The 72089-nt window shown below is 37.1% G+C and overlaps 1 protein-coding gene across 1 annotated transcript; it reads left to right on the top strand.

Annotated features, from left to right (window-relative positions):
* Nucleotides 1-22243: 22243 nt before the first annotated feature.
* On the top strand, nucleotides 22244-62449 carry prkx (protein kinase X-linked). The gene is made up of 8 exons (XM_053477111.1): nucleotides 22244-22654; nucleotides 36514-36682; nucleotides 37576-37839; nucleotides 43185-43304; nucleotides 50608-50703; nucleotides 54804-54861; nucleotides 56489-56566; nucleotides 57597-62449. Exons 1-8 carry the CDS (start codon nucleotides 22348-22350, stop codon nucleotides 57720-57722), a joined length of 1218 nt encoding a protein of 405 aa, XP_053333086.1. The 5' UTR covers nucleotides 22244-22347; the 3' UTR covers nucleotides 57723-62449.
* The last annotated feature ends 9640 nt before the right edge of the window (nucleotides 62450-72089 follow it).

The raw sequence follows: 72089 nt of genomic DNA, 5'->3' as shown, positions 1-72089 counted from the left end.
TATGCATGGAAGTTTCATGTTTTACCTGTGATTGATTCAATTCAATTCAATTTGATTTGTGTAGCGCTTTTAACAATTGTCATTGTCGCAAAGCAGCTTTACACAATCTAAAGAATTATTTAAGTTTGTATGGAATGTGAATGTGTATGAATCAACATGGTCAGAAAGTCCCTGATGAGCAAGCCGAGAGCGAGAGGCAAGGAAAAACTCCCTGAGATGACAATAGGAAGAAACCTTGAGAGAAACCAGACTCAACAGGGAAACTATCCTCATTTGGGTGAAACAAAAAGTGGGAATTGATCTGTGAATGTATTGTATTTAGTGTAGAGTGCAAGCAGGGACTCCGGCAGGACTAACTATAACAGCATAACTAAAATGGAGAGCCAGAAGGAAACACAGACATGAGGGCTCCCTGAGATGTAAAGCAACCAATTACCTCACTGTCAACAAACCTGAGTGATCAATGAGAGTGAAGAAGACAGCATTTAAACATACCAGTTCACCTAATACTCTACGTCCATGAGTCCCCCAGATCTGCTCCTTTACCTAAGGCAATTCTATTAACAAAAATGCTTGGCTAAATGAATAGGTTTTTAGCTTAAACACTAAGACTGTGTCCGAGTCCCGAACACTATTTGGAAGGCTATTCCATAACTTTTGGGCTTTGTAAGAAAAAGCCCTCCCCCCTTCTGTAGTTTTCATAATACGCAATACTGCGGCACGAGACCATTTAAAGAGGTCCTATTATGCTTTTAAAAAAAAAAATTTTATGCAGTGCATCATGTAGCTGTATGTGAACATAAACTATCTGCACTATCTGTGACGCTGACAGTGCACGATAAATGGAGTTTTTGTCTATTAAAAAAAAGAATCGGCTCACATTCGCCTAAACAAGTCGTTAGCAAATCTATTTTTACTCTGTTATGGATCCACGTCACTCCGTAACATATTTGCATAATGTCCGCCCATGTTCTACGTCGTGAACAACTTGCCCGCCCACATTCTACGTCACGAAGAACTTGCCCGCCCACATTCTAACTCACGAACAACTTGCCCGCTATCTTCCAATTAACGTTACCACACTCTTGTTAATGTGGCCGAGCATTCATGCCAGGTTCGCTTAAACACTTTGTAATATAAAAAAACAATAAAAACGAGAGCACATGAAATCCTTTTTAACTGTTTATTCTCCACCATTCATCAAAACTGAACTTAAAACTCATGAAACAGCAAGGCGCATGCGCACTTCACATGTGCGGAGGCATTTTTTCCCTCGGGGTTTGCTAGCCCCGAGGAAAAAAAAAGGCAAAAAATGCAAAAACTTCCCGAGGAGTAGTAATGGTGGAACAACGCTGCCGTTATTTGTTTGGACAAGAGAAGGAGAGATTGTTGTGAATAATTTTCTTTCAAAGATTTTTTAACCGGATTATCTTTAAATGGACATATTCCATGGACTTCTCACCCTCTGTCATCGGCCTCTTGTACTTTATTAACCCTGGTGAGACCAAACCATACTCGGTATACTCGGATAACACACATACAATAAACACGGACTTCGGACATTTTCCACTCACTTGCACACATACCGTTTATTATATATAGTTTGTAAATATTATTTTTGTTTGGTTGTCGTGCACCTTTTTTGTTTACTTTATTTAGTTTCGTATAATACATGTTTGCTTTATCTAATTGTTTTTGTTTGTCCTTTTTGCTCACTGGTCTTTTAACGCAACACCGACACAAAGATAAAAGACCTCTCGATTATTGTAGCCACAGTTAATATAAAATTAGCTGGTCGTTATACAAAAACCGACGCCATCTTTTCTATGTATCGACAGGTCTGCAGAGTCGTTGTTCAGTCCTGGTCATGGGCGTTTCATTTTCCTACACACGCTGTAGTGGTAGACCAGTCATAAATCACCGCGCCATCTGACCAATCACAGCAGTGAGGGCTCACGGAAAGGAGGGGTTTAAACAGACTGCATCTTCAAACTGCTTCACACAAGTTGTTTACGAATCATTAAGAAATGGGGTAAAATTAAATCTATTTTTGAAAAAAACTGAAGTGTTTTTGACCTTGCATACATGTAAACCTGATTTAACAGACTCATTAAGCAATATTAGCAACCTTAAGATAGGGGTGATGTGTTTGTATCTTCGGGTTCTAGTGAGGACTCTATGCTGCATTCTGAACTAACTGAAGCTTGCACCTAGTTGAACAACCAGACAGTAAGGCGTTACAATAGTCCAACCTAGAGGTGATAACAGCATGAACTGGTTTTTCTGCATCATTTAGCGACAACATATTTCTTAGGTTATAATCTATAATCTATAATCACACAAGATCCTTCACTGTTGCACTTGATGTAACAGAAAGGCCATCTAAAGTTACAGTGTGATCCAAAATCCTGCTTCTAGCTGCAAGCGGGCCTATGATTAGAACTTCTGTCTTATCAGGATTAAGTAGAAGGAAGGTAGCAGATTGGTGGGTTTCCTCCAGGTACACTGGTTTTCTCGAACGGTCCAAAGGCATGCTGTGTAGGCTAATTGGCATTTCCCAAATGCCTGTAGTATGTAATTAGAGGTGTAAATGTGTGTTCTTGTCCACTGTGATGAGTTGACACCCCATGCAGGGTGTCCCCCTACTTGTGCCCGAAGTTCCCTGGGAAAGGATCCAGGCCCACAACACTGTTCAAAAGGATAAGATGGATGGATGGATGGATGGATGGATCAATGATAAAGATTGAGAATTCATCATCACGCTGGGATAAATATAAACCATACACATACTGTATATTTAGTTTGTATATGTGCTGAACTCCAAATTTATTCCCAATTCCAAATTTGAAATGCACCATGTCTTCTGTCAGACTGCCATGTTGGCAAATGCTAGTTTATACTCAATTTTAAACTTAACAAGTAGAAAGTGAGGGATAATAGTACTTGATAGGGTTACATGATCGTATCTTCTTGATCTGGGAACTCTCTTGAGGATGCAGGACAACCACCTGGCATTACAATAGTCCAGTCTGGAGGTCGTGAATGCATGAACTATTTTTTCTGCATCAGATACAGATGAAATGTTTCTAAGCTTGGCAATATTTTTAAGGTGGAGAAAAGAATGGGGAGAATATTAATAGGAGAAAATTATTGGTCATACAATCTTTTATATATTTGACACACGCACTTAATCTGGACAATTTGGATGTTTCATCTGGTTTTGATGAGATGCATAACTGGGTATCATCAGCATAGCAATCGAAACTAATCCCATGTCTTCTTCTAATGATGTTATGCAAGGGAAACAGGTATATATGGAGAACAGCAGAGGTCCTAAAACTGACCATTGTGGGACCGCATATTTTACTGACATTAAACCGGACAGTTCCCCATTTACAGTAGATCTACAAAATTGTATCAATCAGACCTTTGTGATTTTGTAAGCGATCTACAAGAACAGGCCCGTAGCCAGCCCAGTGCAAGGGGGGGTTCTTTTTTTTTAAAAGTGGACCTTTTTTCTCAGTATTTTGTATTTGAGTATTTAATCATTTTGTATTTCATTTTGAGGATTAAATACTGCATTTTAGTGTCATGTGCTGGATTAGCTTTTCTGCTGGGATCATAATGTGCATGCTTTTGATGCACCAAAAATATTTACCACAATGTTGTCAAATTGCTTATCAAGATCACGTGTGACTTTTTTCACACCCACACACACAGAGTTCAAAAGTTTAAAAACCACACTAAAAACAGAATACATTTAATGAATTTTTACTGGAATATTATTAAACTACAAATTCAACTTCTCTCATCAACATGCTCTCTCATTTCTTTGTCTTTGCCTCTTCACTTTATTGAACTTATATAAAATATATTTAATATTCAACAAATTGTTATTTATATAGTCTATTAATTAGGCGAAATATAATAAAATATGGTAAATTCAACCTTTAAAATCCCAGTCATATAGCATAATTCAATCTTTATTGGCATGTCGAGCATTTACACTAGGCTATCATTTACATTCCGAACATAAAGAAATATAAAAATATTACCAATAATTATCTAATAATAATAATATACAAATATTACGGGGAAAAGACGATCAGTTAATGTACTTACAAGACTGTGGGATGGATAAAAAATATTTTTTGTGGGCTTATTTTATTTTATGTTTTATGTAACAATTATTAATGATAAACTTCATTCGAATTCTGTCTACACCGCGTATAGACACTAGAGAGCATCACCTATGGTTAATAGAATAATTTAATAAATTTACTAATTTAATAGAATAATTGATTAATTCAAAATGGTCAAGCAGGTTTGTTTACGCATTGAACTCATGGTTCTTTCTTTTCTTTTTTTGATAGATTAACATTATTTAACATAATAAATTCACAGATCCATCAGATAGGCTACTGTCTGTAAATGTTTATTTAAGATGTTACAGACTTGTCATAGCCATTCAGACTGCTCAAGAAAAGGCACAAGAGAACCATTCTGTGTGTGATGTGGGGTTGACCATTAGCTGCCACTTAACTAGCGTTAGCAATTTGATCTTGAGGTAGTAACAGACTCACTCTGTTTGGCAGTCTTTTTCAACATATGTTCAATATTCTGCGATAATGACGCTGCTGCCTGCTTTCTCTTCCGCCTCTCCTGCTCTTTCTGACCCATATTATACACCGCTGGATGCCGCCGCACACATTTAAAAAATGTCAGTTGCTGCGCAGGTTTGTCACGTCGCGTTTTTTTTTTTTTTTTTTTTGTAATAAAGAGTTATTTTAAATAATGCCCAAAAATTTTAATCTGTCTCAAAAAAAAAAAAAAAAAAAAAAGAAATAATAATAATAACAAAAAATTCTGGACCTTTGGCAGTGGGGGGTGGGTCGTTCGAACCACCCGAACCCCCCCTGGCTACGGGCCTGAAGAATATCATTGTCTCTAATGTCGATTGCAGCACTAAGATTAAGTAATGCGAGTATTGAGATGCAGCCTTGGTCCAAAGCTTAAAACAAGTCATTTGTGATTATAACTAGTGCAGTTTCTGTTCTATGATGGGGCCTGAAACCTGACTGAAATTCTTCGCTTTTAGGGCCTGACTGTAGCTGGACATACTGTATTTATATGCAATTTTAAAAACTTCTAATTTAGTTCAATGATGCTTAAAACTTTTTGTTAGTTGTTCTTCTAAATTCAAACTTTATTAACACATTATCTCAATATAACACATATTGAAAAAGAGTGAATCTGAGAAACATATGAATAAATTTCCTTCCCCTCCTTTTGTTGTTGCACCCCCTACAGGTACAGGAAACAGCTTTTTAATTGACTTTAAAGGTGCAAATGTGCTCGCAGACGTCTGTTTGAAAGAGACAGAGCTCATGCTGTGGAGTTTTGAGTAGATTTATCAGCTTGGATTTCTGGATAATATACAGACTTAAATGGTATGATTAAAGGTTTTCAAGTCATTATCAGTCATTACAGACATTCTTACTTGTTTTTAATAAAAACCCTCATAGAGTTGAATTGAGATGTCCTTGTTTCAGCCTTGAATGTGAATTAGAACGCTGCAAACACTTTTTTCCCCATAAATTCCTATTAATAATCCAGAACATTCTGTATATCGTTTCCTGAGGAAGTTGATGATAGGTCCATCAGTTTACGTTGACTGCAGCTGCTTAATTAGTGCAATTACCACTAAACAAATGTTTTTTTTATCTCTCTTTTTTTTAAAACACATCACACTCTCACAGATGGTTTTCAATAAGAAAAGTTGCAACACAAGACAAAAAAATAGTGTGATAGATTAAAAATTTACATAGAATACAAAATTGCTTTAAAAAGAAGTGCTTTTTATGATTATGTATTATTTATGTCTTTATAGATAATTAACTGTGATAAATATTAAATATGTAGAGACAGCGTAATATTTAATCCTGGATCAAATTAACCATATATTTCTGTCAAAAAAACTATAATAAAAACTAATATTTAATTTCTTTTCAAACTGAAGTATTACATTTCTTATGAATGGGATTATGTGTAAATTTTAACTTGTATGTTATTTAGGTATATTATCATAAATGTTTTTATTATTATTATTATTATTATTATTATTGAGTGTAAAGGTTTATATCCCTAGTGGTTTATGGGTGGAAAATAAGTTATAGTGTTCTTGTGGTTGAATACCTCATGTTTTCTTTTCCAACCATACCTCCAGAATAATCCTTTTGTCCATGAGGTTCGCTGCAAACGTTAGTCATACTTGAAGATGTGGATTTTGGAGCTTTCTTGAATGGCAGCCTTTCAGTCCATGATGATGTAAAAGTCCTTTGACTGTAGACAGTGACACTGGTGTTCCAGTAGCCTCCAGTACCTGTGCCTTAGTGGCTCCTTGACTGTTCCTGACCATCCAAACCAAATTCCAGTTACTGTAAGCATGAAAATTTGGGTCATTTTCCAAACCTTTTAAAAAGTGGCTCCACCTCCCATTGACTTGTACTTACGCACAACTGTTTGAACTGAGCTTGGAATATGGAGGTGTTATAAAAACACAGCTGAGTCATTCCAGATTTATGTAAATCTCTTTCTCAGATCTGAATTGACCTCCTTGGGGCTTCTTTCCTATTGTAGAGTATGTTGGTCAATCCAATGAGTGCTGTCAAACAAACCATTTTTATGCTTTATGATTTAGTTTTGGTCTACTTTTAGTCATCACTCTATACCGCTTTATCCTGTATTCAGGGTTGTGGATGGGTCTGGATCCTATCCAAGAAGGCTTAGGGCATGAGGCAGGGTACACCCTACACTCACACACACACACACACACACACACACACACACACACACACACACTACAGGCAATTTGAAAATGCCAATTAACCTAATCTGCAGGTCTTTGGACTGTGGGAGAAAGAATGACAATTTTTCATTTGAGACTTTGTCAAATAAACAGTTACAGTTAAATTTGTTAAATAAATAGTTATAGTCCCATAATCAGGCTAAAACTAGCATTGTTTTACGATGATTGTAGGATATTTTTGTTTTTAACTATTTCAACGAAAATACTATCGCTATAAAGGTTGAACGAAAAGCATTCACTTTTAAGTAGGTAATTCAACTTGTGAGCACTTTCAGGGTTCGAGAGGTAAATGAAAATGCAGTATAATAAACTAATGTCACAAATTCATAATCAAAAACATTTCATACATTTCTGAGTGACTGCTATTCAAATGGAAACATGGGTGAAGTACACTAGGTAACAATGAATATGTTTACACATGGTTAACACATTGAGCCATGTTTAATATGTGCAGATTATTAAATAGAAAGACACATTGATTTACAAATCAATTGTCCATTCATTTGTTACATTATTGTTCCGTTTTATGTGAAACGTTTCCTTATAGTTATCATTTTTTGAGATGACTTTTTTTTTTTAGTTTAAGCTGACACAGACAACCTGCTTGCTGTAGTCCATCACCATCAATGACTGGAAGTGTGTGGGTATATGTATATTTTTGACCCTGAATATATCATTTTGACCTGCTTTTAATTTCAGAAAATTCTAAATAAATTAAATCAAGTGCACCACTCTTGGTATTTGCTTCTATGCATGATCTATAATCATTCTGCCCCAGAAAAAGACCAATTCTACTAACTTTTATGTTCACGATGTGTAGTGACCGCAACTACAGTATATCTTTTTGCAACTGATGGAATTTCATGAAGTATTAATTTTAACTCTTTTTTATATAACTAAAGAACCATGTGTAATACTTTTTTTTATGTTTTCAAATTTATACTGTATGTTTATCATCCATTATTTATACAACAAATTTGTTTCCTCATCAGCCTGTTTTGTTTCCCTCCCTCTTAAAAAATAGAGAAAAAAGTTTCACATCTAAGAACAAACTTTTGCAATCACACATATGATACAAATAACAGTGTAAGAAAGTCTAGTTAGATAAACGTCTGTTGATTCACATTTTGATGCTGATATGATGTTTACTTCTTTCTCCGTCTTCAGTGAGGTGGTTCAGGATTCCGGAAAGTTTTCCTACTTCGTCTCAGCCAGACTACGTCTTGGCCGAACAGCTGAGAGAATTACGAAGCTGAAAGACCCTGTGTTTTTAGCTGATAAAGCTGGGAGGAACACACTTCCCAACAGGCTCTAAGGCTTATCTGGGTGGCCAGCATGGAATAGTGGCCCACAGTTCCATGCTCTGAGGATCAGGTGCTTCCAAGCCCACACTCACTACAGCACCAGATGTGAAATCAGTGGCTGGTTTGTATTAAAGGTGAAAGTCCAGTTGAAGGATTTTGAATTGCTAAATAAATGCATAAAAAAAAAATTATATGTGCAAGCTTAAAATCCTTGGCTTTCAAGTAGCCTGTGGTTGTAGATACAAAGAAGGGGGGAAATGCACAGCTTTTTTATTTTTATTATTATTATTTTCCTATTTTGTGAAAACTTGTGAAATACATTTTATCCAGCAATATTTTGATATATTTTTTTATTTTTTACAGCATTACATTTTTTTTTAAATAACATGCAAATATATTTAGACAAGTTTATGCTTTTTTTAGTGGTCACATTTTTTAATTTGTGCATAATTTGTTTTACTAAATTGTGCGCATAATTTACTAAAACAAGTAAACAAATTAAAAGAAAAATACAATTAACCATACAAAATGATTGCAAAATACAGTATGTCATAACATTTTTAAGAACAGTTTAACAACAAAATATAAGCTTAATTAAATCAGCTTGGAGCAATTAAAACAAAACATGCAATTGTCAAAACTATCATTAGATCTTTTTGCATGGCTTTCATTTGAAGGATTAAACTGTAAAAGTACAATAAAAATCGACATTAACATTAGTTATTAAATAATTAAATAGTACTGTAGTTTTGTATAACTACGCACCAGTCTCTCTCTCTCTCTCTCACACACACACACACAAATCTTTAAATTGCTATTATGGCATTAAAAAATCCTTTTTGACCCTTATGTACAAACAAAACCTTTTCTTTAAATTGAGAGTGAAATTACACAAATTGGGTAAAGAACGCATCTCTCATAGTCATTAAAGCTGTCAGTCATTTCGAAAACTCACATATTAAACTGAATGCTTCATTTTCATTGCGTCTCCGCTGAGAGGATTTGTGCATATGTATCATACCTTCAGGTCTCTTCTTTTAGAAATATGTTGAAAGCTGTGCTTGAACTGTTCTCTTGGCCCTTGTGAAAATGCAAACAGCGCAAAACATTACGCAAACTTGCGTGAGCTTGTGAGCAGCGCGTTACAATATTGAATTCTGATTGGCTAATCAATCGTTATTTATAGTCCATCGATTATTATACGTACAGAGTTATAATATTCAATTCTCATGACAAATTTTACATACGACTGAGTTACACACTGAGAAAGTAACTGTATCTCGTGTGTACAAAATGCATTCCTATGTGGAATGTTCCAAAAAACTTTTATAACTGGCAAATTGTTTGAACAATCTTCCAGATTTTTCCTTTGGAGTGTTAAAGAGACCTGGCTAAAGATTGTAATATATGGTTTGTATGGTGCAAGATTTTTTTTCTTTCTGTTTCTGTTTTTTTTTTTTTTTTTTGCTGCCTCACAGTGTTTACACTGTAGAGTCCTTTGGACTTTAAATGGAGACTTTTTGAGTGTGTTTGGGGCCAGGTTTAAAGGGGTTAAGTATTTTTGATTGACAGTGGCAATTTTGTCCCATTCGAAGTGATTCCGATCTCGATTTCTGATCAGACCAAAAATGAGCTCGGGCTGTGGAAGCAAACGCGTTTGGCACAGGGCCCGAACATATCATCATAACTCAAAAATGGTGCATTCTCTACCAAGGTCAACTCATAAAGACACGACTGACTGTTTTTTTTTTTATAGATTTTGTATGGGTGCTTGCAAAATTATAAAAAAAAATATGAATATAAAAATAATAGCATGCTGTTCCCAAGGGGTTGGAGGGATTGAGCTCTATTAAATATCAAAGTATTTGGGCTAAAAAAAAAAAAGTATATTAATGATAGTGGGGGCACAATAAAAGCTCTTGTGATTTCGAGTGTTTTTGAAATGCAGAGTATCAGATTTTATCAGAGAAGTTAGAGCTCAAAGGAATATAAATGACTCTTTCAGAGAAACCCTGTCCTTCCCCATTATAGTCTATGGAACAAATCAAACAGTGTTTCTCACTGTTTGACAGTCTGTCTTGAACCGGGCGGACATTTGGCTTGACATTCTGTTTTGTCATTAATGTCCATCAATCCCCTGACTGTGCGTGAGCTGTGTAAGAAAAGCCGAACAGGAACAGTCGAAGAGCGGAAATATGCTTGCTGTTATACCACACGTTCGCCTAATCAACTGGCAACGTCCTGAGCGTATTTGTTCACATACTTGCCTATATACCATATGTGTTACCGGGGGATTCCAGTAGGGGGCAGACCAGAATATTTAGTTGTAACTGTTTTGACATGCATACTGTATATGTTACTGTGCAGTGGGAAAGACACATCACAATATTAACATTTATATCTGAGAATGTGAAAAAGCTATGCAATAAACTAACGGAGGATATGCAAGGCAGCAAGTGCGTCTGTGTAGCTAAAACAAGTATAATTCCACCTGTAACTGCATTCTATAAATGTAGCATCACTGACACATGACATAAACCCTCTGTGAAAGTGTCAGAGAAAAAAAGCAGAGGAGATGCCCATTATCTTCCTGTTGTCTTCCTGTTAACTTCCTGTTCCTGTCTATAAAAATACATAGTATAAATAATATAAAGCTTGATTCCACAGCAATGCAAGGATATAGAAAATAATCATGGGTCGCACACACATACACACACTACAGGCAATTTGGGAACACCAATTAGCATAACCTGCATATCTTTGGACTGTTGGAGGAAACCGGAGTACCCAGAGGAAATCAACAAAGCACGGGGAGAACATGCAAACTCCATGCACACAGAGACGGGAAACGAGCCTGGCCGTGAATCGAACCCGGACCCGGAATGCTTACCACCATACCACCCTGCCACCAGGAAACAACATACAATACAAATAAAAAAATAACGCTCTGTAACATTTCTGGAAGGAGTCTCCAGTTCCAGTTTTTTATAACCCTGTAATTTTGTTTTCTGATGCGGCATAGCTGAATGATGAAAAAAGAATGTAATGAATTTGTTTGAGTTCTTACTTTTGTGCTTCTGACCTCTTTTTGATATCAGAGAATAGACAGCTTTTTCATGCTAATAAACATCAAACTGGTTCAAAGCTACTACTCAGGTATGCACTCAGTACACATACAATTTACCTTTCTGTCTCCATGCTCTTCTGATCACAGCACCTCGAAACCTTTTGATTTATCAACCTGGCTCTGTTAGTATTCCTGACACAAGTATGCCGACGTGAGAGACTCATAAAACATGCAAAACGCCATCTGCAATGTACTCCCTCTGGGCACGAGCTCCTAATCAACAACAATCAAGAGACTCAACAGCTAACTCTTTTTGTTTCATTTTATGTGGGAAGCGCTGCGACATCCAAACACTTCTGTAAACTCTCGGTGGATAATTGGATGATAACACAACCAGCATTGGTCGGCATGTATGTTTGTCTGATTATACTTATCGTCTGCATCTGCTGTGCGCTGGCTTTGTAACGTAGGAGTGATGAAAAATATCTGGTTTGGTCTGACAGAAAAAAACTGGGTTGTGAGGTATCTTTTGTGAAAGGAATGACCCTTGGATTGCTTTTATTATTATTATTTATTGGTCAAGGTTTGGAACACAAATTTGTATTTCTTATGTTCTAAGAAAAGACATAGATCATGTGGTTTTATTTCAGAAAATGAACCAGTATTTATAATATTCTCATTATGTTAATTATAAACAAACTTTTAACATATTTTTTTTAATTATTTTATCAGTGTGTCATTTAACTCTACATAATAATTAGTGGTTATCAAGAAGATTGAATGGCTCAGTCGTATCGCCTTATAAATTTCGGGACAGAGTTTCTCCCGGCTGCGTCCATGGAGCGTGCATCTTCTCAAAGTGCTTTATGGGTTTCCTCCAGGTACTTTAGTTTTCTCTCACTGTCTAAAGACAGCCAGTGTAATCTTATTGGCACTCACCAGTCACCCATAGTGTGTGCATGTGTGTGTGCATTTGTGTGCTTTGTAATGTGTCCCCAGTCCTGAGCTCCCTGGGAAAGGCTCCAGCCAAACTATTCCAAACTAACTGGAATGGAAAATGAATGACCAGTGAATAAAAGCCAGTCACTATAATGCCTATAGTGCAGTTTTGGGAAGGAGAACGGTTATTTAGAGATAAATCCTTCTCCAATTCTACTAATAGTCATATCAGAATGCTTGCTGTATGCTATTTATCAGCGTACTTATGCAACATTACTGTGCAAAAGTCTTGACCCAGCCTCCGTCTCTTTATACTGTATGTTGCTTCCAAAGAGCTAGACATTCTTGTTTTGTTTTTTTTATGTAGTCTTGAGGAATATTTCTTCAGACTTTTCTGTCTCTCATCTTTTGAAAGTTTTTGGCTGTCATTTATTCTTAGTCCAGTCCCTGTACCTCTTTTTGTTTGTTTGTTTGTTTGTTTGTTTGTTTGTTTGTTTAAGTCACATATTGACTTACTATATGATTTATAGGCATAAAAAAAGCATCTAACTTTGAGCATGAACCAGTGAGAAACAGGTGCAGATGATGGCAGATGATCAGGCTTGTGATAAGTATACCGGTGATGCTGAATGCTGAGTGGGTGTAAAAGATGAGAGGGGAAACGAGGTTGCTGCTGACGGTTTAACAAACAAGAATAGTCCCATTAAAAAAGTAGTGTTTTAATACATTATGCAGTTCAATGAACAGTAGAACTTGATGGCGAGACAAGTCCCCAACAACAGTAGGGGGATAATGGCAGGAAGAAAGTTTTATTGGTGTCAGCATTTATTGGTGATCTGACTCACTAAAAAGAATCAGTATTCCCTCTGACAGATTTGCCCAGTTCTTTCGTTTCAAATGATTTGCTGAGCCAAAAAACAAGAGGAGGTTTCCTTCATTCTCGTCAATGCCCCAGCAGTCAGCAGCTAGAGGGCGACACTAACCACTAAACAGATGGTGAGAGAGCCAGAGGACGACCAGCACTGGGACGATCAGGCCACATTAAGTGACAATTACATGCGTGGCTAACTCCATCACGAGCATCTGAGAAACTTAAACAGATGGGAACAGAAGCTGAGCTGTGTTTTCATATACTGACAGACAAAATGCAGACGCTCTAAAGCATTCCCTTTTACTAAGCTTAGCCGAGTAGAATATAATCCTTTAAACCACGGATGATTTAGCACCCCGATGAGCCTCTGAGCCTCTACATTTGCTTTAAAAAGATGTTCCTGAGAGGCCATCACATCAAGAAACAGTGCAAACATCAAGAAAAGGAAATCCCACTGAGAGCTCATGAGGTTCTGCTCAGCAGCGCTCTGAGAGATGTCCGAGATCTTGACAGAAAGAAAGAAAAATGACTGTGATGAATAAATGACGAGAAATACAGAAAGCGAAAGGATGGATAAAATAGCTTACTCCCGAAGGTCAACTAAAAGTGTTGCAGTAACTGAATAAACTGCATTTTAACGCTCATATTTTTTGACATATATCTATGGAACAGGAATCCATTTTGAATTCAAGACGTCTCCATCTTGTCGTGCATATGCCTTCATTTAAGCTTTGTGATTTGAAAAACCTTATGCATTGTTAATGGGAAACTTAATTAGCAATATTATCCAGCTTTCTTGACTAAAATTATGTTGTTTTTATGATGAAACATTTATTTCCAGTGTGCTTTTAAGGTCTGGATTCTGATTGGTCAAAGGTGGTGGTTAATTTGGTAAAAGAGTAGTTTGGTAGTTTGGGCTGTAATTAAAATTCAAACTAAGTATAACATTTGAGTGAGAAGACCTTTAATTTATTGTAAGAAGTCTCCAGGTAAATTTCTCTCCACAGCGCAAGTTGTCTATTCTCAAGAGAGGGAAAGAAAAAAAAGAGGTGTTTTGGGTACCAATAAGATTTCCTTACACCATCTTTAGCTCTGATAACGGTGCACAGTTTAATGATAATAATTGGTTTAATGATTCCTTATGCCCCCAGAACCACTTTTTCACAATGAGTACATCTACCTGCTGATGTACTCGCTTTAATCAAGTGTGTTTTTTATTTTTAAGTTTAGCACTTTTTCGCTAGGCTAAAACTAGCAGTAAAAAAAGAAAAAAAACTAGCATTACGACTAAATCCAAATGAGCTATAAGACTAATTCAAACGAGGTTGCATAAACTACAATAAAATAATGATGTGAGATGGTATTTACCATTACAGCAGACAAAAATAAAATGAGGTGTTGATGTTTTGTCAACAAATTTAAACCCATGAAAATTCAGTTAGCAGTAAATGCTAAATATTTATATTGCAATTTGACTCACGCTGTGTCTTGTTTTAGACGTTCAATCACTAGATCTGAGGAAAATGTTCAATGATAGGTTTGTCCCATCTGTATTCTCATTCTTCCTTTGTATAAGAGCCAAATGCTAGCAATTTCCAAAATCTAATTTAGCCTATTTAGCATATGAAACATTTCATACTGTTTTGTAATCGACTCACAGATGTGCTAAATAAAGTGCTAGTGTACTTTATATCAGATCCCCAGAGGAAGTTTTAGTGCTTTCTGCATTTTAACATTGCTAAGCCAATTTATCTTGTAGTGTTGTGGTTCTGCCGCGGCCTGACACCGCTGTTTTAGCAAGTCTCTGTAGAATTTCGACTACAGCAGCAGCTGGCTGCCGTGCCAATGCATTCTGCCCTATGAAAAGATATTCTTCTCAATCCGCTCAGCTGTGGGCTTCAGCTTCTTCTGACTTCCTTGCGAGACTGAGAGCTTAATGGATTTTGAAATCATGCAAGAATGTAGGCTGTAAGAGGAAAAGACCAAACATTGTATTAGATTCATCTTGCTAGTCAGCTTTGACTGTCTGCTCTTACTGGATACAGTCCTGTATCTTCTTGGGTAGAAATAGTTGTTCTGGTGGTTCATGATGCCATGATGAATTATGTGTGTTTGGCTAGATTATGCTTGGTGATGTTGTTGCCAAAAGTACAGTCGGCCAAAACGAGTATCGGTGCTAAAAAGTGTCTCACCCAGGTGAAACGGTGAATTTTCTCACAGGATCATACAGCACCATTTTTCCTAATACTTAATGCTTTTTATCTCTCGAACCATGCTAAACCATTTTTGTTAATATGCATACAGAGATAAAAAAGAAACACATTTGCTAAGTACAGTTTAAAACTTATAAAAATAATTTATTATTCAGATGAAACATAACAATTTAGAATTTTACTATATAATAAACATTTCCAGGTTTATGGGTTTTTTTATATGAACTATAAATTTGCTAAGATATTGCAACAAGAATTTAATATGGTTACGGGCACTACACATTTTTTTTTTGCTTTTTAATCTTTTACCAAAAAAATTATTCATGCAACAATTTTTACAGGTTATATGCTTCCAGAGGCTTACACAAATTTTAGTATTAATACTCAAAGAAAAATTAATAATTTGCATTTAAAATTTTCATAGACATCTGTTACGTCTATATAACTGTGTTTGTTGAAACTCTATAATGTAGACATTATATACAAAAGTAAAATAAATACTGAAAGAGATTAGGAAAATCTGTGATTTTTAAGTTCTGGGCCATGAAAGATTTTTGTCAAAGTGCCAAGTTCTCATCATGATCGACAATGTTTTTTTACAGTGTCACTGACTTCAAAAACTCATAATAATAATAGCAATCCATGTTGGGTAGATTTACTAAAGAGAATGCAAACTGGTACTTATTACATGACTAAACCTGTAACTGCATTCTCTGAAATTTTGTATTCTTTTAAGACCCATTTGGATTAGAATTACGTATGTTAAAAAATAAAAATAAAAAGGTGACATCATTTCATGTCATACAGAAATAACCTCGGGTAACAGGCACTACCCAACACTTTATTATGAATAGTATACACCTACACATGCAATTATGCAATTATCCAGTCAGCCAATGTGGCAGAAGTACAATGCGTAATTCACATCAAACATGTGAACACGGGGACCCGGTGAACTTAGAGTCTAGATTTTACACAAAATGTAGTATGTAATATAGCCAAAGAATAAATAAATAAAAATCTTTGGGCAGCACAATCTTGATAATGAAAGAGGACATAATAGAATGATCAGATTGACAATAAGTCTACTGCATTTCAAATAATCACTCTTTACAACTGTGCTAAGCAGAAAAGCATCTCCAAACTCATTTACATTTACTCACATGTTGTCTATACCACTTTATCCTGTGTGTAGTATCGCAGAAGGCCTAGGGCCTATCCCACAAGGTGGGGTACACCGTGGATGGGTTCCAATCCATCACACACATACTCGCACACTTCGGCCAATTTGGGAACGCCAGTTATCCTAATCTGGATGTCTTTGGACTGTGGGAGGAAACGGGAGAACATGGAGGAAACCCATCAAACACAGGGAGAACATGCAAACTCTGTGCACACAGACCCCAGGCGGAAATCGAACCGGAGGCAAAAGCAACAGTGCTATCTCACAACTCACACCAACAAAATGACAGCAGATGGATCATTTTTCCATATTCTGTCAAGCAAAAACAGAAGATTGAGGCTAAGACACAAACATACCAAACCTGGACAGCTAGAAATTCAACACTGGGTCTGGCATCTTCAATGTCTAGTGTGTGTTGTCCTATCAGCTTTGACACTTCGGTAAAGATTTCATGACATCCAGAGGTTGTGCAGTTTTTCTTATTGAAAAAAAAATGTATACACCTTTATCTGCTGGTTTTATACCAGTCTCAGAGACTGAAGTGACCTTTCTTACTTTCATTTTCTTTGTGCATAAAGAACTTTTCTTAAAACTGTGCAGAAGTTGTTATATAACTGCCAGTCAAAAGTTGTTCAAATGCCCTGTATTAACATTTTTTGTTAAACCGTAGAAAATTGGTTGTCCAAATGTCAGAGTTCAGTCCAATTAACTAATAAAGTAAAAATATTTTGAGGTGATTTTTTTTTTTTTTTTTTGTAGTTGAAGCACTAGTAAGTTACCCCTTGATAATTCACAGCCTTAGTAGTGGGCGCAGACTTGTTCCAGCCTCTCTGAATGTACAGTAAGCCTGGGTCACACCTGTGTTCCATCTCATCTAAAATCTAAAAACTTTCCTCACTTAGATTTTCACAACGCTAGTGCAGAATTACTGAAGCCTTCATGCTATTGTCTGATTTTTTTTCTTTTTCTTTTTTGCTAACTGCATTGCACCAGAGTCGGTTAGACGCGAAAACTGTGAGACAGAAACAAGCTAAATGATTTTTCATTATCTTGTAAATTATGCTACATTGATTATGTCTATGAAAAAATATTACATTTGACGCAAATGCCATTTGCAAAACCGGATTAAGATAAACTATTTTTTTTCCTAAGGCAGATGCGGTAATTGAGAAGCTGACTTTTCTAAATATGCTGTCACAATCGTGTTAAAAACAGATTAACAACAATAAGTGCCTCGGCAAAGCACCAGGATGTAAGCAGAGGAAATTAGTCTAATGTTTGTTTAATAATTATAAATGTAGCAATAGGAAATCCGTATTTGTTTAATTAAATAAGGCACCCAATTTATTTAGTTTTATAACTTAATACCATATTGCTGATAAATGCTTGATGTCACTTGCTTACGTTATAATACATTGTCTTTCACAGCAATTCAAACAATTGTGTTGAGTGCCAGTTACAAGTTTATTTACAAGGTTATGCAAGGTTATGCAGCTGAGTGCCAGTTTCAAGGCTTACAGTATAGTAAACAACCTAAAAACCAAGGTTTAATATAGAGACTTGGAGAAGGAGTCTCCACTGTCGATAAAGGTAAAGCTTCACCTTTTCAGTTTCAATACAAGATTCTAGTTAAAAATTAAGGAAATAGTAGTTTATACGGTAAGTGTTACAGCATAAGGGACTGAGATGTTTTGTAGCATATATTACTGTAAATGTTACAGTAAATGTATACTGGGCCACATGGCGCCATCTCATTATTTTAAAAAAAAAAGCTAATATACATACAGTATATCTTAATGTTCATCATAGTAACACATGGGAAAAACATAAGTAAACCTAGTTAAATTGGCTATATTATAATATACAGTACACTGGGTGTTCAAGTCAAACCAGGACTTGTGATAAAATTCCTGGTGAATAAAGCAGTAAAACTGATTGACATTTACAGGAGACTTTAAGCAGAGTACAGCGATGAGACTCTTAAGCGCGGTAAAACATTTAAATGGTGCCAACATTTTAAAGAATTTAGCGATCATTCAACGCCACTTTACAGGAACTCGACTAAGAGTTATTGCCTTATCCCCTGTACAGTCCTGACCATTCTCTTAAACACATGTTTGGGCCATTTAAAGGAGTTCCTGGGAGGCCAGCATTCCAGACGTGAAGCAGGAAGGCCGATCATGGTTCTGAAGTACTGAGAAAACTTTCTTCATTGATGGAATTTAAGCACTAGTGAAACCTTGGGTACATATTCGTGCAGTTTTTGAAGGATACCTATCATTAGTGCTAGCCGTCATCAACTAAAAGGTTAGCGTACCTTTATCTGCTGGAGCAGCACTACCAAATGCTTTTAAGCCGCACAACCTTTATTGTTTATCACGCTGCATTTACTTTGGAATTTTGTCTAGTGTATTATGTATTTTCTTTTGCCTGTTTTTGGTAACATCTTAGTGAATTTATAAGAAACATATATAATCTTGTTGCTTTTTTTTTTTTTTTTCCCCGCTGAAAGTCGAAAGCAAATGTGCCCGTGATGGATGATTGTATCACACGCCTCATGAGAGGCATTCATTTTTCTAATATGCACTACGCAGAGGCTTAACAGAAAACAATTTCACAGAAAGAAATGAGAAAAGGTGTACAGGCTGCATAGAGAAGCGATGCGCATGAGACACAGAGCTAGCGCATCAAGCCTGAAATTCTAAACTGATTGCATACAACAAAAGAGGTGTCAAGATCACAACAAAAACCTGGTTAGGGATTTAACATTTCTTTGCTGTAGATGCCTGTAGAAGTGAAGTATGGCACACGCAGGCTTGTAGACGAGTGTACAGGAGTGTAGAGAGTACACGCTGAAATAAGAGACACTGCCAGGGGGTCAGTAAGTCATCGAGTCAAAGAGCCTCTTCTGTGTAAGTGTGTGTGTGTGTGTGTGTGTATGTGTAAGGGTATACCAGTCTATCTAAAGAGTTGCCTGAGAAACCAACCAGCTGCTGGCAGTAATTTAGGATGGCCCAGGAGTGAGGGTTGTGTAGTCTCTTTCATTACTTGTACAGTGAATTTAACATTTAACTTTATTTTTCAACTAGCTCAAAAGAAAATGGCAAAATTTTCCAAGCAATTATTTTATTTAAAAAAATGACAGTTTATTTAAAAAAAATATCATCTTCTTTATTTAATGTTGTTCACTTTTTGTACTGTACTGTACTGAACTTGGGCTAGGATGAAATTCCTATCTTGGAAGATCGACAAGTCCGCTCACAGTGCTAACCTTTAAGGTAAAAAAGGCACTTTGTACTTCTAAATGAGATCAGTATAAGCGTCAGCAAACAACAAGAGGTGTAAAAGTATTTGTGGTTTGCTAAAGCCCCAAAGCTATAGAAATGGCTCTGTAACACTTTCCAGACTGATATGTGTCAATTACTTTGTTTCTCATCTATTCTTGAATTTCTTTAGATTATGTTAAAAAATGTTTTTTTTTTTTTTTTTAGATTTTTGAACATGCTTCACTTTGTCTGTTTCTATTTAAGGTTTTTCTTGTCTCAACAGGTCTGGCAGTAATCAAGCCTGGGTGAGGCAAAAAATTTAACACCGCTTTATATATTAAAAAAATCTAAGTTCATTTATGATTTAGCATGGGGGCGATTACTTTTTCACATATGGCCAGGTACATTAGGATAGCTTTTATTCCCTCAATTAAGTAAATTATCATTTAAAAACTGCATTCTGTATTTACTTAGGTTCTCTATTAAGATGTATGATCTCAATCATTTTTGTGTGCAAATATGCAAAATAATATAAAAAAAAATATGATACCAGCAAGTACTTTTGGAAATCATCAAATACTTCACAACACTGTATTCAGTTAATAAATCTGTAACAATTTGCTGATTCGAGAAAGAAAATATAAATCACTCGTCACAGTTGGCTGGCTGGATTTCTGCTTACCGAAAGATGAATTATAGGGCTGTTCATGTTTTTCCAACACATTGTTGGATTTTGACAAAGACAAAATTCTTAATTCTGGCCGGGGGAGATTCTGGAGTCCTAAGCAAAAAGATTGCAGGTGGTTTCTCCAACCAGCATTCATCACCATTATCTTATACTGTATATAGCTAGAGGTTACTCGCAGATCCAGATAGATAGATAGATAGATAGATAGATAGATAGATAGATAGACAGACAGACAGACAGACAGGTCAGCCCCGAGAGGGCCCCCTAGTGACCTGGGGCTCCAAGCAGTTGCCTGCCTTTACTGTTGACTAGCAGCATCTCTGGTTCTGACATCCCCCTTTCTAAGTTAAATTGAACACAGCAATTTGTGTTTTTCCCTAAATGTATTTATTATACATTAATACGGCACATTTAACAACAATCATCGCTACAAACCAGCTTTATATAGACAAGTCCACAACATTAAAGACAGGACAAAATTAGAACAAAACTAAAAAAAAAAAAATAATCTAAAAAGAGGAACTGCTGGTCAACACTTGTGACACCAGCCAAAGACTAAGAAAACTAAGCATGCCATATCAGCATACAGAGTCAAAGACTGTAACGATTAATATGATACAACATGGACTGTGAGCAAAAGCCTATCTGAAAGCTTTTAAAGCTTTTTATATTACTGAGCTCTACTGATCACACAGCACTTCATAATTTCATTATATAATACACACTGCAGCAAAGAATGTCTGGTGTATGTGTGGGGTCAGTGAAGAGCCAGGTACTAAGTAATTACATGATTAATTACATAATAAATACCATGTTATATGTTGATTCTATTTATTTATTTATTTATTTAAGCAGGTTTTAAATACATTTAAACAAGAGAGTGGCGACTTTAGTTCTGTGTGCACGCAGTTTGCATGTTCTTCCTGCACTCGGTGGGTTTCCTCCAAGTACTCCAGTTTCCTCCCACAGTCCAAAGACATGCAGATTAGACCAAATTGCCTGTATAGTTTGAAGGAGCATGCGCGTGTGATTTGGTACCTTGTCAAGGGCGTACCGCGCCTCGTGCCCTAGGTTTCCTGGGATAGGCTCCAGTCACCCCAAGTATACAGGATAAAGCGGTATAGATGATGAGTGAGTGAGGGATAGAAATAAGGAAAAAAGATCTTAAGAAATAAAAAGTAAAGAAAAAAACTAAACATAAAGAAAATAATACAATAAAAATGCTATAAAAAGCAATAATGAAAATTCTATTAAAAAAAGAACGGAAAATAGACAAGCAGGAAACAAATGTATATTCTAACATTTATTTGTTTATAAGTAATAAAAAATTAATTACATAAAGTGCACGAAATAAAAAAAGCAAACACTTTTTGGCAAACAAGGAAGACCAAAAAAAATGAGAAATGAAAGGAGAATAAGACATTTATAAATATATGTGAAGAATAAAAGGAAATAAAGAACGAAAGGAGAAACGAAAATACTATAATAAATAAATAAAACAGACGAGACAACAGAATGAACACATTTCTTTTCGGTATCTCTTCCAAGCATCTGTGTCTCAAATCGCCTACCAGCTCACTAAAGAGTGTGCTTAATTCCAGCTGTAACCCTGGTAACCGTGCTCTTAAGACACACTATGTGGTGCGGTTTGGGACATCGCCTTTTAGTACGCTTAGGGAAACACGGACACGCCCTCGTGACACAGGGCCGCCATGTGATTAAGCCCCGCCCCATCTAGCGCCCTATTGGAGCGTTTCTGGGACGTAACAGATGGCATTGGTTCGTTAGTGTGTCAGTTGTTTTGATATTTATTTTAATTCATTGTCCGGTGGAGAGCGCATACAGCTTGGTGTTTTCGGTGCGGCCACCCGAGAGAGAGGAAGTGAATAATTTAAATGTCTCCGATAGAGAAAAAAAGAAGGAAGGACACGACCGGGGGTATTATTTTATGCGTCTTTTATTTATTTTGTCTTATCAGTTCTCAGTCGAGGCTTTGTTTATTAACGAGGAGTGTTTAAAGGAGGTAACCGGTTTCTGTATTGTGGGAATAATAAGTCGTATTTCAAAAAACAAACAGAGGGTTGTGTTGGTTCCTTATACGAGTCGAGCGGATGGCAAGATGGCAACAACAAAAGGACTGAGCACAGAAGAGACAGACACAACAAACAGCGCCACGTTATCCACAATGGCAGCATCTTTAGCTTTAAACAGCAGGGTTTACTCGCTGGAAGACTTCGATACAGTGGCCACTGTCGGTAAGTGACTTTCTGTCCTGCTGCACACAGAAACTTTACAGCACTGGTCACTTCCATGCCTACAGCGACGCTGCGTTCTGATTGGTCAGCGGCTCTGACAGGAGTTCCGGTTCCAATTCAAATTCACACGTTACGGTTTCCATAGTAACAGCGCGTTCTCAAATTCTCATAGTTTAACAATAATACGAAGCACTAAACACTATGGATGGAAAATTTCCAGTCACCTTCTCTTGATCCGATTTTATAACGATACTTCGGTTAATATTGCGAGGCCATAAATATCACGATTTTATAGAAATCCCGGTTCTCACTCACTCATCGTCTAAACCACTTTATCCTGTATACAGGGTCGTGGGGGGCCTGGAGCCTATCCCAATCGGGGTACACTTTGGACGGGGTGCCAGTTCATCACGCACACTTACACGCTCATTTACACACTATGGGCAATGTGGGAACGCCAATTAACTTAATCAGGATGTCTTTGGACTGTGGGAGGAAACCCACGAACCCCGGGGAACACACACCCAATCTCCACGCATACAGACCCGAGACAGGAATCGATCTCGATTCGATATTACGTTTTCCCCGATTGTGTTTCAATATTTAAACCTTTTTAAAAAAATTGTTATAAATGCGGTTTAGTTACATTTTTTTACTCATTTAAAAATCAAGTGCGGCATTTAAACAATACAAATTAACTTCAAATACAAGCGTCGAGCATTAAAATTAAATAAAACAAAAAGCTACATTGTTATTGAGCAGCACGTATCTCTAGCATCTGATGTAACTTTTATTTCTTAACAAACTTAACTTAAAAAGCAAATAATTCACTTCTACCACGCGGGATGAAAATGTGTTAATAGTTCAGAATGTACCACCTGTAGGATTAAAAAGAAGCAATGATGTTTTACTTCCTCAAACACCTCCCAAGTCTCATCTAAATTCATTTGATGACGATTGGCGGCGAGCACTTGGGCGCGTGCACCTTACAACATGGACACACAGGGTTTCTTATGAATGCTTTTTTGGACAATTAGAGCTCGTGTCATTTTGAGACTGGTGTAAGTGTGTGTAGTGACTGAGCGAATTAGTCCCAAACCCAGAGATTGAAGAAAGAGGCGGATCGGAGGCTTTTAACATGTTAGATTTTTGATAATGTAACACCATAAAAATGCGATCTGTAGCGTCACTCTGTGATCTGTACTTTTATATTATTTATATCTAAGCCTGATCAGTCGTTCACCAGTCACGGCCAATCAAACTGACAACAAACAATTCTATTCTGCATTTAAACAATACTAAGATTGTATAAGGATCTCCAGGAAAGTTGTCAGGGTTCAGTATGGCAGGGTACGCCTCAGGGAGAAATCTTAGATGTTAAGAAATTTAAAAATATTGACGCAGTTGGTAGGTTACTAAAAGGTGAATCATTGCAGTTTGTTGGATTATATGCTAAGTTGAAAGCCACATCGGTCAATTCCAATTTTTTTTTGTTCAAATTGGATTTCATGTTGGGTTGTAGGTAATTACAAATGACTTTCTTCTGTCTCTAATGTGGACGCCTCTTTCCCTTGAAATGGCACGGATGTGTGCATACTGTAGATACATCTTTGCTCTTGGGTTAGAACACATCATATTATCAAACGATCAATTAAATCCACTGTTTCCAGTCTGTCGGCTGTATTTATCAAGGTTTAGAAGAACAAAAAAAGATGAATGTCTTGTTTTAGCTGTTTTATCAGCTATTGCTAGCACTGCTATGAAATCCCTGCGCTGCCGGTGCTGACTAATGATGTCAGCACCCTATATATGCACAAAGGTAAAAAGTCACATGAAGTCTCATTAACACCTATCAGATATACGGTATATCCGATCTGGGACCACATACTGTACGAACGTGACTCAGATTCGATCTAAAAAACTTTTAACTTTTTTTTTTAATCAGATCTGTGTCACATCAGTGTCAAAAAAATTTACCACCGTGAATCTTTGTCTTTGTAGGGCTCCTTTCAAAAGACAAAAAAGGTGAAAGTCTGATAAAGCAGGATCATAATTATAGGGCAGGATGCTTTAACACCTCAAAACAAGGTTTTTGCAGTGTGGCGACAGTGTGGGCAGAAATGTGCGGATGTGCATCGTCATGAAAGATTACGACGCCCTCGGATAGCAGTCCTTTGTGTTTAATCCGAAGTTCAGGCTTCAGCACTTTAATAAGCGTCTCACTGTAACGAGCGCTGTTGATTGTTGAACCTTTTTAATGATAATGTTCCAATACTGGGTCTTAGGAATCCCAGAAAACTGTAAGCATATGATGAATTTTCCAGCTGACGGTTGACTTTTGAACTTTTTTCGCAGTCTGTGATTGAGGATGTTTCTGTTCCATACTCTGCCGTTTACTCTCAGGATGAATCTGTGTCTCGTCACCAGTAATGATTCTCTTTAAGAAACTTTCACCTTCCTAAGAGTATCGGTCCAAATTTTGTTTACAGATATCCAAGCGCTGTTTTACGCTCTTCCGTGTGTTGTTTCAGCACCAGGTACACCCTCAGACCACAAGAAACGTAATTCACACTGCAGTTACAAGTGAACTGATGTAACTTGTTCACACCTGACTGGGGAGAATGTTTATATCAGTGATGTCAAAGCTGTGTAACCAAGTCAGAACCGTCACAGAACCTTTTCCTAAATCTTGTCAGCCTAGGGCCTGTCCACACGGAGACGCGTTTCGCTGTATACGTATACATTTTTTATCGTATTGGCGTTTCGTCCACACAAATCCGGCGTTTTAGGAGACTGAAACCGCTATTTTTTGAAACCGGGTCCCAAAGTGGATAAATCTGAAAACGACACCCTTGCGTCTTTGTGTGTACGGCCAATCCGTATATTTTGTGAAACGATGATGTCATCACATCACGTGCGCATGCTCAAAGTCTTCTTCTCCGTGTATAGTGTATCTCTATGGCAGAATTACAGCGCCCCATACTGGTCTGGCATATATACTACACCGTTTTCAGTGGTTTCGTGTGTACGCAGATATTTCTTGAGACGACGCCGTGTTTACGCAAAAAAAATGATCGGATAGGGAACGCACCGGCTTCGTGTGGACGGAGTCTTAGTGAAATGTAGCGGACTAAAAATGGAGCCTGTTAAGATTCAAACGTAAAATATTGTCTCCAAATATAATGATAATAGAATATAATACGTATAGTATTTTGAACAATTAATTTTATTCAGTGCATGTTATAATATTAATTAATAATTAGTCTTTAAAAACCACTTGTTAGCTCATTCTCGTTATGTCTCATTGAGATGCACTGTCGTAACAGGGACTCCGTGGTGAGAACTTCACCATATTTTTAGACTGTTTGTATTGTGAGTCTCTTCGAACAGTTTCAATAACTGTGTGTCTGGACTGTGACATTTCCTCCTACTTAGAAGACTTCCTCATCATCACCACCACAGCGCTGACACCTTTTAATTAGCTTTGTTTGGCACCTTCTCCTCCACCCGCCACAAAATGATGTTTTAAGATGGGTTTGTGAATATGTGTGTGTGTGTGTGTGTACAGAATGGGAGCTCTAGTGGTAAAGTGAACAGGAATGGAACAAGTTCTGTTTTGTTTTTAGAATCTACAATCTACGACCGGACCAGTTTAAATAACCAAGTGATGGTGGTAGTTCGAGGGATGTTCAAGTCAAGCCAGGACTTTTGAATATCAGAACACATTTATGAGAGTAAAACCTTTCTTTTATTTCTCTATATAATCCCCTGCTACACCAATGCCCTTATCCCAGTGTTTCACTTGTGCTTGCATACCATCAAGGTAGAAGGTTTTTCCAGTAAGCCATGATCGGACTGCCTGACTGATTGACATCTGAAACACTGGCTTCCCAAGGGCTCCTTTTAATATTTTTAGCCATACATTTGCAAATGGCTTGAAGCGATGTGAGGACCGTACAGCGGATGTGGCAATAATCTCCCAGCAGAGTTCCTGTATTGTGCAAGTGGTGTTGCTGAATGATTGTATGTACACACACACAGATTTGTCTCTTCTGCAAGTTAATGACAAGTTATATGTCGATTTTTCAAGGATCAGGCGTTCCACTCGCTAAATGTTCACGGAAACGACTGCAGTGGGATCTGATCCACCTTGGCCAGGGTCGCCATTCACGACCTTACAGGTTGCTTTAAAACATTTACACCATTCAAATATTTTACTGAAGATGAGAGTCTCATCACCGTACTGTGTTTGTAGGGTTCGTTAAATGTTTTACGAATGTTTTTTTTATTCATGAGATATTCCATCAAGTCCCAATTAGTCTTAAAACAACTCAAACAATATATATTTTTTTCGTTTAAGTTTTGGTTAACGATTCTGATTTATTTTTATTTACACCAGGTTTCCTTGTACTTGTCGACAGATTTCCTAGTCAACCCGGGATCCTATTTAACAGAAATAATGACCCAATACAAAACACAGCAGCAATAAAATAGAGCCAATTTCTCCTGACTCCTAATGACAAACCTCTTTTCATGCATCAAGGTTTGTTTTGTGTAGTTTTTTTCACCTTGTGTACAAAAGTATAATGAAAATGTGAGCCGCATTGGTTGAGGCAGAACCATGATGACGCACACTGTAGTCAGCTTATGTTCAGACACGTCGCCGCATAGTCGTGCGTCTGCGTGCGTTAGTAGTCGCCTTGCTCTTTTGTGACCTTTTTGGTCATTAGTGTGCGAATTTGTAAGGATGGCTCCTCCTCCTCCAGGGCCTGAGGGTTGAGACTTAGTTCAGGTTAGGATACACACTCACACACACATATATTACCTCAGGGTTTCATACCTGCAAGTACTAACATGTTGTCTTCTTATCCCAGTTTAAAGTTGTATCAGTGGTCATTAATCAAACACCTTTATATAATACACTATATACCTCGATGATAAAGTTTTGCTGCTGTAAGCACTATAGCAATTGATTTTGAGCTGTGTCTCTGTGTTTTCTAGGGTCGAAATAGTCGGAAAATAAATACTGCTTGTCAGGCGAACACTCCTATTCCATACAAGTCAAATGATCAAACAGCTCATTTGCCTCTCAGTCTGGATGCAAAGTACAAGATTCGACAAACATGAGATCACACTCAATCACGTCGTCTGTATATGAGAGTCAAAAAAAGAAAGAAGTCTTTTCGCAGGGCTTTTAAACGGGTTATTCTGATTGGTCCGTAGGGGTGTATCGGCTTGGTACATACCAATGGTTTTGAGGTTTGGTAGGTTTTCGCTACAGTAAGGAAAAAAAAAAAGAATTTTTCTTTATTAGGAATTTAATTTGTAATCATACAGTATAAAGTTGTGCAAATATTTTAAGTGTAGCAAGCTGTATAATTTCTCGAGCACATAAGGAACGCGCCAAAAGGCACACACTTTTTTTCCTTACTTTTTAAATGAGTTATACTGTACTATACAGTGCTGTGCAAAAGTGTTAAGCTCCAGCTTATTTCTTCATATTTTGCCTCCAAACATCCAAACTTTCTTAAACTTAATGCAGTTTTGAAGAGTTCTCCTAAAGGACTTTTTTTTAGGCAGGGACTTATTCTTGCCAAGTATTTGGCTCTCATTTTCAGTCCATTCCCTGTACCTGAGCGCTTTCAGAGGTATTTGTTTGGTAAGCCACACGGTAACCTATGAATCATTCAAGCATAAAAAAAACATCATCTAACTCAAGCAATGAACCAGTGAGAAACAGGTGCAGATGATGACACATAAACAGGCAGGTGATTAGTATACTGGTGATGTTGAGTGGGTGGAACAGACGAGAGGAGAAATGAGGATGCTGCTGAGATTGTTGTATAAACAACCAGTTTTTTAAATTGTACCTTTTTAAAAACTTTGCAGCCTATCACATTCACATCGCTTTAATCTACCTCGTTTAAATTAACATCAATAAATAAGGGTTGGCCCAAGACTTTCGCATAGGACTGAATATTGGTGTAAACCACCTTAACGTTCAGCAGTATTTAAATAACTACATTAGTTACATTTATGACCTATGTATAAACTACTTTACTATAAATAAGCTTTTAGGTGTTCATTCATCACCAGTCAAATTGGAATTTAAAGAAACTTTATTAAATATTAATTATAATTCTTAACAGTAGTGATGGTATTAAAAGTCTCAAATGTTGCAGACATCATGGACTTCATATTTTATCTGTTGATTACTAATGTAGAAAGGATTTACTTTCTTCATCTTAGTGAAAAAAAACCAGACATTTGCAGTTTAAATATTTCTGGACGTCTTGTTCAGATTCTTATGAACCAGCAATGACCGAAGGCTTTGTCTTTTTACTCATTCGTGGTTTAATTTTTAAGGCTGAAGTTAATAAATCATAAAATATTTTTGTTTGAGTGTGGTGTTCTGGCTGATACTGCAGTTTTAAATAAGTTCTTAGAAAAATAAACTGACTTCCAAAGAATTTTCACAAATCCCTACCTGAATCTGTTTAATGCATTAGACTATAAACCCCTGTGGAATAGATAAATTAAATTAAATGTTATATGCTAGTGATCTGTAGCTAGTGAGTTTAAACTCCCATAAAGGCAAGAGAGTCGAGTCCTAGAACAAGATCCTTAACTCTAAGGGTGTTCATTCATACTGTTGGAGTTAATTATAGCGTTGACAATTTCACCCCAATAACCCAATAAGGAACCCAATAACAATTAATAATGTATCTATTAACTAATTATGATTGTTTTTTTTCCAGTTTAGGTTTTATTTACAGTAAATAGGTATACCTGCGAAATTCTAACAAATTCGTTGCATTAGACAAATAAAAAAGGCAAAAAATTGTTTCAACGAACATAAGTAAAAGAAAATGGAGAAAAAAAAACGCTCTTATTCTGCACATCACCAGATTGTGGTGTACAAGTTAATAGATACATGCGCTATAGAGAAATATTATGCAAAAATTATTTTAATTTTTTAAAAATCAATCCATTAAATTTTTAGTGGCTATTTATTGATTGATAAATAATCTGCCTCATTTAAAAATCACACTGAATATGTGTATCTGCCAAGTAATTACATGTTAATGAATGTGTGAAGGGAATTCCACTGTGGGGGGGGGGATTGTTTTTTTAAAGGATGTAACTTTCCCCACTTGGGAAGAAGACCTCCAACTGAACTGCAGCAGAATGACAAGCATGCAGCATTAGGCCTAGCATAAAAAATCCAATTTGCTGACTCTATGCTGAGACGCCATGGATTTACAGCCTGTGACGAATCAGTTACGCTCTCATCTCGACACTCTTATTACAGAATTTAACATTAGCATGATTAAGAAAGAGCTCGTTTTCATGAATCAGCGGTATCTACAGCTCCCTCATGTTTTGGCTTGACGTGAACCACAGAAGTGGAGACTGGGTGCGGCGGAGAAGCGATGTGTCATGTTTTTCTGATTTAAAAGTTTAGGAAAGCTGAGGTAACTTTCTCCAGGATGTCAGGAAGCTTTTTTGTATCACTACATAAATATGAAAATGACTGTTAGACCTGTTTAACTGGGTGGGAACATCTGCTACACAGACACGAACGGATCAGTCGATGAAGACTGTGTTGTTCAGGGGGGGGCGGGGGTGTTGGACAGAAACAGAAAGTCGTTTTAGGGTGGTTACCGTGGTAATAACGGGTGTGTTTTGTTTTAAGAATGACCCATGTTTCTTGGAATTGACCAGACCATCCAGGAAAGTAGTCTGCGGTTCAGGAACATTTGCATACCTATTTTTCTGAGAGTGCTTGTTTCTAGCAGTTTAGTGTCTGTGTATCGTTTATAAAGTGGAAAATCATGTCGACCAGCCAGACTTAATTTAACGTAAAGGCTCCATGGAGGTAATGGCATGACTGTGACTTAGCATAATGAATCTTTTATTGACCTAGAGTTGATTAAAGTCATGTTTTACCATTTTATTATGTTCTAAAATGGGATTTATTTTTATCATGCAGTTCCAGGATGAATAATTGTCAACTTTTATTGTTACTTTAATTGAAAAATAAAAATGTACTGAATTTTATTTCAGATGTCGCAATTTAATCATAACGTTTCCCAAAAAATAAAATAAAAAAGAAATGAAAAAATTTATCAAAACAGTTTAGAAAAAAAAAGTTTCATGGCAGATTCGAAGAAAGTTACAAACATAACACAACGTAGATACAGTTTAATAAAATGTTGATATTTTTCAATAAGCACTAGTGTTGTCTGTGAAGATTCAGTAAGCAGGCAATGCTAAACGCAATTTCTGTGTAAATTTTGCTTAATGAAAAATTTTCTAAGTTATTTTCCAACATATCTGAGAGAAATGTTGATATTCTCAATGCATTTGTTTGGTTTTTACTGACATTTCCGCTTTTTTTTTTCTTTTTTAATAGAAAACTTTTTGCTAGCAATCGAAATTAGCTGCCTTTTTCCCCAGCTGCCTAGCAACAGTGTCCGTCCTCACAGCTGGCTATTTGAATGGAGCGCATATCAGCCTTCTTGTCCAAAAGCAATTACAAAGAGAAAAGTAGTTGAATAGATATTTTTATATATATTTTTTGTTTAGTACGTTTGAGGAAGTGAAATGTAATACGTTGTACGAAATGATCAGAGTCAGAGAATGTTGTTCATTTAGTCACATGACCGAAACAAACCTCGTTTAGGTAATGCTTGTGCATAACCTCATGCTGCGTCTGCTTATGGCTTAGACACACTCAATTTATTTCCAGACCTGAACAGCCTGCCTGTCGAAGGATTTTTCTCTTTGCTGCTGTACGTGAAAAATGTCATGTGTCAGAATTCCTGCTGATAATCAAGCATTCCATTCTGTATTAGCACTCCACACACAGGGCTTTCTCAGGGTCAGTATTGTGCTCGAGTGATCTGCTGTTTGTCTCAGTGCACGCAGCACATTGTTCGTGTTGTCCCGGGTTGTGTGGAAATGGGTAGGAATTTAAGTTTCGAGAGTCAGTTCGGAGAACAATATCATCTTGTCTGGGAGAGTAATTCCAAGACAACAGACAGCACTTTCCCAGCTGGTTTACTTAATCAGTTTCTATTCTAACTGGATTTATTTCATTTGGAAACACGTTTAGCCGGTCTTGCAAACGTATGCGATTATTAGAAAGGAAAGCTGATGGAAAATGTTTACGGGAAATGATAAATAGATTTCCATTTTTCTTAATACAATATAATATTTTTTTCTCTTTTGCAACAAATTAGCACGTCATACATGATACATTGAGTTAGATATAGGCTAGCAATTGCTATTTTTATTAAAAAATTAAGAAAATAAATTAAATTCATAATCAGCTGCAGAATTATTGGCACCCTGTAATATACGGTATACATACCAGACACTACATGCAATTCAAAAACACCTATCAGCATTTCTTTGGACTTTGGAGGGAACAAAATAAGATTGCCACCCCACCGTTACTATTATTTGTTAGACTTCTTGTACTGTGTAACAAGATTAAAGATTCGTTGTTTTAAGATTTATTCATATGCATATTTTTCACTAGGATGGTGAATTTGTTTCAATTCTGTTAATTGTATGGAGTCATTCTCACATAAACAATGCCCAAGTAGTAATACGACAAGTTTAGATTTTGTTGAACAACAGATGGTATCTGAATCTAAACCCGTATATTTTATACAACAGTTAGTTCTGATCGAGCTGGACGAGAGGCATTTCACAAGTGGTGATTAATAGACAGTAACACCACTGGAACATTTAATTATATGTATCACTCCGCATCCCAGATGTTCGAATAATCGTTAATTACACTAACTGTCTGTTGCAGCATTAGGAGGAGAGGACAACTGCCTGCCAAAAATCACATTCAAAACCAGTCACAGAAGCACTATCAGCAAGAAAACACATCTGATAACGTAACGTCATCTTTAAAACACGTCTGAACCATCCATGTTCTAACACAAGGCTGAATTCCAGATTGCTCTCCAACCCTTAATCAAGGGCTCTACTTGGTGTGTGTGTGGATTGTGTTGTATACCCTACATAGTGCACTAGTTTTCCATTTATCGCTATTTGGGATTCAACCCCAGAATCCAAAAGTTAACAGAGCCAATACTCCAAAGCGAATGGAAATATAAAGAGAAACTTTATAAGATTTACAGAATTACATAAAATCCATCACCTCCATGGTCTGTTTTTTTTTTTTCACCTTTTCTCAACATAGTACCCGTAAGAGATTTTAAAACTATGGTTATCACACTAACTGTTCCGCGGAAGGACGTGTTGGCAGAGCAAATAACTGTTGGTAATAAATGGTGTCTGTGGAACTGTTTTATAAATGCAATATCACCCTTGAAATTGTGCTGAACATATTCCCTCTTGTGTGATGTTGTTTAATTATTAAGACAATAGACAAAAAGAGCATATCCATTACACAAAGTTTGTGACGTTGAGACGTGTCCAAACCTTCACACATTACAACCCAGAACATTTTGAAGATATTGGAACATAAACACATTTTCTGCGATTATATAAAAGTTGGAGTAAAATGTGCTGTCTTTATTAGTATTTTATGTTATCGGTGGTACTGTAGTGTCTCGCATAAACAGTTATAAAATATCCATACTTAGTTTAATATATAAAAAATATCCAAACCATATAGCTTATCTATATCTCTAACAATGAGAAATGCTCTGTACATTCAGTCGAAACTCTCCATAAATCGAAACTGTGCTTAAAATATTATTTCATATGATTTCAGATCACATAGCAGACTCTGGCCTCGAGGTATGTCCTTGCTACCAGAAGGCACGCCTTAGTAATATGTTATTGCTCATGCTTAGGCATTTTCACTTGTTCTTTCACGCTTCCTTCACTTCTCTTACTGACAGTTACTTGTTTTTCGTGAGTGTAAGCATATAGACACAGTGACTTTTGAGCAACGGCTCTTTGCGTGTAGTGACAGCTTTCACTTTCACCATCACATGAAACGTCCCTCTGTAATCCCTTATGTTGAGCAATAATGCACGATTACGTTGTGTTAAGACACAAGAGGAATCAGTAGAGATCAGCTCAGGTTGCCTTTTACTTTGTTTTGTTATAGGGTTAAGGGTTTTCTAAGGAGAATGTGAATTTAGCGTTTTTGGAAGGAGTCTCCAATTTCAGCTCATCGTACCACTTTGACTGAAGTAACAACTGAAACTAACCGGTTCTACAGCATTCATTGTTAATACAAATGGATTAAAAAGTACACACGCTTGCGTGATTGGTGCAGTATAACAGGAATTAACCTACATGAGGCACGCTGTTTTAGGAAAATGATTTATAAAAGTAATTACCACCTTGTTGATCATTGTCCTGAAGTTTATCCTGGTAATGAATGAATCTGATGATTTGCAGCTTGTATGTATCACAGCTGCCAGGAAGATCATTTCATTCTCTGGTCAATAAATTATGGACATGAAATGTAATTTAACATATTAAAAAAAAAAATTATTACTTTATTAGTCTGAAAAACCTCTACGGTAAATATATTAGTGACTATAAAAACTTACTTTGGAATCAACTGGACTGGTTAAACACTTTGGCTATATGTAAGAAATATACATGTACGCCTATATTTTTCATGTATTTACATGTACAGGTAATAGAGCTGTATAATTTAATTAATTGTGTAATTATTTTTAAAAAAAAAAAAAAAAAAGCAAAGGTAAAATTAAATCACTTACAAATGTTAAATAGTCTGAAAGTGACCAAAAATAAAAAAAAATACAACAGCATTTTTACCTTCTGCAAATGCAATTTGTTTTTAGTGTATATGAAGTTTGTGCAATACCGCCACCTATCTTATGGGAATGAAGAACAGAAGATTGGCAGGAAAAAAATAAATTTAGATACGTTCGTACATGTCTACAGTTGTCTGGGGTTGCATGTATAGCTGTAACTTGGACTTTTAGCTAAGTATTATTCAATATATTTCCTCCAAGGAAACATTTGGACGGTTGGTGACCAGCTGTTGTGAATCAGATAACGTCAAACTGGTCAGTTCAGCTTTCATTTTGGAAAAAAATTTTCAGCCATGACAGGTTGCGTCGGTGGGACGTCATTTCAACGGTCATCAAACATCCAAATGTTTGCTGGGTTTGCACAAGACATGCTCAGTGAGTTCTGTACGGGCTGTAGGGGATAAATATGCCGGAGCGTCCACTCCTATGTAGACTGTCCTGAATGCTTTTCACTTTCTCTCTGTAGAACAGTGAACTCCAAATTGTTTGGAAATGGTTTCCAGATTGATGTGCAGCAACCATTGCTTCTCTAAGACTATCGCTTATGTCTTTCCCTCCTTGGCGTTGTGTTTACACACACCAGCAAACTGCCAAAAATTGCTGAAGATCAATTAATCAAGGGCTGATGATTGTAGCCATACCTTGCTGTGACTTACCCTATAAATCCTGTTGAAGCAATAAGGGTGTACTTATTTTTGCCTACAGGTTTTTGGCTTCATTTTTGTGTCATTTAATGGCACCGTGAAAAAAACAGTTATTTGTCTGAGGTTGTATACGCCTAAAACTGACACTTGCTACGATTAGATGAATATTTATTATGTTTTTACACCAACAAAAAAATTTAAAGAGGGAGTATTAACTTTTGAAAATGAATATACGTCCATATATCACATTTCTGAATAAGGAGTTTAGTGCAATGTCGGTCCAAAACACAATTCTGGTTGTTATTATGATACCAGAATTCCTCAGGTGTCTTTCTCGAGGCTCAGACGTCACCAGGGTTTTGATCTATGATCAGCTGTTTGGTTCAGGAATCAAACCGGTTTGGCTGACTGAGTCCCGACTCCTTGACAATACGATAGCTCCAGATCAGGCAACAAACCCGGGACCAGAGGAACAACAGTTTTTAAGACCTCCTGAAGGTGAACCTCAAGCAATAATAATGCCTACTGTATTCAGTTGATTAATCACACTAATTATCACTTATTAACAGTAATGCATTGAGTGCCTTAGTTAAAAGGTTAACTAATATCTTTACTGGAAATAGAGGAAGTACAGTGTGTCTATAAAACCCCATAGAGCTTTGCTTAGTGTGTGATATTTTAGGAGGGTCGGGTCGACCTCACTGTTGCCCTTGATCATGTGTGTAATGTTAGATCAATTACTCAACAAGGCACCCAGTTCCCTAGTGTGGGAGCCGCCGAAAGCTCCGCTCCGCTCTCCATACACTCATTCCTCAAACACACTCTCTCTTTTACACGTAGACTATCACACTACAAAGTACATATGATATTCATTTCACTTTCATCACCCATATATCATGAAGGGATGAAATATAGTTCCCTCAGAAATGAAGTGCTACTCGGTGAAAGACAATATAATAACGAGAACACTGCAAAAAGAAGAGAGAACAAATTTAAATCTATACAATAAACAAGACATTAAACACATTTATGTGGACAACAAATTTTTCAAAGTAGTGAATTTTCCTTTTTTTTTTTTTAAGTCTGTGATTAAAGTGAAGCCAGCGGCTCAGTGACATCTCGCTGTCTGACGCGTTTTAAAGTATGGGCTAATGGCATTTCCAGCACTACTGCAGCTATTGTTTGTCAAATTGTGGTTAAGTGCATGATAAAGGTTTTTTTCTCTTTAATGCATGGTGACCTGGAACGTCTGTTATTTGTTTTTTTCTCTCTCTCTCTCTCTCTCTTTCTTTCTTTCTTTCTTTCTCTTTTTTTTGTAAATACCACATGACATAATGAGAGAGAGTCGAGTCAGAAAACAATAGGATGCACATAGGTTTTTAAACTAATCTTCTAATGGCCGCACTCACCCCCTGCGTCTCTTCGACAGGCACGGGGACGTTTGGCAGGGTTTTCCTGGTCAAGGACAAGATAACAAGGGGTTTCTTCGCTCTCAAAGCCATGAAGATTCCAGACGTCATCCGGTTAAAACAGGAGCAGCACGTCCATAACGAGAAGGAGGTTCTGACGGAGGTCAACCATCCCTTCCTCATCAGGCTGTGAGTGAGATTTAGATTTTGAAATCTTCAGGTTGGGTGAATCCTAACGAATTGGTTTACATTTACGGCATTTGGTAGACCCCCTAATTCAGAACTTCTTTTCTTTTTTTATCTCATTATACATTTGAGGAATTGAGTGGTAAGGGCCTCGCTGAAGTGCCCAGCAGTCGCAACTTGGTGGTGCAGGGGTTTCAGCCCGGGACCTTATAAACAGTAGTTTAATGTACGGTGCCTGAGAAGTTAACTTAAAAAATAACAAAATAACAAATACAAAAACAAAATATCAAATAAGAAAACACAACGACAGTTTAGTCAAACCGGAAAAGGTAGGTAAAGTTTGCGAAAGAAATTCTTAATTATAAGAGACATCTGTCACTCAAGACATACAAGAAGTTCTGTAGCCTCGCGACTCTTAAATGTCTGTTAGGCTGCAGTACTTCATGTATATTTTGAGTGACAGATGTCTTGACCAATCAGCGGTAAAAATTAACTGAAAAAAGGTAGTCTCGGTTTGCAAATGAAATTCTTACCTTTGGTTGGACGAGACATCTGCCACTCAAGATCAGCGGTAAGAATTCTGATTGCTGTGTTCTTACGCGTTTGTTGTGTTTTGTGATTTTTTTTTGTTGTTGTTTTGTTATTTAGTTTTTTCGGACTTTTCTTTTTCGGTTATTTTGTTTTTGAAATTATTTTGTTTTAAGTTTGTTCATTTGTTTTTGAACTTATTTAGTTTTCTGTTTGGTTATTTTGTTTTTTCGGACTTCTCGTCCGCCGTACCAATGCCTTAACCAGTGATCTAGGGGAAAAAGCATATTGAAGTTATGACCCAATGTTTCAGTTGAGGTGTGTTTGATTGAAGTGCATTTGTGTCTCTTCTCACAAACCACGTTCAGGTTTTGGACGCACCACGACGAGCGCCTCCTGTACATGCTGCTGGACTACGTGCCAGGCGGCGAGCTGTTCAGCTACCTGCGCAACCGCGGTCGCTTCAGCAACAACACAGGACTCTTCTACTCGGCAGAGATAGTGTGCGCCATCGAGTACCTGCACGCCAGAGAGATCGTCTACAGAGACCTGAAGCCTGAGAACATCCTGCTGGACAGAGAAGGCCACATACGCCTCACTGACTTCGGCTTCGCAAAGAAGCTCTCGGATCGGTACGCGAACGCTATTGTTTCACACACTTATTTACACGCACGAGGGAAGGCAGATAAATAACTAAAATTTCAAAGCTGTAACTGTTTCATGAATAAACGAATTCTTTAGGTTTTGTCCTCCAGCAGTTTAGTGTAATTCTGCGAATCCTAAAAACCGCTATTATGTGGTGCTTGAGCTAATAATTGTGGGATAATAGATCTCCAAAGGTGCATTTGCTAAGCCTGACCTACTGTACACACTGTTTTAATCCTTAGAAATAGCTTCACTGAGAAATGCTTTCATTTCCTTCCAGGAGTTTCAGCCTTCCTTTATGCACAAACAGGGAGTAGGAAGTACTATACCAGGTTATTTGTTCTATTTGTGGCCTTTTTTTTTCTTTTCTTTTCTTTTCTAAAGAGTGTATAAGTGTGCTAAAGCACTCATATCAGTTACTAGAAAATCATAATCTCAGGGTCAAATAATCACTGTCTTGTATTTTTATTAGCAAAATAAAAACAAAAAACAATAATTGGTCGGTTAAACATTTCTAGACTCAAGGGTTAAAGGTTGAGAATGTGCCTTGATATAAGAACTATTTGCTTCACAGCGATCCGAAAATGAATTCACATGTGAGTGGGGTGAAACCGTTATAATATTGGCTCGAACGTAGTGGATCGAATGTTGTTAAAAGTGTATGGGCCCAAAACACCTTCCATATGGAAACTTGTTGGTAACTCTAATGAAGTTCAGGCAAAGTAGATGTAAAAATGTTTTATTTTTCTCCCCTTTTTTTATTTGCTCGCCCTGCCTGCCTGCCTGTGCGGTTATTTATCCCTGAAGAGAAAGAGAGAGGCACCAGTTTTTCTAAATAACCATGGTGAGATTGAAAACTCCACCACCAGGGGGTCCTGTAAGTATAACTGGGAGGGAGTGAAAAAAAAAAAAAGGGTGACACGCAGTGCAGAGTGCTGCAGTGTTTTGTAGCCCAAGCCGACCCCTGTACCTTGTACCTTGGGCTGCGATGAAATTTTTCTGCATTACAGATAGAACAGAGAGGAACAGATTCAGGGAAGGATGCTCTCCGACGTGCAGCTGACCCACTTACAGAGACGGAAAGCATGAAACCAGGAAAATCTAAATGCGACTTTTGCGTTCTGCAATGTATCCATACTGCCACCCAGTGGCTCCTTTTAATCTCTGCTAGTGCTCTTCCGGGATGAGATTGTCACAGGTTTGCCTTAGTCTACTATCTCTCCTGAAACTGCTATCACAATTAATCTCCTTTTTTTAATGTCTCTGCACCGTTCTGGGCGCTTGTCTGGGTTGAACGAAAGGTCAACCGAGTTTGTCAACAATACTATATATTGCGTGAAAGCCCCCGACATCCATCTTTGACTGAGTACTGTTTTATTCCTTAAGCCTCCTATCTCAAATTACAATTTTAAGCAACTTGATAATTTAACGGTTTGTTGTTTTTAGTGTTGCAATCCAGACCAGAAATCTTATCAATAAAAGTGTCCAAGAAATGCCAGTCAAAACATTCAAAATGCCAATCACAGACTTTTTCCCCCCTCAGTTTGTCTTCTTTAAACAAGATTATAATTCGGTGACTGTATCTCATTGTGACAAATATTGTTTGCTCAGGAACACTTTGAGATTCTAAAGACAGTGGCCAGAAAAAAGTCCACAACAAATATTAGACATGAGACAACCATTTGAGACTGTCAGTTTTCAGTTTATTCTAAGACTCTTGATGTCGCCTTTCCATCTGTTGTGGAAATGCTAGCGTTTGGACATAAAAAGTCTGATCCAATGCTGCTCCGTTCATGAAGAAGAGTCCTCCTGACCACTCCAATCATGTGAGCATTTCAGAGAGAGAAAAAGATAAAGAGGCGCGTGGGGGCAACACCGTTTCCCAGCGTTCGTCCGTGCACATAAAAGCTCTGTCACCACAGCAACTACGCGAGTACTTCTATCTTGATGGCACCGGCGGCTCTCCCACGGCCGAGAGAATGAACCCGAGGCCAAGCGACACCGAGGGGCCGAGACGAGCTCAGCATGACCACAGAGCACCATTTACTGCAGACCTTTTCCCCGCTCTGTCCGCATGTCCACGGAATCTCAATTTTAACTCAAACGCTCTCCTAAAAACCACATCCAGTCGCCTAGAAACACTCCAGAGAAGCTGGCACTCTGAACTTTGATGAAGAAAATGAGTTCTTCGGAGTCGAAGTCATACATTTCACGCTGGCGAAGGTAATGCGAGGACGAGCCTAATGGAACGTGTCCTTGCAAATTTTCTCCGGATTCGGTTCCCGGCGCTGGGAGCGTAATCAAAGCCAGGGTATTTCACATCAAACGTATAAAAATAAACCAAGGTTTGGTTTACATATACAGTATAGGAATGTGTGGTTATTTATTATTTGTAATAATACAGAATGTATAAGCAGTGAAGTTTTTGCCTGAGTGGCTAAACGCAGATGGTTTTTGCCAACAAACTTACTCAGATTTCAACATGATAAGGTCTCTAGGAACGTCTAGATTGCAAGGAGTTTCATCATGGAGGATGTGTAGTATGATGGACTGTAGATTAAGATCAGTCTTTATATTCCACTGTTTTAATTAGTCCTAAACTGAAGGGAATTTTTTTTTTTGTCTGCTGTAGCTTATCACGTCCAATCAGAGGTGGACAAAGTATACAAATCCTAAAAAAGTAGAGAGAACCTAGATAAAATATTACTTAAGTAAAAGTAAAATTAACAGTTCTACTTGAGCAAAAGTACTCGCCTTCAAATTTACAAAAGTATCAGTGAGCTTGTATTAGCTTACATTAGCTTTTTTTATATTAAGAGTGTGTGTGTGTGTGTGTGTGTGTGTGTGTGTGTGTGCCCTCTGAGTGTGAACATGCTATTTCATCAATGCCTGCAACACTGTCTCTATTTCTGATTTTAAACACTTGCCACATGATTAGCAAAGGCAAATCATGCAATTATACAGTACATAACAGCCAGCAGGTTCCGACCTAGCCAATGACGGAAACTTCATCTTACCATATTTTAGTCCAATTCCCCTTGCGATAGAACCTTATTTTTTGCATGCAAACACTTTGCAGTTTGTTTATTTGTATAGCGCTTTTAACAATGGTCAGTGTCGTGAAGCAGCTTTACAGAATCAACAAAATATATATAATGAAATGTGAAAAATGATCAGATTGTCCGCGATAAGCAAGCCAAGTGCGACGGTCGGAGGAAAAACACTCCCTGAGATGGCAATAAGAAGAAACCTTGAGAGGAACCAGACTCAACACGGAACTCATCCTTATTTGGGTGAAACGGATAGCAGGGATTGAACTGCAGTCATACTGTGTGTAAGGAGGCTGGATGTTCAGTGTAGCAATTGATGTCTTGAAGTTAATATGGAGTCCAGTTGGTTATCGGAGGCTCAGGTGGACTGTAGGACATTTCAGTCCTAAACAATTGAGCAACTGCATTTACTGTACAAGTCCTTAGAGAACAGCTGTCTACCATGAAGACGGTCCTGGCCTCGGCCGATTCAAAGTGGATTTGTCTCGAGTCACCACACACATCCCAAGTAGACCACACAGGCTTCAATGAGACGAGATCTCCAACCAGAAGTGGGACATCAGGATGAGTCAGACAGGTCCAGAGGGCAATGGTGGTCTGGATCACTGGCAGCTCAGGAGCAACATGTGTAGCTCAACAGACAGGGAGAGAAGAAGGTAGAGAGTGTGTGAGAGAGATAACAGTTAGGTATGGTCACCGTCACATAATGTATAAGGTGAAAGTATATTTAGAGCAGAGTGCCAGCAGGGACTCGCATGATTTATTTTTTCTTTCTTCAAGCTACCAAAACACACCAATCAAGCCAAGCTGCTAGTTCACAGGGTGAACAGGTTGTTTTTGCAGAATTACCATCTCGTCTCGCGCCAATCAAACTGCCAGGATGTTGAAAAGTGAGAGCACTCTCATGGGTGTAAATAGTAATCAAACCGCTTTTGCGATGAATGATCAGCATCTGAATTACATGTAGGATTGAGTTGAAGGGTGTATTTGTGTTTTTTATTTATTTTTTTCTTTCCCTTGATAACGGTTTGTTGGTGCAATTGAGGTGCAGCTGCTTCAGCATTTAAAACCTGGATGCGTACATGTGTACTGATTTTTTTTATTTTTATTTTTTTATTTAACAGCCAAATTGTAGCTTATGGAAAATAAAATGCACTCTGCAAATGATTTGCTGCTTTATTAGGCAATAGACCCTAAAGTGAACCGTATAAACTGAAAATGGGTGTTTTTTTTCCCCTATTAGAAATAAATGTCTTATTCATAAACTTAAGATAACATTAAAGAAATGCAGACATGAAATATAGTGTATTTGACAATTCCAGTAAAAGTGTGTATTTGCCAGGGTGAGTCAAAAATTATCCGCACTCCAGTTATATTAAAACTTCTGTTGGTCTTATCAGCGTTTTCTGTTCAAGGCTACTGTCTCCCCTGTTACATCAGTTTAGTTCATAAAACAGTTCAAATACGAAAGTGACAACATAAACAAAAGTGTTTGGATATCTGCAAACTAAATTTGGGCCGATGGTAAAAGTTTTTATAGAGAATAATTACGGAAACATCATCAATCGCCTACCGAGAAGTTCAAAGGTCAACCTTCAGCTGAAAAATGTACGAGTTGTTGCACCATTATCAGAGAAAAATGTTCAACAATCACCAGTGCTCATTACAGTCAGATGTTTCTTGAAGAGCTGAAGGTTTAAACTTCAGATCAAACACAAAGCACTCCTATATAAGGGCGTTGTGATCTCAGGCGTTGTGATCAGTCGACACTCTGTATTAAAACACTGAGTGTTAAAGTTTCCTCCGTTATAGTCCTGATCTCACTCCATCACACTTTCACCTGTTTGGTCCTTTGAAAGCAGCCCTACGAGGACGAAGATTCACTTCTGATGAAGAAGTGTAGACAGCGGTGCATTTGTGGCTCGTTAAACATTTTTAATGAGGGAACACGAAAGCTTGTTCATAGATGAACAATGTGTATTGAAAAGGAAAGTATTTGTCAAAATTCAAATAAATGTGACAGCCAGGGTGCAGGTAATTTTTTGACTCACTCTGATATTTTTGTCACATGATATAAACATTTATTCATGTGAATAGACACACAGTCCATTAATAAAATAGTGTGTTTTTGTGTGCAAGTCATGGATGATTTTTAACCCAGTTCTTTTGGAGAATTGTGTCCTGCTGATACGTTTGCATCAAAATATGTTTACTTTGCAAGACTTTGCGAGGATTTACTGTAAATGTGTATAATGTTTAAATATTCTTTTCCTCCCCTGCAGAACGTGGACACTGTGCGGGACGCCCGAGTATTTAGCTCCAGAGGTGATTCAGAGTAAGGGTCATGGCCGGGCCGTGGACTGGTGGGCTCTGGGGGTTCTCATTTTCGAAATGCTTTCTGGGTAAGTGGACAAAGGTGTGAACACACACACACACACACACACACACACATTTAGACAGAGTTACCTACATGGGTTCTTGGTTGACACCCATAATCTTCCTCAGTAATTCTTTATCACAGTGGGTCTGTAGAACCACCTGCTCTTGCACATTTTAATGTTTCCTCAGCCGCCAGCTCATCTGATTAATAGCTTTAATCAGCTATTTAACATTTATTTGAAGTGGGTGTGATAGAGGAGGAGAGGGCAGGTGGTCCTCCACAAACACTTTTTTGTATTCATTTATTATTATTATTATTTTATCAGAACAGAAAATGCAGAAACAATACAGACATGGCAAATGTTTACCACTAGATGGCAGCACTCATCTGCAATTGCTCAGAAACTGAGAACAAATATATACCACTGGACATACTGGAAGCTCTGAAATGAGAAATACCTTAGCCAGAAACACTGAGTGAAGTAAACACATCTGGCTTTGTTCATTTCTTTTTCCAAAACAGACCGAAACAATTTAGAAATTTTATAATGAAATCATGATTCAAAAATCCCAATGTACAAGAATCAGCCTGATTGTAATCTACCAGTCTTTTGCTTTCTCTATTCTTCCTTCTCATCCTTTCTATTAGTTAAACTCCAATATAGTTAATGCAAGCACTATCCTGGTTGTCAAAGGACATGGGGAATGATTGCAGATGTTTGCAAAAAATGACTGAATTGTGTAAATTGAAGAGTGTAAATTCAACAGCTGGAACTAAACGAACAAAGCTGCTTAGTGTTCTAGAGTTCCGTCCTCAAAAAACAGTGGCACTGTGTGATAAACTCTTAGCAGAAAATGTCAAATCTAGAACCAGGAATCGCCTATTGCTGGAACCTTAAACAGACTGGAGAAGTTTACAAACTACAACTTTTAATGAAGCTAGAAACCTGTGAAAGATAATTCAAAAGTATGTATGTTATATAACAGGCCCGACTACCGATATTTATGTCACCTCCGCATGTTTTCATACCCTAAACTCCCAAACTGTCCAGTACAAAAATTGGGGGAAAAGTAAAAAGCAGAGAACGTTTATAAATAGACAAAGGAATAATACAAGTCAATTTGGTGTTTTGGTTTAGTGATTGATTTTTTTTTTTTTATATATTCTAGAACAATACTAGAGATTTCAAAACTCTGAAATAACACACATGACATTAGGAAATTAGGTAACAAAAACAGTAGTCAGTTGTTAATCAGTATTGTCAAGTGCATTTGTAAAACCCATCAAGCACCATGATGAAACCATCTCTCATGAAGACCTTCCCAGAAAAGTAAGACCAAAACTTACCTCTGCTGCAGAGGAGCCTCGGAAATCACCAATTAACAAACAGAACCTCAGATTAGAGCCGTTATAAAGGATTTACAGAGCATCAGTAGCAGATACATCTCAATATCAACCGTTCAAAGGAAATTATTGTATATTTTGGATAAACACCTTCAGTATTGTTTTACAGTGTAGAAAGAAATAAAAATCTGGAACGACTATGGAGTTAGAAGGTCCAAACTCTTGCGCCCAAATTATATGCTCTAAAAACATATGCATGTAGATGATGTATGTAGGCCCCATAAATGTCAAAATATGTTAGCCATACATGTAACAACAAGGAAATAATATATATTGCTTACATATGGGCAAATTTTAACCAGGTGGTTTTAATGTAATTAATGTATTTACCACATGACACACACACACACACACACACATTAGTATATACTGTATACATGTATAACAACTTTAACCTTTCAGGTTTTAATGTTATGGCTGATCAGTGGATGTGGCACATATTTCAAATTCATACATACATGTTGATCTATTACATACATTAGAAATTCATATACATCTGTATATTACATTACAGTAAGGGGAGAACTTTTCCTGTTAGTTACACCCATATGAAGACGAATTACCTGGCCTCCATACGGTAACTCAAAAGCACGGCATTTACCTTGGCATGGAAGGAGTTTGTTCAGAAAATATAATACATCCAGCATCCAAATATAAATGGTTCTGTCTGATGTTCCCCCTGTTTCATAACGAGCTTCAAAATGATATGACTTTCTGTACACAGCTTGTTTAAATCAAAGACAGCAGGGTGCATTTAGGTTTTGGATGATTTTATCGTACATATATGTCTGTACAGATGTTTATGGGTCAGTATTTTTATTGAACAAATGGTTTAAACAGTTTAGTGAATTAATGGAAAAAACATTTGATCCATCAGCATAATGACCTCCTAAAAACTGGGTAGCTGGAGTCAGGTTTTTCAATCAGTTTATGTGTGGGTTTGTCCTGTTCCAATCTAAAGCCAGCACACATTTCTATGGATGTTGTATGCCTTGGTTCTTTCTTTCTAGACCTGTCAGTTTAACCAGAAATTCTTTGACATTCTGGAGATTAAACATTGTGTTCCTCTCTTGAGATTTCACTGGCATTCTGTTCTCTGTGTTTGTTTTTTCTCACTTGACCCCAAACTTGAAAGCTGATTGTTCGGAAAGCAAAAAGGGAGGTTTTTTTTTTTTTTTGGCTAAATTTTTTTGGGACTTTCTGCAAAGCTTACTCTGCTCCCAAAAACCCATCTTCACACTGGCTAACTGGTCCCTTATCCACATTAATAAATCTGAAGCTAAAACTACCTTTTTAGAAACTTAGCCTAAGAACCAGGTAAAGTTTATATTGTTGTTGAATTTCTGCAAAAATTGCTAAGAACCCGAACAAACCATGGATCTTGGAAATGCCTTTGTGCTGAAAACATTCCTATGCCCACCTAAGGTTTCTGACATCCTTAAAGGGTTCCTAAGATGGAAACACTTACATTTATTAACTTAAAAAGTCTTAAAAAGTCCTAGATTGTAAAAAGGGTATCTTGTGGAAACCCAACTAAAGTTTGTTAGATCCCCAAAAAGTTTCTGTAGGGGAAATCCAAATAAATGTTGCAGACTTCCTGAAATGGCTCCTGCAAGGGAAACCCATCTAATGTTCTTGTGAACCTGATAAAGTTCATGTCACATTTCCCACCTAGTTCCTGAGATCCTGGGAACCTTTTTTTTTTTTTTTAACCTACTTAAGAGTTCTAAAATGGTGAAAAGAATTATTCAAGCAAAATCCCACCTAAAGATCTTCGCCTAAAAATTCCTGTGGTGGAACCTAAAATACCTGTGATCTTTAAAAGATTTCTGTTGTATGCATGATCTTAAGTTCCTGCAAATGTTCCTGGGATCCTGAACAGGGTTGCCATGGTGAAAAATACCTGATTATACAGGATACTGTAGTCTTGGGTTTGCTATTTGTCCTAGACTAACCTACATGCATCAAAACATCCTTGCCAGATTTGTCCTTCGTGTTGATCCAATAATTTATATCCTAAAACCTACTTAGTCCATTAATTACTCACAGCTGGTGAAAACCAATGGTGAGATCATTCAGAATTCTTTTATGTGTATAATAAGTCACAAAAATTGCTTGGTTTCTTTGTTTTAAAGCAAAGATTTAAAAAAATATTTTAACAAGAGTTAAAAGAAAATTCTTTAGTCGTCACTGTCACTATGCCCTAAAAGTACAGGCTGTACATGATCCATTATGCCTCATCACTGCTCATCCACTGTACTGTATGTGTAGAAGTTGGATGCTGTAAATGTTGCAAGAAAGCAATCAACTTTACACTGAAGAAATCAAGAAGATTAGAAGATGGTTGATCATTTTTCAAAGATTCAGTGCAGTTTTTTAAAACTGGAAATGGACTGGCAGCTGGTCCTATGGTGGAAATACATTTGAAAAACTTTATTATCTAATTATATTATCTGATGAACATGAATTTGACATTTTTTATGTGTGTTTTTGCAGCAGTAACTTCAGCTCCTCCATCTGACCTTTCTCTGTTCTAAATGCGCTATACAGCTTCTCCCAGACTACTGCGTAGTGGAAAAAGTGAGACCCGCCCGTCTTACTTCTCTGCCTCTTTAGAAGTGTTCAGTCCTGTGAGACAGAGACCCGCTTTTGGCCCTTGGCCTTTTTTCCAGTTCTTTAGCACACGCATGCACACACACACACACACACACACACACGCACGCACATATTCCCCTTTTCCTCCTCGTCTTGCATACACTTATAGACTCATTCAGACCTAAGTGGCTCATAGAGCTCCTCTGTCTCATGTGTGCTTTGTCCAAAGGCTTACACCAGCTCTTAAAAAATGTAACGAGTGCTTCACAAAAGAGCAGTCTCCTGCCTGGGGCATTTAGCACTGTGTGAATGCAGACGTTTTTCTGGTAGTCAGGGTGGTCTTGGAAAAGTGCACAGTTAAACAAGAGTATAAATATTCAACCAGTTGCAGTGGTGCTGATCAGCCTGTGCTGATGCACAACATTAGTTTATCAGGTAAAAACTGGGAACAGATTTGCAAATCGCTGTTTACTTTCAGTGAAGGAAGTGTGACTATGTCGAGTCACGAAGGCAGGGACTTGGTACCTAACAGTTACTGTTTGAGAAAAGGTGTGGCTTTGGGTTTCAGAGAAAGAAGTGTTGCCTCTCTGTCAGCCAGGGTCTTGGGAAAAGTATGGCCTCTTTTCTGCCATTACCTTACAGGAGGTGTGGTCTCTGTGCCTCAGTTCCACTTAAGGAGATATGGCTTTGGTGCCTCAGTTCCACTCAAGGAGGTTTGGCCTCGGTGCCTCAGTTCACTCAAGGAGGTTTGGCCTCGGTGCCTCAGTTCAACTCAAGGAGGTATGACTTCTGAGCCTCACTTCCAATGACGAATGCATGGTATTTCAGGGCTTTAATTCCAATTATTCCAATAATGAATGTTTGGGGAGGCCTCAGTGCCTTAATTTCAATAATTCCAATAATAAATGTGTGGTGTGGCCTAAGTGCCTCAGTTCCAGTTAAGGAGGTGTTAACTCAGTTTCAATAATAAACACATGGTGTGGCTTCTGTGACTCAGTTCCATTAAAGAATGTTTAGCCCCTGTGTCAGTCCCAGTACAGAAGGCATGGTCTGTATCTGTAAAAGCTGAGAAGGCATGTCCTCTATGGCTTTTAGTCTTTAAAGGCCTGTCCTTTTTGTGCCTTACAGTTCCAGTAAAGGGGTCCTGGCCTTTGTCTAGCACTCACTTAATTTTTCTAATCTTCCTTAAATTGAATAATTGCTTACACATTAACATTTACATCATATTATCCCAGAAGAAGAAATAAATACCAAGAGTTTGAACATATCCTGCGGCATTTTTGCATCAAGCTAGGGTTTCTAGAAAGACCTGAGTTAAGGTAGTTTCCATTTCGTACGAGTACTTTTTTATCACGGAGGAAAGTGATATGTCCAGCTTATGGACTTATGGAAACCGTTACCAGTTGGCTTCAGGGACCAAATCCCTGAAGCCTACCTCCCAAAAGTTGGATCTCTAAAACATCAACTGGTGTTCATTTCAGGCTGGTCAAGCTTTCAACAGTGGCGTCATAATAATAATAATAATAATGAGTAGTTTTACACTGGCTCTGGTGTGAAAAGTTTGCTTTGATGCTGTACTACAGTCGAATGCACTCACGTTAAGTGCTTCCACCTGCTGCTCTTTCTTCAGCCAACTGTCAACATGCATTAAGTCTGTGCGTCTTCAGGCTTATTATATCCTCGTGCAGGTGTAATAGTACAGCATGTCACTGATTTTTGCTTTCCAAGCCTGGAGGAGGACAGTAAGATGGAGGTTTTTGTCCACACTCACTCTGTTTATTTGTCTTTATCGTGCTTTTTTTGGGAATTCCCAAATACCTGTGGTGTTAGAGTGGAAAATTATTTTAATCACTTGGTTATACATCTTGAATATTCATATTCTTTGTCACTAACTCCTACTTGAAAAGTCTCATTTTGCTTGTAATTTTTCATCTTTTGGCTTCCATATTTGGTTAGTGTCATCAGACTGCTGCTGCTGCTAAATCAGTTATTGTAATCAAGCTGTATGATCTCATACAAAGGCCTCACGATGGAAACCCAAAAACTTCTGATTTGCTACTAGTTTGCCTTTACCTTGGTGCTGATAAACATTTTGCTATTGAAGGGCACTATTCAGTCCAAGCTGTTGGTGTAGCTAACATTGATGTCCTGTCAATTAAGAGCAGGTGACTGAGGCTACAGTCTACATGAGCTCACCAAAATTGGACAATAGAACACATTGCTTGGTCTGATTTCTGCAGTGACACTTGGAAGGTAGGGTCAGAATTTAGTGAAAACAACATGCAAGTGTAGATTTATACTGCCTTGTGGCGGTGGTGTTGTAATGATGTGTGCGAATATAAGTCTTGGCACACTTTGGGGCCCCTAGTACCTTCATATTGTTGCCGTGTTTCATGTCCATCATGTCCATTCCTTTATAACCACCCATGTTCTGTGGCTACTCCAGCAAGACAAAGTGTCGCCGTAATTAAATGGCCTCCACAGTCACCAGACATAAATAAAATAAAGCACCTCTGGGAAGCAGGGAAATGGGAGGGTCTTGTATCATTGACATGCAGCCGACAAATCCGCAGCAACTGCATGATACTGCCATGTTAGTACGGACCAAAATCTGTAAGGAACTTCCCAGCACCTTGTTGACTCTATGCCACAAGCAATTAAGGCAGTTCTAAAGGGGAAAAAATGCGGTTAAAACCAGCATAATCAAGATGTACAGTATCTAATACCTTATATCAACATGTGGCAGGAAAAAAGTACCGGCTCATTAGACTCTAAATGGCTTTGAATAGAAGAATTTAGAAGTAAATCAAATTTGACAGGCCTAATAAATTGTAATGCGGTCTAGTTGATGTGTATGTAGTGAAGGAATGGGTGTAAATGTAAATGCTGGCACAGTAATGACTCACAGTCGGTCTTCTATATATGAAACACAAATACGCATTTTTTTAGCAAAAATTGTAAATTAACTTTCAATATGTGCAGACGGCCATAAATACAACAACTGCTGCTTTGGAAATACAGAACGTACATTCTTCATTTTGTAAATAAGGAATTGACAGACATGATGGTTTTCAATGTCAGTTGAATTGAGGTACCAATATATATATTTTTTTTAGAGATGAAAGGGGGATTAACGTAACCAAGCAACCAGAGACAAGATTTGTTACTTTTCATCACTTTGCATGGATTTACTAAATTCTCTGCCAACAAGAGAGTTCTCCCTTTAACATTTGGGGTGTTCTCTTTGTCAAATGTGCTGGAATCTTCTTATCTACACTGATGGCTTTCTGCTGTGCTTTTAATTTTGTGTTGATATTTTTTCGCAGGTACCCACCGTTTTTTGACGACAATCCCTTTGGCATCTATCAGAAGATCCTGGCAGGAAAGCTGGAGTTTCCTCGGCATCTGGATTTCTATGTAAAGTAAGCTCAAGCTAACCAATAGCAAGACAAATGAATGAGGCTTAATTACACGTTCTCTGCTAACAAGGTGACTAAAAAGGACAGAGTTGGCTTATTCATCAAGTTGATTTATTTTGTTAATGCGCTGTCTTGTAGACGGGCTCGACTCTACAACCTAACACAGGGCTAACTAAAATGTAGTCTTGAAAAAAATGCACCCAAACAACCGTGTGCTGCAATTTAATCTACCTAGTGCTGATGTGAACCCATTAGCTCAGGCCTGAGACAGCTGCCACAGAGGAATGCACACTTGTTACATTCTCTCTCTCTCTCTCTCTCTCTCTCTCTGTCCTTCTTTATCTCTGTCGCTTGTCACCAGGCTCACTTGCACGGCACTTCTGTTCACACACTATACTCGCACAGGCTTAGGCGGTATGGAGAGGTGACTGGAGATGTGTGCTATCAGTCATCCTAATACACCTTCATAAAGTGAAAGGAAGATTGATCAGACCAGCAGGCATTCTGTTTTGTTTTACAGCCTTACATATGGTATTCCTCATAATCCTTAAGCAAGAATGGTCGCATTTACAATACAAAAAAGAACGAAACAAATTACAGTTATAAATATATTGTTTGTCTGAACAGGTACAGATATGAATAGATGATGCTCAATGAACCTAAAACCTACAGTAGGTTGTGGTGGATGTTAATGATTCGTAGGGTTGCAGGGGGGGCATGGAGCTTATCCCTAGACCTGAGACAAGATTAAAACCTTTAGCCCTAGAGTATATTTACGTATTTTATACAACTAAGCAGTTGAGGTTAACAGACTTGCTCAACAACCCAGCAGTAGCAGATGGGCGGAGTTAGGATTTGAACTCATGACCTGCTGAACTACATTTGCTCTGTGGTACAATTTACAATTTACAATTTTATTTATATAGCGCTTTTAACAATGGTCATTGTCTCAAAGCAGCTTCACAAAAAAAAAAAAAAAATGAAAGAATTTTTTTTCTAGAAAAGAAAAGAAAAGAAAATATTTGGAAGTGTGTATGTGTGAGAAAAATGTGTCTAGATAATAATGAAATGAATGATGAATGAAAATGAATGAAATGTCTCTGATGAGCAAGCCAAGGGTGACGGCGACAGTGGCAAGGAAAAACTCCCTGAGATGGCAATAGGAAGAAACCTTGAGAGGAACCAGACTCAACAGGGAACCCATCCTCATTTGGGTGATAACAGATAGAAATAACATCATGTGTGTTGTGCAGGTGAAAGTTCAATATAACAGAAGTTGTGTAGATTCAGTTCAGCAGTAGGTGCAGAGGGCAGATGGGGTCTGGATCACTGGAAGCACAGAAGCAGGATGTGTAGCTCCAGCCATCATAAAGCAGAATCTAGCTGAAGCAGGTCCTTCTCAAGATGCCTTAGAAACCTCGCAGGGTTGGCCTTTGTCTACTAAAGCTGGCACAATCTCCAGATGCCTCGGGATGGGTAGAAAAATACAGAAAAGATGGAGAGAATTAGCGTAGTTGCCATTCAGGATAGGTGTACTGGAGTATGAGGTTATGGGATGAGTTACGCGTATGCCAGATTAAAGAGATGCGTCTTGAGTCTACTTTTGAATTGGGAAACCGTGTCTGCTCCCCGAACAGTGTCTGGAAGGCTATTCCAAAGCTTTGGAGCCAAATATGAAAATGCCCTGCCCCCTTTTGTAGATTTTAAAATTCTGGGAATTACCAGAAGTCCGGAGTTTTGTGATCTTAAGGAGCGTGGCGGATTATAGCGTTTTAGAAGACTGGTTAGGTATGTGGGAGCTAAACCATTTAAAGCCTTGTATGTAAGTAGTACTATTTTGTAATTAATTCTAAATTGAACAGGTAGCCAGTGCAGGGATGATAATATAGGTGTTATATGATCATATTTTCTGGATCTAGTGAGAACCCTGGCGGCTGCATTTTGGACTAACTGTAGCTTGTTTATTGAGGATGCAGGACAACCACCTAGTAATGCATTACAATAGTCCAGTCTGGAGGTCATGAATGCATAAACTAGCTTTTCTGCATCAGATACGGATAGGATACTCCTAAGTTTGGCAATATTTCTAACATGGAAAAAGGCTGTTTTTGTGATATTGGAAATATGATTTTCAAAAGACAAGTTACTGTCTAATATCACGCCCAGGTCTTTTACTGTTGAGCTGGTAGTAACAGTACATCCTTCTAAACGCAGGCTGAATTGTGGTAATACTCTTAACATTGGCCAATAGTGAAGAAAGTATTTGCTCCTGTTCTTTGCATTTTTGTTGTCACACGTAAATGAATCAGGCCCTATGTGAGAAAGTAATCACCCCTAAACCCCGCCTTTTTGCCACCTCCAGGCCTGATTACTGCAAGACTTATTGAATCAAGAAATCACTTAAGTAGAACCTGTCTGACAAACTGAAGCCACCTAAAGATCTCAAAAATAAGTCTAGGAGGGGGTCACATACTTTTTCACAGAACTGTGTTTAACATTGTGGTGGTAGCAGCAACCCTGCATTATTCATATTTCATGCATTATATATTGTGCTGAATGTTTATGAAAACTATGTTCATGTGTGTTCAGGTCAAATGTAGATTGAATGACCCAAACTCAAGATATGGAATTTATACATTTGGTAGTTTAAAAGCTTAGCACATCCCTGGACAAACTGTACAAGCCATATTTAATCAGCCAAACAAAAAGCTTTCTCAAGCCTAACGTGACCATCCAGGACAGTACATCAACTCATTAATATGATAACACACTTTCCTATACTATATCACTGGACTTCAAGGGCTTCGGCACACAACAAAGACATTTTGAAGGCACCATTTGATGGACACAGATACAGACCTTTAAGTCAGGGGCATTCGTTCGAATGGCATTTTGACAGCACCAAGTAGGCCTCAGATAAAAGCTGCATATCAGAAGAGGCTTGAAGAGACAGACAGAACATTATTCATTAGAACACCTTCTCTTGGTGCAAGAGAAGTCTCATGCACCAAGCCAAGTTAGGCTATCCAAAGCGTCACTCACATGAACATGATAAAGCAATAAGCTAAAGAAAAATGAGGCCCTTGTCGAGGGTTTCACCAACCCAATGTTAACTATTGTTTTATAACACTGTTTTATCCTGCTCATATTTTTGCATTTGCCAGTGTTTTATTATAATTAAATTATCACAGAAAGACATCTTACATGTACACATTTATATTTTATGTCTGTGAAAAGGTGTCATTTCCAGTTATCACATATTGTGCTCATATAGCAGCTGCAAACAGTGGCCTTCATCTTGCTTTATTTTTTCATTTCCTTCTGCAGTTAATACGACACGAAAATACTAAGCAACTATAACTATAACATATGAAGGGTTGATCCACAAAAACAGATATCATCCTTTTTGTCAGTCGTCCCAAATCATACTTTTTATTATCTATTCACTAGGATAATAAAAGGAAAGGAAACAGGAAATATCAGTCTAACTGGTGTGGGTTTGCTATAAATAAGTAAAAGAACCTCATCCGATTTAAGATTCAGAATGTAGGCACGGATAAAGAATTATACACGGTAGTCAGTTCACTTTATTTCAAGAATGGCATTTTCTGTTTCTTATTTTCCGCCAGAAAACTCGCAGCTAACGTTTGAGACTTCTTCCATAAATGCTCAACACAAGCTTGTAAAATAATAATGTTATTTAGGAAGTTTATTATTAGCCTTAGATTATGTGGAGTGTAGAGAATGTCCATTCTACTAGAATTTGAATGAGCTGTTACTATAGAAATTATGATGTATAAGAGTATCAATAGACTCAAAGCTGCTGTTGTAGTTGATGAGTCAGCATTTTTGACCAATCAGATTTGAGAATTGAACATTGTCCGGTAAAAAGTAAATATTAAAAAAAACAAATATTACACAACGCCTACTGCAATATGTCAGCAATATTTGTTGTATAAAATTAATTTATGAGATTTCTGTGTACCAGTGGGAAGAGCTGAATGTCTAGAGTAGGAGTGAGATTTATAGCCGTGACCGAAAGCTTTCCTGTGCTGTCCTCATGTAGCTTCTCTCTCTCTTTCTCTCGGTTTGTTTCTATTCAGAGACCTCATCAAGAAGTTTCTGGTGATTGACCGAGCAAGAAGACTTGGGAACATGAAGGTGAGAGGTTTGTTATAGTTAAATAAATGGTGCACTTTTTTGGTGTTATTATTTTTTGTATTTATTTTTTTTAAGTCTTGGCATCAAAAAATGCTACAATATTTTTAGATTTTTTTTTCAGAAGTCTTTGAAAAAGCACCACTAGTAGTGTATGGTAATATGTCTAAGCAGCAACAAATGTGCTTACCTTCATGCATCAGCTGCCCAAAGAACAATTTTTTTTAGGAAATTTGGTACAGTGGTTAAATCACTTTCAACTACCTTCACATCAGTTTTGCTATGTTGCTCAAGAACTACCAGTAGAGCAAATCAAGACAGACATTTACAATAATAACTTACAGCATAACAGTGCAAAAAAAGGAACCACATTGTTGTCAAGAGCACCTTCTTTTATTATATAATCTTAATCTTATAGTGTTGTAGATTTTTTTAATTTCTTCTACAGAAGTACAATAGGACAGAGTGAGCACGGAAAGAGCGACTCAAGACCCTGTCTCCCCGCTGGGCTTGAATCCCTCATCAGGGTCAATTAGGGTTGTTTTAACCAGGTGGAGATTTCCATTTAAATGGCAGTCATGTTTCTTATTGTCCTGTGCTAAAGCAGATTTGACAAATTAGCATTTGGAGTGGTACCCGAATCGTGCTTGGACTTGGCACTGATATCATCAGCGCTGGAAAGTGGTTGAATGCATATGCATCCGTTTCCATCTTCCCGTCAACTGTAGTTACAGTAATAAACCTACAGATGATTATTGATAGCAAATGTGGATTATCGTCCCACTTGTAAGACTCGTATATGCTGAATAGCCACGGCATATGTCAAAATATCATAATATGGTGTCCATGCAGAAAGCATGCTTGGATTAACTTCTCACAAAGGTCTTTGATGTTATTTTATTGCTGTCATGGTCGTTTCTTTCTCATCTGTCTCATTTTTCCGTTGTCTCAGCATGAATTACTAACTTTATGGTTACAAGACAACGAGACTAAAAAAAGAGCATGACGAATATAGAGCATTCACTCATTCACAGAGGGAATATGGACACGGCTTTACACTTCTGTAATACATCAGCTCGAAGGTCGATTCAAGATATTTTATAGTGCTGAAGTCATTTTAAAAAAACATACCACATGTGTGAACCTTCGTGTTTCCTTTTTCCTGAGTCCTTGACTTCTATTGGCTATGAATTACCATATTGACGATAAAAGGACTTTCAATTTTACAATCCCTTACTTTATCAGTGAATCTTACTCAAACAAGGCCATGTGAATGAGAATTCTAGTTTGGCTGTGCTCCCATGTAGAGAGAAATGCTTTATGTTAGCATGCATGTGTGTTCTTTTATTGATTTCTTATTTTAGAAATCTTTAAAATCTGAAGTTTGGTCCCTTTGCTTATTTTTCTGAAGCCAGGGGTAGCTCAGTGGTAAACGCATTGGACTACGGTTCGGAAGATCCCAGGTTCTAACCCTACAACCACCAAGTTGTTGGGCCCTTGAGCAAGGCTCAACTGCTCAGATGTATAACGAGATAAAAAATATAAGTCGCTCTGGATAAGAGCGTCTGCCAAATGCCTAAATGTAAATGTAAAGTTAGTTACAGAGGTCTGTGTGTTTCTTGTTTGGCAGAATGGAGCAGACGACGTGAAAAAGCACAGGTGGTTCAAGACTATAGATTGGGATGCAGTGCCTAATAGAAAACTAAAGGTAATTTTTTCTCATTTAAATTTAGTGTTTGTATAATTTCCATTGTCCAATGTTATAGCCAGACCTTTTTCAATAAGGTGGAATAATGTTATAGTACACTTTGGATACATTATTAGAATATTAATATTAGTATATAATGATAGCTAATGCTATATACACTGAACGTAACTTAACTTAGCACACACACAGTTTCAGCTCAAAAAATGTATACACACTTCAGGAAAAAAAAAACTTGTATAAGTTTATTTAATATTTGAGTACTAAATGTGTGCTATATAATATTAAGATAATAATATGATTTGAATATTATTAATATTATATTAATATAATATACATCATACATTTTCTTTTCCTGAAATGTGTATAAATTTAGCTTTATCTATAGAATAATTTACACACATGCACACTTTAAAACCAGAACTTCACTTAATACCACTGACCTTAATTTGTGAAAAATTTAAAACACATTTTGAAGTTTTTTAATAAGTGCCCTATAAAGGAAGAGCCCCTTTACTTAAAACAAATAAATAAAAAACTTACATTCTAATGAAATGCTTGGTGCATGTAAACTCACATTTTATCAGATCAGCTTCCATGTCACCAGTTAAGTTGGAATCTCTAATCAAAATGGTTTCAGTTGGACTGAAGAAGTGTTGTCCGTGTAAACATTTTATTCGTTTCTCAATTCACGGCACTGGGCAGTGATGAGAGATACTTTTCCAGAGATTATTTACAGATTTTTCTAGGTAGGCCCACAAGTGCAAAGTTACTTACTGTACTGTAGCAAACCAAAAACGCACACCACATAATTGGCACTATATATTTAGAAATGCTTTTTTAGATCAAATGGAGTTTGCTTACGACACTTGCATATGTATATTGCATGAAAAAGATTTTTTTTTTTCATTAGTAGTCTATCAAAAAAAAAAAGAATCCATGCAAAGTCATATTAGTCCCAGTGCGTTCATCATGGTTAGCTGTGGGAAGATTTTGTACTCTCTTTTCAACACTTCCTCATTGTTTTCTACAGCCCCCCATAATCCCCAAGGTCTCTCACGAAGGCGACACGTCTAACTTTGAAGCCTACCCTGAGGACGAGTGGAAAAAAGAGACTCCAGTGTCACCAAAAGATCTAGAGATTTTCAAGAACTTTTGAGAATGGGAGAAAAAAAGGGTGAAAATCTTCCCACCATTGGTGCAATGTGTCTGTTTTTGCTGCCGGTGGCCAGCCTTAGGCCGCTCCTTTGTCAAATCTTGATTGACAACGTAGAGAGCAAATAGCCATCATGTTTACCATCGTCATTGACCTCAAGATCAAGTGTGGAGAGAAGGAAGTGCTATTTATTTCTGTTTCTCTGAGCCTACTTTTCTTATGCAAAAAAACTAAACAAAAAAACAAACAAACAAAAAAAAAAACACCAAAACTGAGGTCTCTAAGCCAAGGACACAGTCGAAGCCAGTAGTCTGATACAGTTTACGTCAACATGAGCCATTGGAAACAATGACTTGCAGACATTCGGTTTGTGGCTATAAAATTGTGTGAAATGGAAAGCAAGAAAACCCAAAGTGTTACTCTTTAAAATGTGTTTTCAATCTATATGTCAGTCAGTTTATTGTACATCCAACATTTGCTTTTGACTACAAGTAATAAGACAAATATGATGTCATAAAAAAGGGATGCATCAACAATAATTTTTTGTTAAGCAGGCCAAGTACAACTTTTATCCTTAGTGCTTGTTTATCACGATCCTGATACTGAAACGAGTAACCTACAAGTATTAATCAATCAGGGACATTTCATTTAGCTTGGTTTTATTTCCTTCAGATGAAACAGTGTGGAAAAAACAACTCGTATTTGTGATTTGTCTTTTAGCTAGAGGCAACTATTAGCTAGATTCAGTAATTTTAGGTTAGCGATTCATGTATCAGCACACAGTTTCCAAAATAGTTTTTTTTTTTTTTAACATGTATATGTTTGCATTTTAAATAGTAAATTGTTCCCGTTCTAAACTATTCACACATTAGCACTAACAACAGCATTTACTGTTGTAAAAGCAAGTGATATAAAGAATTCTGTTGAATCAGGACATTTACAAAATCATGATACTTACAGAATCGCAGTTTAAATCGGATCAGCACCTAGGTGTCGTGATATAAGCTGTGTCGCTGGTAATTCCTTTCCCTATGAAAAACCTTGGATTGTTTGGAGTTTTGTTTCAGCCCTGAAATACACGTCTCTAAAGTTGTACGCAAGTTTTCTTTAATGTCAAAATCCGTTGATTGCCAAGTACCAATACTGGCTGGTTTTCAAGAAGAGTAAACTTTAATAAGAGGTGAGATTTTTAAACCTCTAGTGTGAGTTTTATATATGTACTGTATATGTGTGTATGTGTGTTTGTTAGTTTTTTTCTTAGGAGGATGTTTTAGTTTTCTGCTTCAGTTATTTTTACAGTCTGTGTTGCTTGGATTACTATAGTTGTTTGTGAAACGCATAGAGTGGGGTCTGTTCAGTAATTTAGCAACTAGGTTTATGTCACTTAGCCTTTTTTTTTTTTTTATGAGTGGAATTAAATAAGCAGAGTATCTGACTAAGATCAGAATCTGGATCGATGCGTTCCTATCATAAACTTTACCAAACTTTTGTCAAAGATTTGACGATTTTAACTTGACATGGTGCTTTCTGACTTTTAACTGGTAGCCTTTGTTTTTATTGAGGTTTGAAACCCTTATGTAATGTCCTTATTTTCCTCTTATGAAGCTTTGTCCTCATGATCTCTTGTTAATAAGTGCATGTATTTAAGTCAACATTTAGCACATGCCTAAGGTGGCCTTATATTAGGATGAGGAAATTGAAATCAATTTTTTTCCCTTTTTTTTGACCAAAACTAAACAACTGTTACTAAAACGTTGAGTTTGAAGCTACTGGTGCAGTCAAATCTTTTTTTTACTCTGAAATCTAAAAACTGTGTAGAGACATGAGACTTCAGGTTACTGTAAAGTTATGAGTTAATGTGTGAGTGTATGCGTGTGTGTGTGTGTGTGTGTGTGTCCAGATCAAGTTCTTCCTCTCCTTCATTTTTCTTCATCATCTTAGGACTTTCACACTATTCGTATTAGGACTTCACTATTTATATACTGTTTGATTTGGGGCATAAAAAACACATCAACCCACCCCAATTAGAAAATACATTACAGGTTTAATGCTGTCTTTTGCGATGTGGTAAATGGTGAAACTAAATAAGTAAGTGCAATAAATGTGCAGAAGTGTGAGTCTGTATAATATTAGTGTTTTATTTTTAAGACATACCAATCCATAAAATGTATGAGATGGCTTTGGTTCTGAAACCGAGCGCGCACAGCATGGTACGGAAACTCGTTACAGATTAACAGTTGCCGGAGGATGTGATGACTACTGCAGCGTCAGTAGCATCCAGAAATAAATCTCAAGTTGGCATTCATGACCGATCTGGCTCAAAAAGCCTAACAGGATTGGATACTGATGTACAGCCTATGGCTCAGAAAGAAAATTAGGACAGTGAGGTTTAAAAAAAAAAAATTACTTCATGCAAAATGATCTTAACAGTCCCTTACACACAAAAAAAAAATTATATATATATATATCAGTCTTAAGCATTTGTACATTTATCTGGCATCTTTTTTTACCACTGGCATAACTAGTTAACATTGAAGCAACTAGTATTATACTACGACGGGCATTCTAGTCAAACTGGAACTTTAAATTACAGGTAGTCCCCGACTTATGAACAATCAAGTTCCATTCCAGGAGCACGTTCATAAGTCTGATTTGTTCTTGAGTCCGACAAAGTGAGTCTTAAACACCTTAGACAGAAGACTCACTCGAATATACCATGTACATGGTATATTCTTGACCACTTGACTAAATCTCTGTCCCCATTCCCCACACTGCTATCGTGTTGCCAAAAACCATGATCGCGCCTAAGGAAATTAGTCTCACACAAATGTAACAGTGTTGTCTCTGCGCCTTTAAATCTGGAGGGGATTTTGTCTCAGAGCTGTTTTGTTAAAGTTTTTTTTTTTTCTCGGATTATTCACCATAAGGACAGCTTTACAGGACAGGCATTTTGTATCATCGTGCTCCCGGACGCACATACAATATACCAGACTTTTGAACGTTTAATACATTCATATATACCCTGAAAATATTGTATACAATTGTAAAAATTGGTATCTGGTTCACTGCAGTGTCTATTTCTTGCACAATAAAGGTGAGCTACTTCTGTGATTGAACCAGAAGTAGAACCATAGTTTGTATCTGGGAAATTCGTAACTCAGATGTTCATAAGTCGGGGACTACCCGTATACAAAAATAATAGAACACAGTTATAAAAGTAAATCCTCCCTTTATTTATCCCTTTTACTCTAATGCACTTATCCCTTCGTCCTAGTCTCCCAGGAACTCCTTTAACAGCCCAAACGTGGAAATGGCTTGGAGCGAGGTCAGGACTGTATGGAGGATGTGGCAAAACCTCCCAGTCGAGTTCCTGTAATGTGTAAGTGGTGCTGGTGAATGACTGTGTGTACAGTTCCCACAGACAGATGCGTCTCTTCCGCAAGTTTGTGGCTTATTATCCGTCGTAAGGCATACCACTCACTGATTGTTCACGGGAATGACTGCAATGGGCAGCAGGATGGTCACATGACAAATACAGCTTTCTTTAAAATGTTGGCACCGTTCAAATATTTCACTGCGGCTAAGATTCTCATCACCGTACTGTGCTTAAAGTCGGCAAACTTTTTTTTTTTTTCGCCTTCATTGACAAGGCCTAGTTTGACTTGAACTCCCCTTGTGGTTAACTAGTCGAAGCTGCCTATACTACAAAACCAGTCAAAAGCTTGAACAAAACTGCTTAATATTTGAATTTTTCAAAGAAATCTTCCTAATGAAGCTTTACACAGTCTTGGCATTCTTCTCAATCAGCTTCATGAGGAATTTCCCTTCACACGGGAAATATTTAATTTAAAAACAACTTTAAGTCAAAGCTCCTTATTAAACTTATATTTAATTCTAACAAACGTATACACGTGCTAACTAATTAGAAATGCTTTGAAATGCTTTGAGGACTGATGTGAACAATATTTATCCCATGGCACGCGTCCTGACGTTTGAATGGCGGTGTGTGTACAGGGTACATTCATCATGAAACTTGACTACAGTGATGAGGAAAAATATACACACAGGACACATCAGAGAACATGACAGCTGGATCTTCCACTACATATCAAGCTAATCCACTGCAGGAAGATTTGACACTCATAACTATGGCAACTCATAAATATTATGTCCAATCCCTGGAAAGAAAATAAATCCTTAATTGTTGCATAAAGTCGCCAAGCATGGAGCTCTGAGCTCTCTGAGAGTCACCTTGTGTTGTTTATTTATATGACCTCTGGATTTTAATATTCAACTTTTTTTTATGTTTTATGAGTAAAAAAGGAGGGAAATAAATGTACATATTTGGTTGCTGCACATCAGTAAATTTGTATTTCTACTGCACTGTCTGTTGCATGTCTTAGACAATGTTACTGATTTTTATATATATAAATATATAAAACATCTACAGTTCTAAGCGTTTTACCTCTTGATGTTTTTTGCTACAGTAAAAACCAGAATGATGTTTAAGCTCTATGAACTTAAATATTGCTTCGAATAAAACATAGGAAAACTTTTATACAGATTTTTGATTTGATTTATACTGATTTTTGATAATAATCTGTACTTAAGTCGGTCTGTATTTGATTACCTTTTTTTTTTTAAACAATGTATTTAAAGTGGTGCAAGTGCAGTGTTACCTCCTGTTGTAAAAAAGCTAAAAATCCATCCAGAAAAGAATAAAACGTTGATGTGCACAAAATGATTATATTTTCCTTCTTGCTAAATTTTTGCATGGATTTTCTGGTGTGTCTCATTTAACACTAAGAAAGTTTTTTTTTTTTTTAAGTTCTTTTAACATAACATTTTGTGTGCGAGTTACTTATGATCAAACACAACTGACAGGAAGGGTTAAGAATTTGAATCTTAGTTTTGGAATCCGTAGGCTTTGAGCAAGACCCTCTTACACTGATCTACGTTCCCAATACGTCTTCAACAAATTAAGGGGAACACTAAGAACTTGAAGACTTTGCAGGAAGGGAGTGGAAACTGGTACTGCGTAGTATTGTCTCTTTACTTTTTTGAAACAGTGAGGACATGGTCGAAGCAAGATGCAGTAAATAAAATTTAATTAGGATGTATTAACGATGATATTCACCAATTAACTGCGTAACTGACACCGCTTATGGACTTCACTGATATACCACAAGCATGGCACAGAGATTGGATGGCATTTTGAGTGAGATGTCACTGTGTATGTTCTCACAACGACTTCTTCAGGCTTGTGCTATGACCCATGGAAGGTCCATGCAATGTTATACAAGATTACATTAAGTTCAATGGATGTGTTTCCGGTGCTTACCATGTTAATGGCACACATGCAGCAGGTAATCAGTGTGTCACATTCAAAGAATTTAATAAACACTACTGCTCAAAGGTTTGGAATTACATTTAAGAACTTTGTTTTTCTTTAGTGATTTATTTTTTACATTCTACAACAATACTGGAGATATCAAAACTATGAAATAACACATATGGAATTAGGTAATTATGTAACAACTAAAACAGTTAGTTGTTATTTTAAGAGATGGAGGTCAGCCATTCTGGAACAGTTGTTGCAAGAACAGTATTGTCCAGGGCATTTGTAAAACCTATCAAGCACCATGATGAAACTGGGTCCCATGTAGACCATCCCAGAAAAGCAAGACCAAAATGTAGGCTTAGGGTTAGGTTAGGGGAAATATTTGAATACTTGAATTAATACTTAAATTAAGCCTATGATCTAATTTCTATTTTGAAATAAGGAAAGAAAAATAACTTTTCTAATATATATAGTATGTCAAAAAAAATACTTAAAAAATGATAAAATACAGGAATAATTATAAAAGAGAATTATACAAGAGAAAGACAAATAATTTTTTAGTTAAAGGAAATAAAAGATCTATACAGTAAATAAAAGCAAAATCAAGAGAAGGAAAAGAAACTTTATAATAAAAGCAGCAATCCAACAATACTGAAGTGTAAGAATGGGCATCAGAGTAACATAACTCAAAATCAAGACAACAATTATATACGGAACAGTTTTATACCTATGTTGATTTTGGAAAATAAAATGATGTAAAGGATCTACAACCCAAAAAATAATAGTTTAAAATTAAGATTTAAAATATTGGGAGGAATTTCAGTGATTTGGGGATTGGAGTCGCGTCTTATCGAAGATTATTACCCCTGTTCAAGTGTTTCTAGTCTTTAAGGGCCTCAAAGAGAAAAGAATATCTCTGTTTTAGTCTCTGTGAAGTCAAGAATGGAAGGAAACAAATGGTGGAAAAGAACTTATGATGTAAACAATGGGCAGGGTTAAAGTTGAAAAGAAATTAGGGATGGGGTAAATAAAATTCGGAATATAGGTATTGTAAGAATTAGGAGACTGGGATAAAGGAAAGAATGGGTCCAACATAAAAGAGTAAAAGTTAGAGTAAATATTTATTTTAAAAGCAAAGAAGGGGGGGAAGGGGGGGGGTACAAGTTAAGATTATAGTAGGGATAGGGGTGAAGGGTTAGTAGGGGTCCGATTTTAAAATCAATAGGTTTTTTGTTTAAACTTGAAATTTGGAGACAGGGATGAAGATTGGGGTTAGGTTAGGGAAAATATTAACTTAAATTGAGCCTATGCTCCTTTGAGAACTGGCACAATTTTTCTATTTTGAAATAAAGAAAGAATCAGAAAGAAAAACTTTCTTAAAAAATTGTATCCATAGTATATGTTCAAAATAATTAAGGTACTTTAAATTGATAAAAAAAAAAATTATATCTAAATTATTATAAAAGAAAAAAAATTAAGAGAAGGATATAAATAAAAAGATAATTCAAAGACCTATGAATAAAAGAAAAATCAAGATGAAGAAGAAAAAGCAACTTCATAATAGAAGCAGCCATCCATTTATTCTAAAGTGTACGAATTACAGGACAATTAAATGTTTTATACATCTGTTTATTTAAAAACGTGTAGATCTTTCATGAAATGAAAGATCTACACGCCGTTAAATTAAATTTTAAAATAAGGATAGCAATCTCAGAGATCTGGGGAGTGGAGTTCTAAGGTTAGGATTAGGGATGAGGGTTTGGGATTAGAACAAGAGGGTAAGATTTAAGGTTGAAGATTGGGATAAGGGTTGGGTTTTAGGGTCAGAAAAGTATTGAGGTGAGGGGTAAACGTGTTAGGATAAGGGTTTGGGGTTGGGAAAAGAGATTGAGGTTCAAGGTAAAAGGTTAATGGTTGGGTTTAAGATTAGAAAAGGATTAAGGTTAGGAGCAAGGTTAAGGTTAGGGTTAAAGATTTGGGGTTATAATAAGAGGTTAAGAATTAGGGTTCAGAGTTGGGGTAAGGGTTAGGGTTAGGGCTAGAGTTCAGGACTCGAAATGCAAGTAAAGTTATGATTAGAGATCAGAGTAAGGGTAAAAGGATAATAAAAAGGGAAGGGGAGAGAAAGGCTCGTGAAAAAGAACGGTAAAAGTTATACAGTAAAAAAAAAAAGACGGTATGGTAAAAGATAAATGTGTGTTAAAAAATAGGATAGAAAGCATTAATGAACCATCTTTATTGTTTGAAAGGTTCTTATTTTTATATAAGAAAGGGCAGGGGAAAAAAAGGGGAAAAACTTTTTTAATATGTGTGTATATAAATATATACATATACCTACATATACATGGTAGGAGAAATAAATAAACAAATGAAATGAAATAAATGACATAAAAAAATAACATCTTATTCGAGTGTTAGAAGGTAAATTCAATCTATAACAATTATTACAACAAGAAAGTGCTATGTGTTGTGTCCCGCATTATTTCAAACCATAGTGATTAAAAAGATAAAGATTAAATAATTAGAGCAGGAATAAAGAGGACTAAATAGGACAGTTATAGAAAAATAGAGTTGAATAAGTGCTATAAGGAGAATATTAATATTTAAGTGCTTCACCATCAAACAATCTTTGAAAAAAATCATAATCCAAATCAGAAAAATCAATAAATGTCTATATTAATATTAAATTTCATCTCACCCATATATACAAAAGAATAAAGGATTCATAAAAATAAATAGAAAAGGAAAGATGTGAGTGGGGGGGGGGGGATTTTGAAAGGTTAAAGTATAACTGTCTGTAAGATTGATATCCTTAGTTATAGTATGTACAGGATTATTATTCTGAAGAATCTTGCAGAATAATGTCCAAGTCACTACGTGATGCTGGTGGAGGAAAACGTTTCCTGACTCCCTCCTTCAAAACCCCTCAAAGTGGCTCAATAACATATAGCTCTGGTGACTGTGCAGGCCATGGGAGATGTTCAACCTTACTTTCATGGGCACCAAATGGCCATGTACATTCATCCTGTGGAGCTCCTGATGAACAGTTTTGGTGGAAACAGGAGAGTTGAGGTGCACATTTAATTCTGCAGTAAGTTGGGCAACTGTGGTTTTATGTTTTCTGGATACAATCCGGGTTAGCACCCAGACATCCCTTTCAGACAGCTTCCTCTTGTGTCCACAGTTACTCCTGTTGGATGTGGTTCGTCCCTCTTGGTGGTATGCTGACATTACCCTGGATACCATTGCTCTTGATACATCAGAAAAACTTGCTATCCTGGTCACAGATGCGCCAGCGATACGCGCACCAACAATTTGTCCTCTTTTAAACTCTGATATGTCACCCTAAATGTTGCGTGCATTGCAATATTTTAAGCAAAACTGTGCTATTACTCTGCTAATTAAACCTTCACATTCTGCTTTTATTGGTGGAATGTGCAATCAATGAAGATTGGCCACCAGACTGGTCAAATTTAGCTATTAAACCTCCAACACTAAATTGGACAGTGTTTCAGTTTAATTGCCCAACCCCTGAAAATCTTGTGATGTTAAAGTCTGTCTAAAAAAATCCTTTACCATCTTATCTCATGTTGAAATCCCAATTCTCTTATACAATATTTTTACCGCCTTCTCCTCTGATAGGTGAATACGTTATGATAATGGGGATGATATCCTTGGGGTCCTGTACACATGATATTTGTTTTTGTTGTTGTAAGGCTTGAAGTGTGTTGGTTTTAATAGAACTAAGTAGTTTCCTAGGGTATCCTTGTGTTCTAAGTGCTTTAAACAGTGTTTGAGTGGACTCGTGTACTTGATGTTCAAAAGAGCAAATTCTGTAGAAATGGATGATTTGGGATTTGACAATACCTTTAAAGATATGTCTAAGATGAAAACTGTTTTATGAATTAATGAGTGTGAATCTGAAAACGTTAGTTTAAAGTGTTTTTACGTTGTAAAAATAAGGAATAGTAAAAACTGTGGTATCTAGGTAAGTGATATTAGAAGAGTGAACTATATTGCTTTAACTTTAGTGTGTCTATGGTGTGAATTGGCCCGAACTGATGAAGGTGTCAAATTGTTGTGGATCATTGTGCCAGACCCCAAAGATATCATCCAGGTATCTGAAGTAGACTGTGAGCAGAAGCGGACATTTTTGAAACAGTGTCTCCAAAGTATGATACGTTCCACTGAAGTTTAATTATTAGATTGTTTACTATGTGAATATAAAAGTCGGTTAGTAATCTGGTTATTTCGATAAGTCAATTGTGTAATGAGTAGGCTGACATGTTCTGGTTCCGGTTCCCAATTGGATTTATGAATAAATTGTACTTGTCATTGTGAAGTGGTATTGTACTGGAAATAATCTAGTATTTTAAGTTGTCTATTAAAGGCATGTACATTTTCCCTCATTTCCTCCTGATTGATGGGCCGTGGTGTCTGTTCCTTTTTATTTATGCCCAATGACAATATGACTTTTTGTGTAGTAAAACTTGGATCAGATTTTTGTAAAACTTTGGCCATATGTAGAAAATTAGCCCCCGGAAAGCTAAATTTGGGGTCAGGGATGAAGATTGGGGATAGGGTTAGAATAAAAGATAAGAATAGAATGAGGGATGAAGGTTGGGCATCCAAAAAATAATATTACTGCAAAAAATAATAAAAAAAAATTAAGAAAAATATCACCTCAATTTCACTTTATCTGTGTTTAGTGGGGGAAGGGGAAGGAGGGGTTTTGAATTTTCAGATTAGGGTTCAAATAGGTTAGGGTTAAGATTAGGACAAGTGGGTAAGGAATAAAGGTTAGAAATTAGGGTTATGGTTAGAGTTGGAATTTGGGACTGTGACTGAAATTAGGAATTGGGGTTTTGGAATGGGTTAGGGTAGGACAGTGGTTCTCAAACATTTTCTGTCATTCCCCACTTAAGGGGGTGGGCGAATTTTTAAGCCCTACTTGTCAACAAAATAATAACGAAATCGGCCAAGTTTACTATTTATTAAAATATCAATTTCTAAACCAATAAGATCAAATAACACCAAGTTCAAAACAGATCAAATACACGTGCAACTGTAATAACAGACTTACTTCGTCACTTATCTAGAGCTTTCTTTCAATGAAGTCGAGTCTCTTATTAACGTGACTGGCCTGTGTTGTCTATAAGTGTCTTCCTACTTTATTGTTTAGTTTCGAGTGTCCGATCTTTATTGTCAATAAAGAAAAGCATGAATTAGAATAGGTACTTTCCTATTATTTTCCACTAATTCCCTTCCGTTCATTGCGCCCCACCTGTCATGTCTGTATTCCCCACTAGTGGGGCGCACCCCACACTTTGAGAACCACGGGGGTAGGATAACGATTAGGATTGGGGAATCGTATAAGGGATGGGGGTTAGGGCCAGGGCCTTGTGGTTAAATTCAGGGGTTGGAAATCGTGAAGGGGTTAGGAATTAGGGTATAAAATGGGTTATAGTTTGGATCAGGGAATTGGATGAGAAGTAGTGTTAAGGAAGAGCTATGGTAAAGGTTAGGGTTTGGGAATGAGGTTAGGATTAGAGATTGGGATTTTGGGTTGGGTTATGATTAGGAATAGGAGTTTGGATGAAGACTAAGGTAAGAAATTGGAATTAGGGTTAGGGTTTAGGGACAGAGTTGGGATTAGGAGTCAGTTTTTGAAATAGGTTAAGGTAAGAGCAAAAATTAAGGTTCGGGCCTAGAGATAAAAATAAAAATATATATAATTGAACATTTATGAATGTGTTCAAGCAAGTTTGAAATCCTAAAGAAAGTGCTTCCAGATAAGTGCTATATGTAATAAAAAGTGCAAAAAAATATAAATAAATAGCTGCTGTAAGACCACACAATATAGTATACAGTGGTGTGAAAAACTATTTGCCCCCTTCCTGATTTCTTATTCTTTTGCATGTTTGTAACACAAAATGTTTCTGATCATCAAACACATTTACAGTAACTATTAGTCAAAGATAACACAAGTAATCACAAAAATGCAGTTTTTAAGTGATGTTTTTTATTATTTAGGCCCTGTGTGAAAAAGTAATTGCCCCCTGAACCTAATAACTGGTTGGGCCACCCTTAGCAGCAATAACTGCAATCAAGCGTTTGCGATAACTTGCAACGAGTCTTTTACAGCGCTCTGGAGGAATTTTGGCCCACTCATCTTTGCAGAATTGTTGTAATTCAGCTTTATTTGAGGGTTTTCTAGCATGAACCGCCTTTTTAAGGTCATGCCACAACATCTCAATAGGATTCAGGTCAGGACTTTGCCTAGGCCACTCCAAAGTCTTCATTTTTCTTCAGCCATTCAGAGGTGGATTTGCTGGTGTGTTTTGGGTCATTGTCCTGCTGCAGCACCCAAGATCGCTTCAGCTTGAGTTGACGAACAGATGGCCGGACATTCTCCTTCAGGATTTTTTGGTAGACAGTAGAATTGATGGCTCCATCTATCACAGCAAGCCTTCCAGGTCCTGAAGCAGCAAAACAACCCCAGACCATCACACTACCACCACCATATTTTACTGTTGGTATGATGTACTTTTTCTGAAATGCTGTGTTACTTTTACGCCAGATGTAACGGGACACGCACCTTCCAAAAAGTTCAACTTTTGTCTCGTCGGTCCACAAGGTATTTTTCCAAAAGTCTTGGCAATCATTGAGATGTTTTTTAGCAAAATTGAGATGAGCCTTAATGTTCTTTTTGCTTAAAAGTGGTTTGCGCCTTGGAAATCTGCCATGCAGGCCGTTTTTGCCCAGTCTCTTTCTTATGGTGGAGTTGTGAACACTGACCTTAATTGAGGCAAGTGAGGCCTGCAGTTCTTTAGATGTTGTCCTGGGGTCTTTTGTGGCCTCTCGGATGAGTTGTCTCTGCGCTCTTGGGGTAATTTTGGTCGGCCGGCCACTCCTGGGAAGGTTCACCACTGTTCCATGTTTTTGCCATTTGTGGATAATGGCTCTCACTGTGGTTCGCTGAAGTCCCAAAGCTTTAGAAATGGCTTTATAACCTTTACCAGACTGATAGATCTCAATTACTTTTGTTCTCATTTGTTCCTGAATTTCTTTGGATCTTGGCATGATGTCTAGCTTTTAAGGTGCTTTTGGTCTACTTCTCTGTGTCAAGTAGCTCCTATTTAAGTGATTTCTTGATTGAAACAGGTGTGGCAGTAATCAGGCCTGGGGGTGACTACAGAAATTGAACTCAGGTGTGATAAACCACAGTTAAGTTATTTTTTAACAAGTGGGGCAATCACTTTTTCACACAGGGCCATGTAGATTTGGAGATTTTTTCTCTCTTAAAAATGTAAACTTAATTTAAAAACTGCATTTTGTGTTCAATTATGTTATCTTTGACTAATAGTTAACGGTTTTTGATGAGCAGAAACATTTAAGTGTGACAAACATGCGAAAGAATAAGAAATGGCAGGAAGGTGGCAAATAGTTTTTCACACCACTGTATAAACACACAAAAGAAAATTCGAGACAAACCAAAAAAGAAGGAGAAAAAGGAAGCGGAAGTGGGGGATGGGAACAGTCGTCAAATATAAATAAAAAAAAAATCCATTAAAACTCAATGTATTTAATCTTTTACCGCTGTTATTTTTGACTAGATTACATTGAATTCTAAGCTTGACCTCTAAAAATTCTCCACTCCATATTACCTAAAATGTTAAGACAATAAAGTAATTGTATTTTTTTTATTAACAAGTTAAAATTTTCAGTACATTTTCCACTTTTTAAAGATTTATTTGATCACACCATGAATCAAATACATCTTTTGCAGTGTTAGCTGTCCAATAAATGCAATCCTTTTCAACCTTAAAAAAGGTTATTAAGTTCCCATAATCGGTAACCATGGAATACAATGTACTTATTGATAGGATTAGATTTTGTTGCTCCTGAAAACCTAAAATATCTGAATACTGAATAATGGGCTGTAAATCATGGCAATCTTATAAATCTCATACATGGGCCATTCTCCACAAGCCTTGTAACTGTTTAATCGCTGTTTCCTTTGGATGTTGTGCCCTGTTATTTAGACCTACTGCTAAAACAACTATTGCTGCAAGAATACATGTGGATGAGGTTGTTGGTTTTGCAAGATTTTTAAAATGTGTAGAAAATTAGCACCCGGAAAACTATCCACTTGCATATTTTTTAGCCTGATTTCATGGACTCGGCTAAGGTTTGAGTCGCTTATAAAGATGATTGGTTTGTGAATTTTTTGTTGACCGGTCCACTCCCTTTTTATTCATATTAATGTGTCTGTATAGTTTGTTTAGAAGAATTGCCTCATCTATCAAGTCCTCCATGGTGTCTTCTTCCACTGAAGAGTCGGAAGAAGACACTATGGGTCCCAACACCTGACTTTAAAAGACTTTAAAATTTAGATTTGGCCTTTGCCCAATTCTTTTATCCAGTATCTTTCCCGCCTTCTCCTCTGATAGGTCTCCCACCCCAAGTTGGCCTCCAATCTCGAGATTCTGTGATTGCATACCCCAAATGATCTAAAGTGTATGGTGAGATTTGTATTAATTGTATTTTCCTGAAGTGTTTATAGATGTTGTTTTAATCTATTTTCAATGCTTTGTTTTGTTTTACCGATACAGTGGGGCAAGTTCTCCCACTTAAAAAGATGAGAGAGGCCTGGAATTTTCATCATGGGTATACTTCAAATATGAGAGACAAAATACAGGGAAAAAAATCCAGAAAATCACATTGTAGGATTTTTAATGAATTAATTGGTAAATTCCTTTGTAAAATAAGTATTCAAATAAGTAGTCACCTCCAAACAAGCAAGATTTCTGGCTTTTACAGATCTGTAACTTCTTCTTTAAGAGGCTTCTCTGTCCTCCAGTCGTAACCTGTATTAATGGCATCAGTTATCAGTATAAAAGACACCTGTCCACAACCTTAAACAGTCACACTCCAAACTCCACTATGGCCAAGACGGAAGAGCTGTCAAAGGACACCAGAAAACAAATTTGTAGACCTGCACCAGGCTGGGAAGACTAAATCTACAA

Source organism: Clarias gariepinus, chromosome 18 (genome assembly GCF_024256425.1).
Source record: "Clarias gariepinus isolate MV-2021 ecotype Netherlands chromosome 18, CGAR_prim_01v2, whole genome shotgun sequence".
Classification (NCBI taxonomy): domain Eukaryota; kingdom Metazoa; phylum Chordata; class Actinopteri; order Siluriformes; family Clariidae; genus Clarias; species Clarias gariepinus.
The sequence above is the reverse complement of the archived record's forward strand: the minus strand, read 5'-3'. Positions and strand labels throughout refer to the sequence as shown.

What these genes read in the sequence shown, in the direction of transcription:
- prkx (XM_053477111.1), top strand. Translation starts at nt 22,348, where the DNA reads ATGCGTCTTTTATTTATTTTGTCTTATCAGTTCTCAGTCGAGGCTTTG. An exon ending in CATCCCTTCCTCATCAGGCT is followed by an intron (nt 36,683 to 37,575) that starts GTGAGTGAGATT and finishes AACCACGTTCAG; the next exon opens with GTTTTGGACGCACCACGACG. An exon ending in ATTTTCGAAATGCTTTCTGG is followed by an intron (nt 43,305 to 50,607) that starts GTAAGTGGACAA and finishes ATTTTTTCGCAG; the next exon opens with GTACCCACCGTTTTTTGACG.